Source organism: Vicia villosa, unplaced genomic scaffold, assembly GCF_029867415.1.
Source record: "Vicia villosa cultivar HV-30 ecotype Madison, WI unplaced genomic scaffold, Vvil1.0 ctg.002240F_1_1, whole genome shotgun sequence".
NCBI lineage: Eukaryota > Viridiplantae > Streptophyta > Magnoliopsida > Fabales > Fabaceae > Vicia > Vicia villosa.
In genome coordinates this window covers 275,419-347,507 of record NW_026705874.1, presented here as the reverse complement: position 1 = coordinate 347,507, position 72,089 = coordinate 275,419, and the positions used below count along the sequence as shown (strand labels likewise).

Sequence of the window (72,089 nt, the reverse complement as noted above, 5' to 3'; positions counted from 1 at the left end):
CTTGCCACATTGATAGCATCTCTTGACTGAGATAGGTGTGTCATTTTCTTGATGTTTTTCCGGATGTTGAAGCTTTTGATTGGACATCTTTTTCTTCATCTTGTTAGGAATGGTTCTTACCTCTGACTTGCTGATGTTTATGCCTTGATTACTTCCCATTGTTGTCTTATTGTTTGATCTTGTGTTTCACAGCTTCCTCTCTAGGTCAACAATGTTTGTCATGAGACTTACTCTTTCTTCTTGTAATAGTGCATAAGCATTTTTATACACTGCCAATCTTTTACACAGTCCTTCATTTATTAGACACGTCTCAGAATATCCAGCAGCAAGTTCACTAATGGTGAGTTCTTCAACATAAGACTCATCATCAGACTCATCCATTCTTTCAACAGGATTCTTTGTTCTGGGAACAGGAACCTCTAGTTTGATAATTCTTTCTTGATGATTACCCTCTATTTTTTCTGTGGCCATGGAGCAAGTAGAAGGAACCTTTAAGGTTTTAGGCTCCCATAAGTAACAATTATTATTAGACCTTACTCCCTTAATGACTTCTTTATTTTCTCCATTTGTGACAATACATTCTTCTTTAGTGAATCTGACTTTGAACCCTTCATCACACAGTTGGCTGATACTTATAAGATTTGCAGCTAGTCCTTGTACCAACAAGACATTATTTAGATTAGGAACACCAGGACATCCTGACTTGCCAACACCTTTGACTTTTCTTATTTCTCCATCACCAAGAGTCGCATAATTGGTTCCATCAAGTTTGATGTCTACTAATAAGTTCTTTCTTCCAGTCATATGATTTGAGCAACCACTGTCAAGGTACCAGTCTTCCTTGGCATGCATTCTTAGAGAAGTGTGTGCTACTAGAGCAACATTCTTATCCACCCACTGTTGCTTCCTGTCAAGAGTATCATGTTTAGGTTTGGCTTGATGTGTTTGGTTGGGATATCCAACTAGTCTGAAAACAGAATGGCTTTATGTGACCAAATCTTCCACAGTGGTGACACCTCCATCTTTGGAATTTCTTCTTTGTTTGCCTCTTTCTTCTGTTTCCTTGATGTTGTGACATTGGTGTTGACATCTATTTTGTCAAGCAGGCTTCAGGTTTTGATCTCCTGACCCCAGAAGTGAATTCCGCTTTAGCCACAAATCCTACCCCAGACATATCTCCTGCTCCCTGTCCAAACTGCAGAATTTCTTCCAGAATGTCAGTTCCATTATTCAGCATCCTGAAAGATTTAGTCATTTGATCAAGTTTGGAGTTCAACATTCCCGTTTCACTACTGAGAGAGTCTATGGTTGCAAGATGTTCATTCTTCTCAGTTTCCAGCTCCTTTATGATTATCTTTTGCTTCTCCACTTGTTTGCAGACTTCAGCATTCTTGATACACAACTTCCTGTATGAGGCAGCAAGCTCATCAAAGGTTAGATAATCATCACTGGAATCATCATCAGATGCATAGACACTTGTTAGAACTATGACATGTTTTGCAGTTTCCTCTTCAGGCTCATTGTCAGAATCTTCATCAGACCAAGTGACAGACAACCCTTTCTTTTGCTCCTTGAGATAGGTAGGACATTCAGCTATAATGTGTCCATATTCTTCATATCCATGATACTGAACCCCTTTGCCTTGATTGTGCTTCTCTTCAGCTTTGAATCTTCTGCTAGGATCATAGGTCTTGCTGATGTCATTTGAAGTGTTCTTGACATTGGGTCTAGACTTCTGATCAACCCTTTTAATGAACCTGTTGAATTATTTTCCAAGCATGGCTATGGCTTCTGATAGATTTTCATCACTTCCACCATTGCTTTCTCTTGAATTATCTTCAGTTTTGGAAGCAAAAGCTATGCTCTTGTTCTTCTTTTCAACATAGTCACAAATACTCATCTCAAAGGTTTATAGAGAACCAATGAGTTCATCCAGCTTCATGTTGTTGATGTCTTGAGATTCTTCTATAGCAGTCACCTTCATAGCAAATCTATTAGGCAGTGATCTGAGGATCTTTCTTACTAGCTTTTCTTCAGACATTTTTTCTCCTAAGGCTCCTGAGGTATTTGCAATCTCAAGGATATTCATGTAAAACTCATGAATGGTCTCATCCTCTTTCATCTTGGAATTCTCAAACTTGGTGGTAAGCATTTGAAGTTTAGACATATTCACCTTGGATGTGCCTTCATGAGTTATTTTGAGAATACCCCAAACTTCTTTAGCCAGATCACAGTGTTGCACAAGTATGAATATATTCTTGTCAATTCCATTGAACAAGGCATTTAGTGCCTTGGAATTTCCCAAAGCCAGCTCTTCCTCAGTTTTGCTTCATTGTTCTTCAGGAATTAGAACAGTGGCTCCATCTTCCATTACCTTCTAAGGATGTTTCCATCCGTTCTCCACAACTCTTCAGGCCTTGCTGTCCACAGACTTTATAACTGCCACCATACGAGGTTTCCAATAGTCATAGTTAGAGCCATCCAGAATGGGTGGTCTATTCCCAAACACTAACAAATCCTTCTCCATAGTAGCAGAATTTTGTTGTTCCTTGATCTCACCCAGATGTAAACAGGCAGGGTGCCTGCTCTGATGCCAATTGAAAATTCTATTAACTCCCACCCGATGTCGTACTGGATGTTATGACATCCACAATAACACAAAATAATACTTTAAAACATAAAAGCATAAAACAGTAAAGAACATAACAAATTGTTCACCCAGTTCGGTCTAACTACCTACTCTGGAGGCTACCAACCCAGGGAGGGAATCCAATATAAGCAGTACTAATTCAGAGCTAAACTCCCCCGTTTACAACTCCTCACTTAAGACCTACCCAATGCAATTCCAATCTAATCCTAGACTTGAGTATCTCCACTCACTCCCCCTCAATCACATTAGTGATTACAAACAGACATAAATCAAATGAGAGAGAAGACACACTTCAAAAACACACATTGATCTACTTAAAAGCTTTAAAAAGAGACACACACTCGTGCTTAAAAGCTTAGAGTGACAAAGTACAAAAACAACCTATTCCAATACAATCATCAAAAGAGAATTGCTTGGAGTACAAGAGACTAAACACACAGACACAGAACTATGGTTCTTCACAATTAACAAATCTCTCTGCGTTCCAAATTAGGATTGTAGTCTTCTAATATGCAGCTCTTGGGCCTCGGGCTTTTTAAGAAATAAATTAGGGTTAACCAAGTTAACTTAATTCACACGTCATCAGGTTGTTACAGAATGTGTTGTTAACGAAATCTTCTAGGAGAAATATTCAGCTCACAATAAATTGTTTCCTAAATTGTAGATTGAGAGAAATCAGGAAACATAATAGTAAAACATAACAGCTCCTGCTGTCAAACATGGATGTCATGAAAATCGGTCATGACATTCACTAACAAAACTTGTATTAGCTTAAACATATGCAACCTTCATAACACCATACAAATCATGTCATGACATTGGTCAAGACATTAAACACCCAGGTGTGTTTTACCACAAATGCAGCCAGCATGAAAACACCTACAAAAGAATTAGTCTCAATGGTTCCCGAAAACTCTCAATTCACCAAAAGGCTTAGTTATCTTCTCAGTTTGGTTACCTCAGGTTTTGAAGAAGACATGATGAGAGTCCTGTTCCAGTTCTTTGATCCCAGGCACCACTATTTCACCTTCCCAGATTACCAGTTGGTACCTACAATTGAAGAGTTATCTAAGCCACTTCGTATACCCATTCTTGATTAGGTACCCTTCACAGGTTTAGAGAATGTTCCAAAACCTGAAGTTATTGCAGCAGCCTTACATATGAAGAAGTCGGACATTATGTCTAATAGGGAAACAAGGAGTGGAGTCATATGTTTTCTTTCTAAGCTCCTGATTGAGAAAGCTCGATTGTTCCTAAGTGCTATGAGTTATCATGCTTTTGAGGATGTATTGGCTCTATTGATATATGGTTTGGTGTTGTTCCCTAATCCAGATCAGCTCATAGATGTGCATGCTATCAAAATATTTTTGACTCACAACCCGGTACCTACTTTGCTTGGAGATATTCTGCACTCGCTTAACACTCGTACCATTAAGGAGCGAGGGACTCTCATGTGTTGCATACCTCGACTATCAGGGTGGCTTATTTCGCACCTTCCCCAATCAATGCTGAAGAATGAACAAAGGATGCAGTGGTCTCGAAGGATAACGTTATTCTCTCATTCAGATATCCATTGGTGTGCCCGATCTTATGAGGACATCACTATTATTTATCATTATGGGGAATTCCCTAATGTGCCACTCCTTGGCATTAGGGGAGGTATCACTTATAATCCTTCATTAGCTCTGCACCAGTTTGGTTGCGCTCGAGGAGATAGTCCTCATGAAATGAGTATTCAGGGTATTGTGTTCTATTACGAAGATGATCCTCAAGGTTATTGTCAAAGGTTTATACGATCGTGGAATAAGGTTTATAAGGTTGATAGCAAGATATTGGGACGAAAGAACTCCATTCCTTTAGGGCCATACCTCATATGGGTGCGCGCTCGTGCTTGAGATCTTATTATGCCATATCCCGCTTGTAATACGGTGAACTGACTTTTTAAAGAAATGTTGCGGATAGCAAGAGTCGCCACCGACTTTTATTTTATCCAATTTAAAGAAAGGCTAAAAGAACATGAAAAGACCTTTTGAAAGATTTTGAGTTCGGGGGGGTAAGTTATGCAAAGGGAAGGTGTAAGGCACCCTTTGCATCCATGATTTTCCATGGGCTCTTAATTGCTTAGCTTACTTTTGAATTGTTTGAAATGTTTGAAGTGTGAATAAGAAAAGATTTTGAAGAAGAACTTTAGCTTGTAAATAAGCGTAGTCTTTTTGAATTTGATTTTTGAAAAGAGTGGGAAAAAGGATTTTGAATTTAGAGCAAGCAATTAGTAGCAACTACCCTAAGTTTGAGAGATCGTTCTTTTAGCTTTTCGGGCGAAAGGGTCTATCCTTACCATGAAAGGGCAGGAAGTCTTTCAATTGGATGTTTAAGGGTCATCGAGAATAATCGTTCGGCATAAGACTGTCCCTACCATAAAGAGAGTAGGTAGTCTAAGGGAAGGATATAATAGTCATTTAGGCAACAGTTAGGACACCTTAGCAATCGAAGGGACTATCACCATTTAATCGAGGGACGAGATCATATTTATCGTAGGCAACTCGAAAGGGACTATGATCTTTTATCGGAGGGACATGGTGATTTTGAATCGAAGGCAGCAAGCTAAGGTATCCCTACACTCGAAGGGACTTGACTATTTGATCGAGAAGGCAGCATAAGAGGAGTTGCCCTAAAGGTGAGTGTGTGTCACAATCAAGTGATTCAATTCGATTATATTTATCTTGTATTGTTAGTGATCTATCGTTTGATTGATGATCTTGCACTCCTTAATTTACTAACCATAGCAGTTAACGTCATGCAGAAAAATAAAGTGCGGAAACGTAAATGTCCTACGCTATTACAAGTTTAGGGATGGGGGATTTACAATAAACACCTGTAGGGGGTATGCGGAAAGTAAAGTGCGAAAATTAAAAGGCCCTGATTAATATTACATCAAAAACCTTGCAACTTATACATAGTTTCTAGAAATTAAATAAACAGATAAATGAGTAATTTAAATAAAAGACAGAATTTAAACAATCATGCGACATTCAAGAGTTTTGAGACGAGAAGAGAATCGCAAATTGAAATTAGAGTTTAGTGAAAAAGTTTGACTTAAAGAAATTAAGTGAAATCCTAAATCAATATAATCATAGAACTAATCCTAATTTAATTAAAAAATTTGTTTAAGATTTAACTAAATAAAAATCTAGAACTAATTTTTTTTTTTTACTAAATGATTAAAAATAGTTAACTAGTGAATACCTAAAAATATTTATTCTAAAATTAAAATATTTTTTGTGATTTTTTAATTGGTTGATTTTAATAAAAACAATAACTTAAATAAATTAACAAAAATATAAAACTAAAAGAGAATGTAAAATAAGTAAGGGAGAAAAAGAAATCAAGCCTGGGGGTGTCTTCAGAAATCAACTGGTGTAGAAAAGAGGTCCAGCCCAATAACAAAGCTTGCAACGTTTCTGGTCCGGTATGGCACAGTCCTGAGGGCGTACAGTGGAGCATCGTTTCCAGGGCGTTTGATAATACTCCCAGGGAGATCTAACGGCTGATAGGATACACACACAGTAGCTTGTAGCGCCGGATCCGCAGCTGAACACACAAAAAAGATCAGAAAAATAAATGTAAAGGGCAAGGATTGAACTCATGCCCTTGCATACAAGAGTCATTGCAAGCCTTTTCCACCAACTGAACCAATATTCTTCGCTGCTTTTAACATCATTGGCCGTTATTATATATAAAAACAAACTCAATTAATTAAATTCAAACCAATTCACCGTCGGGGCCCACAAGTATTGGAATAGGCAAATCAGAGAAGGAGAGAGAGGGACTTATCTTTTGACCAGCGAATCAAATTGAGAGAGGAAGAGAAGAATTTGGACCAACCACACCATGAATGACACGCGCGAAGTCCCTACCCCAGTGCACTATTCATCTTCTTCCTCACATGGCCTGCGGATTTAGCCGCGACTTCTTCCACGGATTTTCCTACGGATTTCCAAACCAGCCATTGCCAATTTTGGCAACCTGCAAAAACCAAAGGAAGACGAGACCAAACCAACCCAGATCGACCAAAAGAGATGTTGCGAAGTTGATGGTACGGTTATCTTGCCCTGAAAATTGTTACAAGTATGAATACGAAAAGAAACACCTTTGTGCCCTAACAATGGTGTTTTGCGTTCTAGGTCATTAAGCTCCATGCCGATGGTTCAATGCTCTTCTAAACAACATTAGGAACTCATACATATCGTTAGTTAGAATTAAAACATATTATAACATGAGATAAGAGGATTTAACGTATGCATGAAGATGATGGATTCGGTATGAACACCATAGGCGTTATGAAGCTTGGCTATTGATTCAACCTTACCATATATTACCTCAGGAGCTGAATGAGAAGGTTTGTTAGCTTTGAAAGTGGCTGGAGATCTTGTTTCTTCGTGCACTATCTTTGTGAAATTTTCACGTGAATGGTTAGGGTTACTTGAGCTAGGGTTTTCCTCCTCCTTTTGGCTGAGAATGTTTGTGTATATATAGGGATGCTTTTTAGGTCAATTAGATTGGAAATAAATCATGTGATTGTTGGTTTGTAAATATTGAAACAATTTGATTGAAAATATTATAAAAGCTTTCTATTTTTCCCTCAATCTTTTCCAATCAAATATATATGATTTGCTTGAGCCTCAAGAGTGATATTTGATTGAAGAAATCAAATAATGCATCAAATTGATATTTATTTTATTTTTTCCTGTATTTAAATTGAATAAAACCAAAGAATAAATAAAATAAATATTAAAAACCAAACACCACGAAATTTACTGGTCTCCAAGGTGATTCTTGGGCCTTCATATGATCCAAAACAAAGCTCCATAATTTAATTGACTATTTTTGATATTTTCCTTAATTTATTTTGTATTTAAATGAATAAAATTTAAATAAATAAAAATAAAAATGCCAAAAATATGAGAATGGTTTTATGGGTCATTATTTGGGTCCTATGTATGTTTGAAGTCCAAAACCTAAGCCCATTAGTCCAAAAACACAAAATTATTCAATTAGGGTTTCATGCATTCCTTGAATTTTAGCCAACTTGTGAACTTCATATCTCTCTCAATTTTAACCCTATGGAGATGTTCTTGACCATTTTATAAAGCTCATGATGTCCTTTAAAGCCTCATTTTGGTTTCATCTTAATTAAATCTTCCATGTTCATGTATGCTTCATTTGAAATAGATGACTTTTGGTTGACTTTTAAAAGGACCTATAATGTCTTGGATCATATCTCTTAAATGGTGCATTTTTAGCCTTGGCATGTGAGAGACAAAGTTGTAGAGAATTCAATTTCCTTCTAATTGAGCTTTGGATGGGAAATTTCTGATGTTCCATGTGAAAGTTATGCCTGGTCAAAGTTTAGTTGACTTTTAGGTCAAAAACCCTAATTTAGAAACTCAAGTTTTGTTGATTTCGGGACTTTCCTTGATGAATAATGATCAATCCTTGATCAAATGATGAATGATGCTTCAAAATGAGGTTGTTGACAAAAAATCAGGAATTTTTACTGTGGTTTGACCATAGTTGACTTTTAGGTCAAACTAGTCGACTGTTGACTATCTGAGTTGTTGACTGAGCAATCCTATGAATTAGAGCTTGAAAACTGGCATGAGGACCCTTTGAAGCATATGAGAGGCCATGGGATCCATTTGAGGTCTTAGAACTTGATTTGATCTCGAGAGAAACAAAACCCTAGTTGTGGGTTGATTGCTTAGGAGATAAGTAAGTGTGCCCAATTCTTGCATATGCTTGATTAACTGAAGATCATATGAGTCAAGATATATTGAAATATGATGGGCAAATTTTGGGGTATGACAGCTGCCCCTTTTCAATCTTCTTAAACCTGAAGAGGTAGATTGGCACGTCTGCCAATCGTGATCTGAAGGTGGAAGAGGATTGAACACTAGAATACCCAAGAAATTTGCCGTAGCTGAGATAAGGACTTTTTGTAGGAGATGGGCTTAAAGATGCCATCCAGATGTGGACAAGATATTTGTCTGAAGCAGATGCATTGATTGTATTTGAAGGAGAGATTCATTAAAATGAAGTTATGTCTTACAGAAGATTACCTGGAGAGGTTCCTGAATACAGAAGATTAGGCTTTAAACAAAGCTTGGGAAGAAATGTCTTAGAGAAGACTAAATGAAAAGCTCCCTAAAAGGGCAAGAGATGCCTTAGAAAGGATTGGATAAATGTTTAGGGTAAGATTACCTAAAAAGGCTACGATATGTCTTAAATAAGAATAACCTTGAAAGGATACGACACGTCTTAAACAATACTACCTAGAAAGGATATGAAACGTCTTAAACAAGACTCACCAAAAAAGGCTCCTAGAAAGGATATGATACGTCTTAAACAAGACTACCTAGAAAGGCTCCTAGAAAGGAAGTGATATGTCTTAAACAATACTACCTAGAAAGGTTCCTATAAAGGATAAGAAACGTCTTAGAAAAGACTACCTAGAAAGGCTCCTAGAAAGGAAGTGATATGTCTTAAACAAGACTACCTAGAAAGGTTCCTAGAAAGGATAAGAAACATCTTAGAAAAGACTACCTAGAAAGGTTCCTAGAAAGGATAAGAATTTCTTTGATTGTTTTTGAATTATATTTAAAGAAAGACTCGGAATGAAGTGTTAGAATTGTATTTGTCTTGAATGAGTGTTGAGATTGAATCATTGATACGATTGTATTTGCACCGTACTTGGATGATAATATTCTTTTGATTATGAAGTGACTTGAAAAGGAAAGATTAGTTTTATGCAATATCATGATGCATGTATTGAGATTCTCGAAATAAACGAGAGTACTGTATGTTATCCATATATTTATGAATGATGCAGGGATGGACTATATAGTCGAAGCATATTGGTAACTCTGTGTATCATTGCTGGTTGAGGAGATAAATCTCCGTGTGCTGCTGGAGATAATGACAAAGTGATTGAGAATTCCTGTCTTTCGTTAGATAATATCCAGCTGGGGATTTTTAATTTTGCTTGGGGATGATAGCAACTTGAGTGATTTGATCCTGATGTATCCTGGGGACAAGAGAGATGAGTATACTATCTGACCAGATTTCTGAGCGGCAACTTTAATGGAAATAGCAAGTTTGAATAAACCATGCTAGAGAAGAAGATTGTGTCGGAGAACTGTCAGTATCGGAAGTATAGACTCCATTGTGGAACCAAGTCTCTGTTAGGAAGAGATTGCTTGAAGATAACTTCTTAAGGAATGATATGTGGGGATATATTATGAAAACTACTCTGTGTGGAAGGTTCCCAGAGATTTTCAATTTTTCATTGCCCCTTGTCTTTGAGTACTTGCTGTTGAAAAACACTTGCGAGAGTATACCTGCCCCTAGAATCAATAGCTTGGTATGCTTGATACTTGAATTTGGAATTAGAACTTCAAAGAAGAGACAGATACTGGCATCATCTGATGCTAGTAGCTAAATAGCATTTGTTGAGATTTGTGACTGATGTGACATGCCCCCAGTGATGGACTAACTTCTCTGGTTTTTCAGTGCCTCTGAGAGATTCTATGAATCGTGACCAGCTTTCCCCTAGTAGATGGGATAATAATATGTCGTGCCCCTTGTGTATGCATACGAGACGTCTCTGCAAATTTATTTGTCGGGAGGACTTTTAGTCAGTAATTATGCCCCATGCAGATTCTTCCTGATGTCAAACATTTGAAATTACGTAGACAAAATTGTTTTATACTGACACTCATAAAAATGCAATGCAAATGTCCGTCTTGGAGTTTAAAAACATTTTTAATAAAACAAAAGATGTAAGAAAGTGATATTTGTAAAAACATGATATCAACTCAGGATTTTTGGTAAACTTTAAGGAGTCAGGATACCCTTTTTTTTGTGACAGTATGCTTTCGAACTAACCATGCTTCAGTTAGGACTTTCAAGAGTTGTAACGTGGCTTGGTTCACGGTTTAAGAAACAAAGGATAAAGGCTCAAAGTTTATTTGTACCCATCTCAATCTTCGTGATGTTCTTTGATCTTATGCTCAGTTAACTTTGCATTTAAGTTCTAGCAGGTCTTGAAGTCGTAGTATTGACATTTGGTTACGGTTGAAGCACCGAAAGTTTATTTGAAAAGGCAGTCATCCTTTTTGTAATTATTTTTCTTTTGTCGAGGATTTGTAGTGACCTCTTTTTTGACTTTATTATCCCTAACTTTTGCCTGAACTGTTTATTTTGAGGTTACAGTCAGCGGGATGTCTCAATTTTTGATAAGTCTCCTTCATAGGTTTTGACTTAACAACTTTTCTTCTTTTTGGTGGATACTGACTGCCTGACTTGAGAATTACAGGAATCCATCACTTGTGTAAAGCACCTGGTATAATTGAGTTAACTGAGTAACTACCCTGCCCCAGGTTATGAGTAAGGGTTTTAATCTGTATGAGAAAGAAAACTTCTACTTCTTAGGCTCAAAGGGGTTGACGAGGGATTAACATCCTTATATCTCCACTGTTTAGGAATTGAAACAATGCCTGTACATCGTCAGCATAGTCTGTTCGAAAGCATATTGTACTAGGTTGCGATATCATTTTCGTCATCCTCCCTTAAAAGGTTCACAACTTTAGTGAAAGTTAAATATCATAAAGAAAACCAAGTAAAACAAAGTTTAATATAGCAATAGAAGGAGAAGTAAGTCAAGACAAACGTATGCAATGCATTAATGATTATGATAAAATAAATAGAGTCTGACATAAGACGAATGTTTAAACAAACAGGAAAGAAATTGCGAATGCGAGTAAATTAATTATCTGAATAGCCATCCTTTAGACTTTGTGTGGCTCCTCTGGGTGGCCAAATTCGACGATCCCTTCTTCAATCAAGTCTTGAATTTTATGTTTCAATGGCCCACAATCTTCTGTATCGTGACCAGGACTATTTGAATGGTAAGCACATCTTGCATGGTGCTTGTACCCAGGGACGAGATTAGCAGGAGCTGAGTATGGAGGCAGTAGAGTTATCAGACTCCGATCGAGCAAGTGTTGCAAAGCTTGAGCCAATGGCATGTGTAGTAGGGTAAATGACCTTTTGGGTTTGGATTTCCAAGTACGTTGGCTACCTTGTTGCTTTCGTTGATCTTTCTGTTGTTGTTGCATTGTGACCTGACTAGAGACCAGGACTGCCCCAACAGTGTTAGATTCATTCTTCCCATTGTATAGCTTTTTTACAGTACCAGAAGAAGTAGCCACCTGAATTTTTCCGCTTCGGATACCACTTTCAACGCATTCTCCAATCAGTATGAGGTCGGTGAAACCAGACAAGGAGCTACCAAGTAAATGGTTGTAGAAAGGAACAGTCAGTGTATTCATGAACATGTCAACTAACTCTCGGTCAGCCATGGGAGGTTGGACTCTGCCAGCCAAGTCTCTCCATTTCTGAGCATATTCTTTGAAGCTTTCATTAGGTCCCATGGACATGCTTTGTAGTTGCATGCGGGTTGGCGCGAGATCAGCATTGTATTGGTATTGCTTGTAGAAATCACCGGCCAAGTCTTCCCATGTATGAATGTTGGCACCGTCTAGTTGATAGTACCATTCGAGTTGGGTTCCAGATAAGCTCTCTTGGAAAAAGTGGATCCATAGCATCTTGTCAGCGGTATGAGGCTGAATCTTCCTCACATAGGATTTCAGGTGCAGTTTAGGACAGGAGACTCCATCATACTTAGCAAAGGTCGCAGTCTTGAATTTCGGAGGAATGACAACCCCTGAGATGAGTCCTAGCTCTTCAAAATCCAACCCAGGTACTTTCTAAATTTCCATAGCTTTCATACGTTCTTCCAACCACTTGTATTTATCATCGGGATGTTCATCCTCATGGTAGTAGTCTTCTTCTTCCTCAGAGGGCTTGGCAGAATCGTGGTTACTTTTCGCATCAGTTTTGACACTAGCACCATCGTCTTGTTCATTGTCATCTTCTTTAGAAACCTTGACTTCTTCAGCCCTCTTGAGTGGACCTCAGAATCTTCTTCCCATGTTAAGGACACCCACAGATCTTCTAGGCCTTTTCTCTTTCTTGGTCAGGAGTGCTTTCAGTTCATCTTTCCCCTTGGACAAGTTCAGGATCAAATCTTGAAACTGGGCATTCTGAGCTTGAAGGTCTTTGACTGATTGCTCGAGATTCATGATGCTGAAATAAACAGCGCGGAAGTGAGAAACCTGTGGTGAAAACCTGTGATGCAATGTCATGAATGCAGATGCAATATTTTCAAGGATCTTTAGGAAATTTAGTTAGCAACATTGGAAAATGATCTTGTTGCGTCTTTGTTTGAAGAACTCTGATTCTTGGATGTTCTTCTATGGGAATCAAGCTCACCATATCCAGTGGGTCATAGCCTCTGATTCGGGATACTTCTAAATTTGAAGGTATATGGCTAGAGGAAAATAAATCCTCTTGCCCCTTGATAGGTACTGAGTCTCTGAATTGGAAGGTATGTGGCCAGAGGAAAATAAATCCTCTTGCCCCTTGATAGGGAATTCAGTCCTTGATAAGAGTACCTGAAATTGTGCACCCTAAATCCCTAAGATCCTTGAAAGGGTTAGTTAAATCAAGTTATGCTTATGATGTCATGATGTCATGAATGTTATGCGAATGCAGTTTATTAGGCACAGCGTGAGATAGTAAGGGCAAACAAGTCCTTTAGCAAAACCTGCTAGGAAAACAAAGGTTAGTAGCAAACACAAACAAGTCACATAAGTGCCCTTAGATTTAGAGGCTTGCATGAAGTTCGTAGGTAAGTACCCTCCCCACTGAAGTTTAGTTGATTCAACCTGTACTATATAAAGATCGGGTTCTAGGGAGCTCATATCATTGACCTTTCTCGAAGGCGCTTATCTCAGTTCGGCAATCGAATCACCAACCGAGAAGGTCCTGAAAGTCCAGTCCATATGAGTGTAGCTTCGAGTATCAACCAACTTCAGTCGGAACCAAAGCCAGCCATCTCGCTACTTTCTAATAGGCCAAAGTCAAGTTCAACTAAGGTTCTAGGGCAAATTAGTGCTTAATGACACCACGCAGCAGCCAAGTGTTTCCTCGAGTCGGATCCCAAGCAACACCAGGACAAACCAATGTGTCACACTAACGATGGCCACCATATCAACCACATCAGTATACGTTGTGCAGTCTCCTTGGTCTCATGCCATTTAACTAAGGTACTCAGATCCGGGTTAGGATCTTTCACACAAGTAAACCCAAACATGCCCACAAATATAAAGCAAACAAATCAAACAATTTTAAAGTGAATCCTAAACTTTAAGGTAACCCCTCTTTTTAATCGAAAGCATCCCCAGTAGAGTCGCCAGTTCTGTAATACGGTGAACTTTTTTAAAGAAATGTTGCGGATAGCAAGAGTTGCCACCGACTTTTATTTTATCAAATTTAAAGAAAGGCTAAAAGAACAGGAAAAGACCTTTTGAAAGATTTTGATTTCGGGGGGTAAGTTATGCAAAGGGAAGGTGTAAGGCACCCTTTGCATCCATGATTCTCCATGGGCTCTTAATTGCTTAGCTTACTTTTGAATTGTTTGAAATGTTTGAAGTGTGAATAAGAAAAGATTTTGAAGAAGAACTTTAGCTTGTAAATAAGCGTAGTCTTTTTGAATTTGATTTTTGAAAAGAGTGGGAAAAAGGATTTTGAATTTAGAGCAAGCAATTAGTAGCAACTACCCTAAGTTTGAGAGATCATTCTTTTAGCTTTTCGGGCGAAAGGGTCTATCCTTACCATGAAAGGGCAGGAAGTCTTTCAATTAGATGTTTAAGGGTCATCGAGAATAATCGTTCGGCATAAGACTGTCCCTACCATAAAGAGGGCAGGTAGTCTAAGGGAAGGATATAATAGTCATTTAGGCAACAGTAAGGACACCTTAGCAATCGAAGGGACTATCACCATTTAATCGAGGGACGAGATCATATTTATCGAAGGCAACTCGAAAGGGACTATGATCTTTTATCAGAGGGACATGGTGATTTTGAATCGAAGGCAGCAAGCTAAGGTATCCCTACACTCGAAGGGACTTAACTATTTGATCGAGAAGGCATCATAAGATGAGTTGTCCTAAAGGTGAGTGTGTGTCACAATCAAGTGATTCAATTCGATTATATTTATCTTGTATTGTTAGTGATCTAACGTTTGATTGATGATCTTGCACTCCCTAATTTACTAACCATAGCAGTTAACGTCATGCAGAAAAATAAAGTGCGGAAACGTAAATGTCCTACGCTATTACAAGTTTAGGGATGGGGGATTTACAATAAACACCAGTAGGGGGTATACGGAAAGTAAAGTGCGAAAATTAAAAGGCCCTAATTATTACATCAAAAACCTTGCAACTTATACATAGTTTCTATAAATTAAATAAACAGATAAATGAGTAATTTAAATAAAAGACAGAATTTAAACAATCATGCGACATTCAAGAGTTTTGAGACGAAAAGAGAATCGCAAATTGAAATTAGAGTTTAGTGAAAAAGTTTGACTTAAAGAAATTAAGTGAAATCCTAAATCAATATAATCATAGAACTAATCCTAATTTAATTAAAAAAATTGTTTAAGATTTAACTAAATAAAAATCTAGAACTAATTATTTTTTTTGTCTAAATGATTAAAAATAATTAACTAGTGAATACCTAAAAATATTTAATCTAAAATTAAAATATTTTTTGTGATTTTTTAATTGGTTGATTTTAATGAAAACAATAACTTAAATAAATTAACAAAAATATAAAACTAAAAGAGAATGTAAAATAAGTAAGGGAGAAAAAGAAATCAAGCCTGGGGGTGTCTTTAGAAATCAGCTGGTGTAGAAAAGAGGTCCAGCCCAATAACAAAGCTTGCAACGTTTCTGGTCCAGTATGGCACAGTCCTGAGGGCGTACAGTGGAGCATCGATTCCAGGGCGTTTGATAATACTCCAAGGGAGATCTAACGGCTGATAGGATACACACACAGTAGCTTGTAGCGCCGGATCCGCAGCTAAACACACAAAAAAGATCAGAAAAATAAATGTAAAGGGCAAGGATTGAACTCATGCCCTTGCATACAAGAGTCTTTGCAAGCCTTTTCCACCAACTGAACCAATATTCTTCGCTGCTTTTAACATCATTGGCCGTTATTATATATAAAATCAAACTCAATTAATTAAATTCAAACCAATTTACCGCCGGGGCCCACAAGTATTGGAATAGGCAAATCAGAGAAGGAGAGAGAGGGACTTATCTTTTGACCAGCGAATCAAATTGAGAGAGGAAGAGAAGAATTTGGACCAACCACACCATGAATGACACGCGCGAAGTCCCTACCCCAGTGCACTATTCATCTTCTTCCTCGCATGGCCTGCGGATTTAGCCGCGACTTCTTCCACGGATTTTCCTACGGATTTCCAAACCAGCCATTGCCAATTTTTGCAACCTACAAAAACCAAAGGAAGACGAGACCAAACCTACCCAGATCGACCAAAAGAGATGCTGCTAAGTTGATGGTACGGTTATCTTGCCCTGAAAATTGTTACAAGTATGAATACGAAAAGAAACACCTTTGTGCCCTAACAATGGTGTTTTGCGTTCTAGGTTATTAAGCTCTAGCACTACAAGAAAATCTACATTTAGCTACGACCAAAATCGTAGCTAATTTGAAGTGAATCTCTATCAAATAGAGTTAGTTGGAGATTAGAGACGGATTAACTACCGTTTATGCCGTAGCTTGGATTGAGTGGACTAAAATGTCCTAGCAAAATTCAATCTAATTTTTTACAATTCCTAGCTAAATCACAACTAAAACGTAGCAAATTACAAGTCTTTTATTTATGTTTCCAAACTATTTAGCTATAGTATATCCACAAAAATATCATAGTAAATCTCAAGCTAAATTTTGTTAGATTAGATTTTTAATTTTCATATCAAAACCCAATTAGGCTATAAATTAAAAAAATATTCGTATATCGTAATTGTTGATAATTAAGCATTCACTTAAGTTAAAACATTAAAACTATTAATATTTTTTCATTTCCTAAGCATTGATTATGCATTCATTTAAACTTATACTTAATAGAATGAGAACACACCTTAAAAGCAATTTCATATTTATACATCTTCATTGACTAATCCATTACTCATTAAGATAAAAAAACAATTTTATAATATCACTAATCAATGTAAGGCATAAATCAATAATATTAGTCAATTATAAGACCTGGTGTTCACCATTCCGATGCTTCAAAAGCATCTACAATCAGAGTTATATTAAGACCACCATGCACTTTGACATTAAAGCTTAGAGCACATGCAAACAACAATGAAGACTTGCAACAGAAAAACGCATCATAAGTTGAGTTCTTGGACAACCTTTTGTCCAAATCAGCACATAACCTGGCATGTAGAAACACCAAGTAAGAAGTTAGAAGCAAAAAACTTGTCAATTATGCTAATCCTATAAGCAGAATATGTATTCACATAAAGAGCGGACTTACTTTCAATTATGATTTTATGCTGCATTGATTTTAAAATATATCAACGACCAAAATTAGAACTAATTGCGATCCAATTGGTATTCATCACCAGACTCGACAGGTTCATCGTAAAGTCTCTAACTACCTCAACAAAAGAAATTGCATAAAAAATACCATGAGCATTTGCATATAAACAACAACTTCCAATAAACCAAAGCTCACTCTTCTTTTGCAAGTCTTTAAGAAATTCAAATTCAATTCCCTTCAGATTTAGAGCAAGAGTTACTTTGCTCACAAATGGGCTTCCAAGAGCTCCCAAAAGTTTCACCTCTTCCTGGTTTGTAGCCATTTCAGCACTTCAATTTTTCTCTATGAATTTAGTAACTATCAAATGTGTTTGTTTTTGTGTTTTTGTTCTAAGATTTTGTGGTCTTTTATAGAGTTTGGAAGACTAATTTTGTTATTTTTAATCTGTCACTTGTTGACTAGGTGTCTTGAAGGAAAAGAAAAAGTGGGAGTACTAAATAATGGGAAAAGAATTGATGCATTCACTATCAAGTCAGTGGATAAGAAGTGATGTCATGGGTTACACCACCAATTTATTTTATACAAAATATAATTGAATTAAGTGTGATGAATAATGATCAACATGACATTATTAATTTTATTCACCTTCATAAGTGGGAACATTTTAGATTAACTGGGAACATTTTAGATTAACTGGTTATGATTCCTCATAGCATATATCTTTAGTAAATCAAGGAATATTTGGTTTTGATACTCAATTGGAGTTAGTAAATATAGTGGTTGAGTTTTTGTTTTTAATGTGATATCTATATAAAAATAAAAAAACATACCACATGAGGTCTTAGAGGAAAAAAACAACCTTCCCACCTTCTGGAATCATCACTCCATCCTCTATTAAAGGTCCATCGCTCCATCCTCTAAAATGTTTCCACACACTTCCAAAAAAACGTGATCAAATTACAAGGCAACCGAATAACTAGACTGATAAAGTATGTGTTACTAATAATAATCATCCCCAAAAACAGAAAAAAATCAAAAACCGAAACTCAATGGATACCTAACCAACATATTATAAAGGATACCAATAACCTTTCCTTTTCTATTTCTGAATATCTAGAATTGAAAACACTTGCAAATTTCAATATAATAGCAAAACCAAAAAGTTCAGAAACAAACCTCAGCTAGTGTCCTCCTATGCTTGGAGTCTTGAACAAAAACATCTTTCTTATGATTGTGTAGTCTTGAACAAAAACATCTTTCTTATGATTGTGTAGTCTCCCATCAATCTTCCATTCAAAACACAAATAACATTAGCATAATAAAATCGAGATACCAGCCCAACGTTAGCAAATAGCCTAATATTATTGCAGAATAAACTGCTATTGTTAAGTGTTGTCGAAGAACAAACCACTATTGTTAAGTGTTCTCAAATAGCTGTTACTGCAGTACTATAATATCACACTTCAATAGCAACTTATTGTTGTAGAATTTGAACAAAAAATTATTTTCTGCAATCAGCTATGAAACATCACATATATCACATATAGTAGTTCATCTGCAAGGTCAAACTGAAAAATAAATATAAAAGAAAATACTAAATACTTTTAATAAAGAATGACATAGTCCATACACTGTCTAATTGTAGATTCTGACGTCTTATCCGAAAATCCAAAACTCATGCAAAATTGCATTGCAAAACGAATGAAAAATCACCTCATCAACTGTATTATCTAAAAGCTCGACTATGGCTACAAACACAAGAATGGAGATAAATACCAACTCATGAAGAGAATCACAAAGTTAAAGCATATAGAAGAATCATGCAGAGGAGATATGTTTACAAGGGCCTTTAGACACAGCTTTCAAAGAGTATTATAATACTAAGCTGAAAGAGATATCATCTAGTGCTTCTTGTGCTGTTAATTCTTCAGATGTTCTTGCTATTATAACTTGTCCTAATCCTACTTGTGGACATGGGATGCAGAGGAGATAAACAGTTAATTTATAACTTATAGCATAAGCAATGTGGTTGCATACTTTACCAAGTAAAATTTGATAATTCTTCAGCATGACACTATGATCCCATGCTTTGCGAGTATCTTCATTTGAAAACATCATCATGTTCTTTCTACATTTGTTAAATTTTAAAAGTAAATATATAATACGAACTATTGATTTGAAATTCGAAAAAGAGAAATAGAATAAAACATGTAATCACTGTCGGCATCAGAGTCGGAATCGAATAGAGTGATTTGAGCTTCGAATTGAAAGCTTGAGGCAAAGAATCAACTAGATCTTAAACGAAAACAAGAACTTTGAAGAAAAACTGAACCTTACGAAGAAAACGAAGCTAAAGTTTCACCGATCTTGGAAGTTTGCATCAGATTCGCGAGTCAATGAAACGAAATGATCTTGATTCTGATGAGAGCATGAGAAATTACTGAATTTCAACGAAACGATCATGTTTCTGAATTGGTGAAAACGAGATCGAGATCGAGGAGTTCCATTGAAAGGGTTTCTCAAACTCAGAACAGGTGTAGCGAGAGAAAGAGAAGGAAGAGAGAGAAGGAGAAAGGGTTTCTCAAACTCAGAACATGTATTTTTTTAATTGAAAAAAAAAATATTTTTACACATAATAATATATAATTAGTATTTAGTACTATTGTTAAATAACATATATAATTAATACTAGTAAATTTTTAAAGGAAATAACTATTCAGTTAACTTCAGATTAACCACTAAAACAATCTATAGCTAATTTATGGTAGCTAATTTAATATTTTCTTGTAGTGTCTATGCCGATGGTTCAATGCTCTTCTAAACAACATTAGGAGTTCATACATATCGTTAGTTAGAATTAAAACATATTATAACATGAGATAAGAGGTTTTAACGTATGCATGAAGATGATGGATTCGGTATGAACACCATAGGCGTTATGAAGCTTGGCTATTGATTCAACCTTACCATATATTACCTCAGGAGCTGAATGAGAAGGTTTGTTAGCTTTGAAAGTGGCTGGAGATCTTGTTTCTTCGTGCACTATCTTTGTGAAATTTTCACGTGAATGGTTAGGGTTACTTGAGCTAGGGTTATCCTCCCTCTTTTGGCTGAGAATGTTTGCGTATATATAGGGATGCTTTTTAGGTCAATTAGATTGGAAAGAAATTATGTGATTGTTGGTTTGTAAATATTGAAAAAATTTGATTGAAAATATTATAAAAACTTTCTATTTTCCCCTCAATCTTTTCCAATCAAATATATATGATTTGCTTGAGCCCCAAGAGTGATATTTGATTGAAGAAATCAAATAATGCATCAAATTGATATTTATTTTATTTTTCCCTTGATTTAAATTGAATAAAACCAAAGAATAAATAAAATAAATATTAAAAACCAAACACCACGAAATTTACTGGTCTCCAAGGTGATTCTTGGGCCTTCATATGATCCAAAACAAAGCTCCATAATTTAATTCACTATTTTTGATATTTTCCTTAATTTATTTTGTATTTAAATGAATAAAATTCAAATAAATAAAAATAAAAATTCCAAAAATATGAGAATGGTTTCATGGGTCATTATTTGGGTCCTATGTATGTTTGAAGTCCAAAACCTAAGCCCATTAGTCCAAAAACACAAAATTATTCAATTAGGGTTTCATGCATTCCTTGAATTTTAGCCAACTTGTGAACTTCATATCTCTCTCAATTTTAACCCTATGGAGATGTTCTTGACCATTTAGAAAGATCAAGATGTCCTTTAAAGCCACCTTTAGGTTTCATCTTAATTAAATCTTCCATGTTCATGTATGCTTCATTTGAAATAGATGACTTTTGGTTGACTTTTAAAAGGACCTATAATGTCTTGGATCATATCTCTTAAATGGTGCATTTTTAGCCTTGGCATGTGAGTGATAAAGTGGTAGAGAATTTAATTTCCTTCAAATTGAGCTTTGGATGGGAAATTTCTGATGTTCCAAGTGAATGTTATGCCTGGTCAAAGTTCAGTTGACTTTTAGGTCAAAAACCCTAATTTAGAAACTCAAGTTTTGTTGATTTCGGGACTTTCCTTGATGAATAATGATCAATCCTTGATCAAATGATGAATGATGCTTCAAAATGAGGTTGTTGACAAAAAATCAGGAATTTTTACTGTGGTTTGACCACAGTTGACTTTTAGGTCAAACTAGTTGACTGTTGACTATCTGAGTTGTTGACTGAGCAATCCTATGAATCAGAGCTTGAAAACTGGCATGAGAACCCTTTGAAGCATATGAGAGGCCATGGGATCCATTTTAGGTCTTAGAACTTGATTTGATCTCGAGAGAAACAAAACCCTAGTTGTGGGTTGATTGCTTAGGAGATAAGTAAGTGTGCCCAATTCTTGCATATGCTTGATTAACTGAAGATCATATGAGTCAAGATATATTGAAATATGATGGGCAAATTTTCGGGTATGACACCGTTGTTGTACCAGTGATTATTGAACCTGAGTTTGAAGGAGATGTTCCTCAAGTTATTCTTCATCTAGACATGCCTACTAATCTTGAAGAGCTACAAAAATCTTGGATTCAACTAAAAGGGGAAAGAGATACCTCTGAGACTCAGTTCTATGCCAGTGAAAAGAAGGTGTTGGAGCTCACAAAGCGACTTCACGAAGAACAGGAATTAATGCATATGTTGGCACAATGAGAAGGCGTACAAGGGAGACCTAATAAGCTTTTATTATTTGTTATTATAACTTGTTCTTGTTCCTCATTCTTTGTAAGCCCAAAGTGGCAGTGATAACTATAACTTGATAATTACTAATAAAAGTTTCTCTTTAGTTTGTTCAAACAAAGTTAAATTCTCGAGGTCCTTGAAAACATTGCATATTCATTTGCATACCATTCATAACATTGCATAACAGAATTTAGGATGTCAACGTAAATGAATCCAAGATTTTATAAAAATCCAATTTTGAAAATAATTTCGAATATTTTTGTCACTAAAAAGTGTGGGCAAATTTTGGGGTACAACAGTAGGGACAATCTTATGGCGAACGATAACCCTCGATGACCCTTTTCAAATCCAATGAAAGGACTACCTGCCCTCTTTATGGTATGGATAGCCCTTTCAAACGAAAACTTAAAGAACAAGAAAGACAATCTTAGGGTAGGTGCTCTTAAATGCTTACTCACATTCAAACTTTCAAATTACCTTTTCACACCTCTTTGCAAAAACTTTCAAAAAGGCTACGCTTATTTACAAGTTAAAGTCCTTAACAAATCTTTTTCCTATTCACACACTACACTTCAAACATTTTGAAAATAAAAAGTGAGCTAAGCAATTAAGAGCCCATGGATAACCATGGATACAAAAGGTGCTTACACCTTCCCTTTTTATAACCTACCCCCCGAACTCAAAGTCTCTTTAAAAGGTCTTTTCTGTTCTTTTAGCCTTTCTAAATTGGATAAAATAAAAGTCGGTGGCGACTCTTGCTATCCGCAACATTTTTAAAAAGTCAGTTCTCCCACCGTGTTACAGAACTAGCGACTCTGCTGGGGACTATTATAAAAGAGGGGTTACCTTAGAGATAGGATCACTTTAATTGCTTGACTTGTTTGATTTATATTTCAAGGGTTGTTTGGGTATTTTCTTGTGTGAAAGATCCTACACCCGGATCTAGTGTACCTTAGGTATATGGCATGAGACCAAGGAGATTGTACGGCGTATACCGCTATGGTTGATATGGTAGCCATCGTTAGTGTGACGCTTTGGTTTGTCCTGATGTTCCCTGGGATCCGGCCTGGAGAAACATTTGGCTGCCGCGTGGTGTCATTAAGCACTAATTTGCCCCTAGAACTCTAGTTGAACTTGACTTTGGCCTATTAGAAAGCGAGATGGTTGGCTTTGGTTCCGACTGAAGTTGGTTGATACTCGATGCTACACTCATATGGACTAGACTTTCAGGATGTTTTCAATCGGCAATTCGATTGCTGAACTGAAATAATGCCTTCGAGAAAGTTCAAGGATATGAGCTCCCTAGAACCCGATCTTTATATAGGACAGGTTGAACCAACTAAACTTCAGTGGGGAGGGTACTTACCTATGGACTTCATGCAAGCCTCTAAACCTAAGGACACTTGTGTGACTTGTTTGTGTTTTCTACTAACCTTTGTTTTCCTTGCAGGTTTCGTTTGTAGGATTTGTTTGTCCTTATTATCTTACGACATACCTGATGCATTGCATTCGCATAACATCATGACATCATGACATTGTAACATAGCATGATTAACTAACCCTTTCAAGGATCTTAGGAATTTGGGGCGCACAATTGCAGGTGCTAATTATCAAGGAATGAATTCTTATCAAGGGGCAAGAGGATTTATTTTCCTCTGGCCATATGCCTTTCAAATCAAAGACTCTATACCTATCAAGGGGTAAGAGAATTTATTTTCCTCGAGCCATACGCCTTCCAATTCAGAAGAACAGGTATCTTGAATCAGAGGCGATGACCCATTCGATATAGTGAGCTTGATTCTCAAAGAAGGACGTTTAAGGACGAAAGCCATGATTCCTCAGACGAAGCTGTGACTAATTCAATGTCTAAATGTCGCAAACTAAATTTCCTAAAGATCCTTGAAAACATTGCATTTGCATTCATAACATCGCATAACAGGTTTCCATAACAGGTCTCTCATCTTCTCTCGCTGTTTATTTCAGCACAAATGAATCTCGAGCAATCCGTCAGAAATTTCCAGGCTCAGAATGCCCAGTTCCAAACCTTGATTCTGAATTTGTCCAAGGGGCAAGACGAGCTAAGAACCTTGTTAACCAAGAAGCAAAAAGATCAACATAGGCAACAGGGTGGCCAACATACTTGGAAATCCAAACCCAAAAGGTCATTAGCTCCACGGCACATGCCATTGTCTCAAGCTTTGCAACACCTGCTCAATCGGAGTCCAATAACTCTACTGCCTTCATACTCTGCTCCAGCAAATCCCGCTCTCGGATACAAGCATAATGCAAGACGTGCTTATCATTCGAAAAGTCCTGATCATGATATAAAGGATTGTAGACCATTGAAGCGTATGATTCAAAACTTAATTGATAACAAAATCACTGATTTCAACTCACCTGAGGAGCCTCATATGACTGATGTTGCACACAACCAAAAAGGTCGTAATAAACACAACCAATCTGTTGGGGCAGTTCTGATCTTTACACTGGCACTACAATAACGACGAAAGCCAAACGTACCTAAGCGTCAATTCACCAAGATCAATATGTCACTGTCTCAAGCATTACAACATCTGTTGAAGATCGAATTGATTACTCTAAGGGACCCTCCTAAGAATCCTAACACCTCCGCTCCTGGCTATCAACCCAATGCGAGGTGCGCATACCATTCCAACAGTTCTAGACATGACATTAACAATTGCTAAACATTGAATAATAAGAATCAAGATCTGATCGATGATGGGGAAATCAAATTCAACCCTTCTAAGACCCCTATGGTGATCACTGCTCCCATGCCTAATCATGACAAGTCTGGCTAATGTCTAGAAGGATGGATTATTGGGTCATTAGCTTTTCTTTCATTTGCAATTTTCTTTCCTGTCTGTTTAAACATTTCTTGAATAAATTATTTCGCTATCACTCATTTAAACTGTGTCTTTACTTTATTTATGTTTTGTGATATTCAACTCCTACTAAGCTGTAAACCTTTTAAGGGAGGATGACGAAAATGATACCACAACCTCATACAATATGCTTTTGAACAGACTGTGCTGACGATGTACAGGCATTGTTTCAATTCCTAAACAATGGAGATATAAGGATGTTAATCCCTAGTCAACCCCCTTTGAGCCTAAGGTGTAGAAGTTTTTCTTTCGCGTACAAGCTAAATCCTTTAATCATAACCTGGGGAAGGGTAGATTCTCAGTTGGCTCAATCATGTCAGTTGTTATTCAACACAATCAATGATGGATTCCCGTAACCATTAAGTCAGGCAGTCAACATCTATCAAAAAGAAAAATTGTCAAGTCTAAACCTATGAAGGAGACTTATCAAAAATCAAAACATCCCGCTCACTGTAATCTCAAAATAAACAGTTCAATCAAAAGTTAGGGATAACAAAATCAAGTTCAAAAAGAGGTTGCTAAAAATCCTCGACAAAAGAAGATATTACAAAAAGAAAATATTACAAAAAGGGATGACCGCCTGTCCAAATAAACTTCCAGTACTTTAACCATCATCAAATGTCAATGTTACGGCTTCAAGACCTGTTGGAACTTAAATGCAAAGTTAAATGAGCATAGGATTGAAGAACATCACGAAGATTGGGATGAGTACAAATAAACTTTGAGCCATTATTCTTTGTTTCTTAAACCGTGAACCAAGCCACGTTACAACCCTTGAAAGTCCTAACCGAAGCATGGTTAGTTCGAAATCATACTGTCACCAAAAAGGCATCCTGACTCCTTAAGGTTTACCACAAATGCTGAGTTGATATTTCGTTTTTACAAACATCACATTTTTATAAACATCACGCTTTTACATCTCCTATTTTAATGTTTTTCAAAAAAACAAGACAGACATATGCATTGCATCTCATGAATTCATTATTAAACATATTTTGCTACATAATTTCAAATGTTAGCATCAGGAAGAATTTGCACAGGGTACAACTCATGACCAAAAGTTATCTCGACATACGAAATCATTTCAGAAGCAACGTCTCCTACGTATACAATGGGCATGACACAGTTTATCCAGTCGATCTGGGGGCAATCAGGTCAAGATTCCGAGAATCTCTCAAGAATGCCAAAAAATCAGGGGCATGCATCAAAGTGGATCTGAAGCAACTTCCCAATCGACATGGGCATTTGTTGCACCCCAAAATTTGCCCTCTTTATTTGAGCTATAAGTTCTTAACGAAGTTTATTTCGTCATTCAAAAATTGAAGAAAAATAATAAAGAGTTCTTATGGTTTTGAGGAAGTACGATGTGAAGGATGGTTTAAACAGTGAAAATACGAAGAAACTCATAAGTCCTATTTGGAAAGTGATATGGTTTAAACGATGTGAAGGACTGTTTCGATGATATCTACAACTTATGTGTTCGGCTCGGAAGCCAGTTCTTTGAGGAAAGTGGTCGAATTGGCAAATTACTTGGATTTTCATAGTGGAAAAAGGTGCTGAATGTAGGGTTTCGGGCCTCAGAAAATTCATATCTCATGATCCGCTTGTCGGATTTGCTCGAAAATTTAACTGGAGCTTCGTACCGTTATTCTTGAGATTTCATATGTTCGGGCCGTCGATCAATTATGCACTGAAAATTCCCAGCATTTTGAAGAACGTCGTAATCTTTCGGTAAAAAGTGTGTTTTCGAGTCTGTCGCCCCAAGTTTGAAAATTCATAACTTCTTCGATTTTTATCGCATGAAGTCCATTTTGGCGGCATTTTCTCGGAAATTTTGTTAGCTTCGATTCTTCGTCACACATGCTTGTTCAGATTTTGAGCCGAAGATGGAGTTTTATCGAGTTCTTTAAGCGGTACTCGCAAAATTCTGCACAGTCGAACCCGATGAATCGGCGTTTCTCGTCATTCAAACGCGCGTAATTTCTTCATCGCTTATCGGATTAAGACGATTCTTGCGGCTACGAGTCACAAATATAGTTATCTTCGAGTGGGCGTTGGTCTCGTCTCGGAATTTCGCGCCGAATCACATTTCCTCGAAAACGAGCCAAAAAGAGATAATTAAGGGCGCTTTGGACATTTCACCACTCACACTATATAAACTATTTTTCTTTACATTCTCTCATAACTTCAATTTTACCCAAAAGATCAAAAACACTTTAACTCAAAATAAAAAACTACAAAATACTCAAAATCTCCAACAATCTTCATCAAGTCTCAAGAACACATCAAGATCAAGACAAGGATGAAGATTTTATTCCCTCATTGATCATCAATTGAAGTTCGAAGACCTCTCTCTCCACACTCTTGTGTGCCTCACTCCCTCCATAGATCTCTCGGATTCGCGTTCGTGTTCGTGTCGTGTTCGCGTCGTGTTCGTGTTCATCCAATTTTGATTTCTTTGTTTGATCCGGTAAATTCACTATAAATCTTGTTAGAACATTGATTTTGTTGCTTGATCCGAATTTATATGATAATTGATGATGATGTTTGATTGCCGATGGATGATTTTTGATAATTGATGATAATAATCGCTTGTTGTTTGAATGATTCATGTGGATATTGCTTAATTGATTCAAAGGTGAGAATTAAATGTGGTGTGTGTTGATAATTGTTGATGTTGTTCTTGAATTCAAAATTAGCACATAATATGTTTGTTGAATTGAGTGTGAGAAGTGATTTTGACTATAATTGGTAGTATATTGAGTGGTGTTATTGTGATTGCTAATTGATGATACTAACTCATGGTTTTATGTTGATTTAGTGACTTATTGTGTCATTTCAATATGTGTTCAAGTGCTGGAACTTGTTGCTATACCATGTTTGTCGCTTTCTTTCCGAGCTTTTACATAACGCGCGCGATACATCGGCTTTGCTAAAAATGTCATATCTTTTGATCCCTGAGGAGTTTTTTGACTTCCTTACATGTATTCATACTAATTCGATGATTCTGAAGCTTTCCACGCGAACAGAATTTTGATTCGGGCAATTTTTGGTTAATTCTGGAAGTTGTGACAGCAAGTGCGAAAATTGGCTTTTTAGGCCAAAAATTGATCGAATCGACCGTTTTGCCGAGTCCGATTGCGTGGAAATCATCACTGAAAATTCTGATAAATGATAATGTTTCTTGCTCGAATTTTGTATTGGTTTTATGTAGCGTCTCAATGCGTTTGCTTGTTATGTTATGTTTGCCGTAAATGGACGTAATTTGTTCGGTATTGTGTTTTATCATATCTTTTGATCCGCTTAGAGTTTTAACGCATATGAATAATGTTTCTTGAGTGGAATAATGTTTTCAGAGCAATTTGTACAGTTTATTTTTGGTTTCGGCCAACTTTTTTTACCATTTTCGCCACTGCCCCTGTTCTGAAAGTCGCACTTCCGGGCCGATTTTGTAAATTCCGACCGCATATTTGAGTTCTTTGGCATGTTTCTAGCTTACCATAAAATTTTGGTTTAATTCTGACAAGTTTAGTTTTTATCGTTTTTACCCGATTTTACCGTTTCGGTGTACCTTTTGACTTGTAAATACTTGCTTTGGTTTCCATAATACTTGTGTACATATTTGACTAAAATTTGAGTGCTATTTCTGGTTGTTATCTTACTTTCGCTCGATTTATGTTTTAAAAGTGTATTAATGTCAAATTTCTCATGTCGTTATCCTTTTTCAATGTAAAGCACCAACGCAATTCCGATTGCGATGTTTGATATCTCTAACTTGTGTGCTAGTGTGCAAGGCATTTGGATAGTCACCGATCGACGCTTATCACTTGAGTGTTCCGCTTTATTTGCGGGACACAATTTCATTCACTCGTGTCGTGTTCTCATCTTGGAGACACGTTTCTTTTACTTTATATCTGTTTGCTTGGATTGCTTGTTCCTCTTGCAGGTGTATTGTGATTATGCTCGACGCATACGTCGACCCTTGTTTGCTTACATGGCTAATCGGTGTGCTGACTGTTTGCTATTGCCTTTCCTAGCTCGCTCACGGGATCCCTAGTTTTCTTTCTCTCTTCGCTGCAGTTTACATATCATAATCCGTTTGGTATTGATCCCGTTTCATTTTATCTTTCTCGCACTTTATCGCCTTTTTGCATCATACTTTAACATGAGAAGTAGGACTTAGACATTCATCTGGCCAAGCCCTCGAAAGAGGCTCTGTTTTTGTTGGTGTGTTTATATTTGTGCTTTGCGGCAGGGAGTCACGGTGTAATAAGACCTAGATGGCACTTCGTTAAGTCCTCATAGAAGGCATGCGGAAAGGGTTAGCAATTAACTCTCGCCCAGTCTCATCGAGTCCGTTCAATATGCGCACACTACGCGTTGCTTGCTTCTGAACCAGCACAAGATCTTGTTATCGAGTATGCCAGGAAAAGGGTTCATGCAATCGGACCCCCGCATTTTCTATGGCTCACGCTGATCGATGTTGACGCTCGGTGTATGCACGCACCGTTTTCCTTTCAGATCCGTGACGGCTTGGTTGCTGAGAGGGGCTCGCTCCTCTTGTCTATGGCCCGATCATTTTGCGAGGTCTAATGCTTTGTTGACTCGGGTGATCCGCTCCCCTTGGCTATGGCGGGACCGCTTTTCTACCACTCGGCCAGTGTCGTTGGTTTTGTTTGCTTTACGAGCGGAGCTCGTTTGTGTGATACTCTTGATTGCTTTCGCTTTTCCCCGTAGGTTGCTAGCTTAGTTTAGACTTGTACCCTTTGTATGATAACATAGGTAGTAAGCTTTCCCCCTTAGCTTAGGTTTTCCTCGTGCATTCTTTAAAAAATAGACCACACTCTTTGATTTTCTTTTCTTAAGAGCTTGTTATTTCCGCTCCATTCCCAAGCATAAGTCTCCAAAGGTCGGGCAGCGGAGTGCGAATGTAACTCGTTCACCTAAAAAACACAAAACAAACAAAACTAGTTAGCCGAGCTACGGTACCTCTGATTCCTCAAAAAGGATACGTAGGCAGCGGGGTAGGGCCCGTGCGAGTATAACTCTTTCTTTTCCCTACATTTTGCATGCATTTTAGTCCAGGTTAGCGCTGTTTGCTTACACACCCATAGTTTTAGACACAAGCGTGGATACCATCGAGTACGATGGGTGCAAAGGGTGCTAATACCTTCCCCTCGCGTAATCGACTCCCTTACCCTTTTCTCTGGTCGTGATACCGTTGTTTTGTTTTGTGGTTTGCTGGCATTCCCTTCCTTTTCAGGATAAATATGTTAGTGGCGACTCTGTTAATTTTCGCGATAGCGACAGCATTGTCCTAAATCTATGATTACTGGGGGCATGTCATCCATAATACACATCTCATAAAGTCCTCGCGAGGCGAATCTCTTCAAAGTCTTTACTAGCTAGGGCAAAGCCATGCAAGGCCATTTTGACACTTCGATCAATACTCATCGGTGTGTTCCAATCAATACAAGTCCAAGAATGACAGTCACTATAACTACTGGGGGCAATGTTCAAGTCATCCATGCTTTCCCACAGTGTCGGTTTCACAGGGAAATATCCCCACATAGTAACTCTCGAGAAGATATCCTCAAATGTTCTCTTCTCGACAGAGACTTAGTCCCCGAACGGAGTTTACATCTTCAACACTGCTGGTCCTTCGATACTCTTCTTTTCTCCAAAACAGGGTTATTCATTTCTCTTATCCCCAGTCAGGGTACATCATGATCAGTCATTAAAATTGTTCTCATCCCCAAGCAGAAGTCAAAGATCTTCGGCTGAGCATCCTCGAGCATGAAGCCAGAACTCCTACTAAAATGGAAGACTTGTACTCCACAACAGTCAGGGATTTATTTTTCCCGCTAGATGATACTACAATCTACTGTCATCATTGACAAAATGTTGCATACATACATCATTCATAATCAATCATTACATAAATACATCCCATGCATCATGATATTGCATGCTACTAACTTTGTTTTTCAGGTAAGTTCCTAAACGGACGAATATCATCAAACAACTTATCAACTCTAACAAGCAAATTTTCTTCTCCAAAAGCAATTCAGACGAAGATTTGCTCAGATAATCATTCTTATCAAATTCCCATCACATTAGTCCCCTGGCAGTGAAATATCACATTAGTCCCCTGGCAGTGAAATATCGTACTAGTCCCGTGGCAATGATATGTTACATCAGTCCCCTGGCAGTAATCCAAACCATTCTTATCATGTTAGTCCCCTGGCGGTGATCAGTTGGTCCTCATCATATTAGTCCCTTGGTAGTGATATGTTACATCAGTCCTCTGGAAGTAACCAAAATGTACTCCTATTATGTTAGTCACCTGGCGATGATATACAACTACAACTTATTACATTGGTTTCCGAGCAGTATTAAGTTATCTCCCTGTCATGTTAGTCCCCCGGCAATGATATGTCACATCAGTCCCCTGGCAATGATATCTACATCAGTCCCCTGGAAGTAATCGAAATCCTTCACATCATGTTAGTCCCCTGGCGGTGATCAGTTGGTCCTTATCATATTAGTCCCATGGCAATGATATTTACATCAGTCCCCCGACAATAATCAACAATCCAAGATCTAAATCCATCATCACAAATGGTGGAGACGGTCATTTTCTTAAGATCTAAGTCAGTTACTATACACGGTATTGAGACGGCTGACGATCCCAGATCTAAATCCATCATCACAAACGGTGGAGACGATCATCTTCTCAAGATCTAAATTAGTTACTATACACGGTGCTGAGACGATCGACATTCAAACCAATCTAACAAGTTAGGTGGCATCTTTAAGCCCACTTCATATTTTCTACTGATGGCATCTCTAAGCCCATCCTCGGCAAAAGTCCCAGCCTAACAAGGGCAAATTTCTGGGTATTCTAGTGTTCAATCCTCTTCTACCTTCAGATTTCGACAGGCACACATGCAAATCTACATCCTCAGGTATAAGAAGATTGAACAGGGGCAGCTGTCATACCCCAAAATTTGCCCATCATATTTTAAAATATTTTGGCTCAATCACCGAGAAATAAGCCTGACTATCTCTCTCCTAAGCAACAAGCCTCCAACTAGGGTTTTGCTTCTCTCAAGCTCAAATCAAGTTCTGAGACCTCAAATGGATCCCATGGCCTCTCGTATGCCTCAAAGAATCCTCACATCAAGTTTCAAGCTTTGATTCACAAGATTGCCCAGACAAAAGCAACAGTCGACTAGTTTGACCTAAAAGTCAACTGTGGTCAACTTACAGTCAAAACTCCTGATTTTTGGTCAACATCAATATTTTGAAGTCACATTCATCATTTGATCAAGGGTTGATCATGATTCATCAAGGAAAGTTCAGAAATCAACAAAACTCAAAGTTTCTAAATTAGGGTTTTTGACCTAAAAGTCAACTGAACTTTGACCAGCCATAACTTTCACATGGAACATCAGAAATTTCCTAAACAAAGCCTGTTTTGAAGGAAATTGAATTCTCTACAACTTTGTCCCTCTGAAGCCAAGTCCAAAAATGCTTCATTTGGGAGATATGAGCCAAAACATTACAGGTCCTTCTTGAAAGTCAACCAAAAGCAGTTTTTTTTGTCAAAGCCAATATCATCAAGATAAAATTTCCAAATTCAAAAAAGTTTCCAAAGTGGCTTGTAGAGGACATCTTGGGATTTCCAAAAAGTCCTAGAACACTTCCATACCTTAAAAATTGAGGGAGATATGCCATGTTTTGAAGGCATATTATTGTTTGTTATGATGTGTGGAACGATTCTGGTTAGAAGTTCCAATTTAGGGTTCTTCGTTTTAGAGAGAAATGGACGTTAACGCAGGTACCATTTGGACTGTGATGATGAGGCGAGTTCATCCACGGTCTCACCTTTTATTTTCATTGCTTGTATGAGTTTTGGTCAAGTGCAGGATTTATGGCGACGGAAGCAGGAACCGTAGGTAAAAACCAGGCCTAAAACGACGGCCGAGTGGGGAAGACGAAGACGTGTCACTACGTCACTCGTCCATTTGAATCTGGCGCGTTTCCTTTTTTTGATTAATTAAGTTTTATATATTTTATTTCTGTTGCGTGTTATTGACAACAAAAGCGCGTTAGATGAGATTGTAAAGTGTTTGGCTGTTCACCCAAGGGTCCAGGGTTCAATCCCTGGCCCTTGCATATTTTTTCAATAAATTTCTCTGTAGGTTCCCATGCGCTACAGACCCTAGGGGTCCCCATACGCCCTCGGCGTTCAGCCATCAGATCCATAGCATCCAGATCTAACGCACGTCAGCATGCGTCCTCACCATGGATCCTCAAGAGCACGTCACACTCAATCCAGCGCAGGTTTTTCTAATTTCTTTTTATTTTGTTTTTTATATGTTTTCTTTCTTTCCTTCTTTTAACTAACTAAAATATATTTTAATCAATTCCTTTTTTTAAAAAAAAAACTAATTCTTTTGTTAAAATAATAAACTTTTCTTTTAATTCATAAAATTAGTTTTCTTATTTAAAAATTAATTTAGATTAGTTAATAAATATTTAGTTGATAAATTTAATTAGGTTAGTTAATTTAAATTAGGATAAATAATTAGGGTAAATTTTTAATTTAATCAGGATTAGAGTTTTCTAATTAATTAGGTTCTCAACCAATAATTAATTAATTAAGGGCTTTGATCAAGATAATTAGTCCATTAACCCTAGTTTGGGTTTTTTTTACCTGTTTGTTTTTTATAAACCATGGTTAACTTTTCCCCGTTCGGGGTTTGCCTTTTGCCTTGTCTTTTTATTTGTTTGCCTAAATTATTACAATTTTAATTTTTGATCTGTTTTATTGTAACTGCCCCAAAGCCATGTAATAGTTTAGGGTTCTATTTTTCCGCCTTTAAATTTCTGCCTTTTATTTTCCGCACATCCCCGGGTTTTTTGGCTATGTAATCCCCCATCCCGAAGCCTTGTAATAGCGTAGGAATTTACTTTCCGCATTTTAATTTCCGCACAATATAACTGCGTGGTTAGTAATTTAGGGAGTGAAAACCATGAATTGAATTTAGATCACTATCTTTAAAAGATCAATATAACTGAATTGAATCACCTGATTGTGACACGCACACACACACACACCTTTATGGTAACTCTTCCAATGCTGCTTGTTGCCTGTTGCCTTTCAATTTAAAAAATAGTCAAGTCCCTCGAATACGAGGATACCTTAGCAATGTTGCCCTCAGTTCATTATCATCATCAATCTTGTCCCTTGATGTTGCCTGGGTTAAATGATGATCATCCCTTTCGAATGCTAAGGTATCCTCTTTGGTTGCCTAAAATGACTATTATATCCTTCCCTGAGGCTACCTGCCCCCTTTATGGTAGGGATAGTCTTATGGCGAACGATAACCCTCGATGACCCTTTTCAAATCCAATGAAAGGACTATCTGCCCTCTTTATGGTATGGATAGCCCTTTCAAACAAAAACTTAAAGAACAAGAAAGACAATCTTAGGGTAGGTTCTCTTAAATGCTTACTCACATTCAAACTTTCAAATTACCTTTTCACACCTCTTTGCAAAAACTTTCAAAAAGGCTACGCTTATTTACAAGCTAAAGTCCTTAACAAATCTTTTTCCTATTCACACACTACATTTCAAACATTTTGAAAACAAAAAGTGAGCTAAGCAATTAAGAGCCCATGGATAACCATGGATACAAAGAGTGCTTACACCTTCCCTTTGTATAACCTACCCCCCGAACTCAAAGTCTCTTTAAAAAGGTCTTTTTGTGTTCTTTTAGCCTTTCTAAATTGGATAAAATAAAATTCGGTGGCGACTCTTGCTATCCGCAACATTTTTAAAAAGTCAGTTCTCCCACCGTGTTACAATATTCAATAATCTTTATAGTTTGTAAATATATACAACTTTCTAATATAAATTGCAATGAATAAATGACTTCACAACGAAATAAAGTAAAAGCATAAACAACATAAACTTTGACTTGAAATATAACTTTGCATTAAACAAATAACATAAAATGTAAATATGATGTTCTTCACACATACATTGTTTCAGCAAAGACTCTTTTCTCTCGCGCTGGTACTTCGAGTATTTTTGTGAGTTTTTGTATATTGATTTGAACATATCAAACTGAACAATAGCACTCCTATTTATACTACTTCGACCCTAACGATCATTACACATATATCTGCCACGTTCGACGTTTCGAACGTTTTATGTTACTTCAGATGTTTCCACGTGTTTGCTGGACGAAACCGCTCCATTTGAATTTCAAATCATCTCGCTCTAGTGTTTCGATTATACCAGCACCTTCGTCAAAAGATACTTATCAAAATATCACCAACATTCCCTTAGTCGAATAATACTTCTTCCAAAGAGAAAAAACCCTTGAATAGCTCTATGAAAACTCTTCCTTCATCATAATCCAAAACTTCAAGGTATCATAATTCTTTAGTTGAAATCTTCAGCTAACAAAGAGATGAACACTAAACAGTGAGGGTAATCACTCACCATGTTGTGTGAACTTATGAAGAAGTGACAATGAAGGAGTGAAATGTATCAGACGGTGACTTAAGACGGATAATCAGAGTTGCGCAGCTAAAGTGTGATGTGGCATAGTTGTAGTGCGTGCACGACTCAGTAACAATGAAAGATTATGATATCATAAGCCATGGGAATGATATGTCTCGATTTATAGGTTGGATTTGGAGGATTATTGTTATAAGGATGTCGTGCGAGAGCTCTAGAATTCTATTGAGTGATTGTTGAATTAGTAAGGATGTTACTGTGGATGTTTATAGATAGTGAGTATGTATTTGATGAAGTTAAGATGTTGGGTTGATACTATATGGTGCTATAACCATTCTGGTTACTGTTGTTATGGTGGTGTTGTTGATTTTCGTATATAACAAAGAATGATACTCCATGAAATAACGAAGTCCAGAAGGTTAGCTATGTTGATGTCACTATAAGGGTGATACGACGAAGTGAAAGAGCAGTTGGCATTTTGTTGGCAAGTGACATCCGTATACTGGAATGAAAACGGTGTAGGTATTCTGGTGTTGGAAATGATGTTAAGATGGTGATGTGATGTCGTATATCCAACTATGAGTGCGTTATGGTTGTTGCTATCTTAAAGGATGATATGTGAGGATATTGTTTAGTGAATGACAAGTTAGTAACAATTATATCGCGAGGGCGAGGAATAATTGGTATGTATGTGTTGGATTTGAATCGTATCAAGTTGTTGTCATGTCAGAAAGGTAATGATCGAAGAGTCACCAAGCGTGACTTAGGAATTGAGAAGTCAAATGCGAAGTTTGTGTTAAGAGTTATGGTATCGAGTAAGATTTTTGAGGACGAAAATATCCTAAGTGGGGGAGAGTTGTAACACCCGGATATTTATTAATTATTTAATTAAATATTTCGAATTTAATTATTGGAATTGGAATTATTGGTATTTTTCTCGAGAGTATTATTTTAAAATAATGGAATGATTTTAGTTCTAGAATATTATTGGAAATAAGACTAGAATGAATAAGGTTATTTATTTGTGTTTATTGTGTTGGTGGAAGTAGTATTATGGGAGGTGTGATTAATAGGCCCAATAAGAATAATATGATATAATTGGTATTATTTGGTTAAGGAGAATAAAAGAAAAATATGAGAAGTATCAGTAGGTTTAGAAGTGCTATCAGACAAGTGGGAAGAGGCACAAGGGTTTTGAAGAGGAACATGGAGATAGGAAAAGTTGCAGATAAGGCATATGGTTGGAATCTACGGGGAAGCTCGAATTCGACCGAAAATTCGATTGGAGGAATATTTTAGAGCGGTTTCCAATCCAAGGTAAGGGGTGGGTTTCTTGCTCTATAAACAGAGATATGATAAATCGTATGTGGGGTTTGGGTCATGAATTTTATGTCTGTGTTTGTATAATTTTGGTGTTTGCTGTTATGTGATTTTCTAGAAATATTTGCATGATGAAATTATTGTTGTGTTAAACGTTAATTAACTCGGTTGGTTTGTAATTTTGTGAATGAAATTGATTGAATTAATTGAATCGATGGGTGTATGAAAAATAATTCTCTATGTGGTTGAATTACTGTGAATGTAAACTGATTATGGAAAAATAAATTTAGGAAAGGACGAAGGAAGTATAGAAGAACAAAAAAGAGAAGAGAGATTTTGTGTGGTGGGCGCCCCTTAGGCTAAAGAAAAAAAAAGAGGAAAAATATATGGGACGGGGGCCACACCATGAGTGTGGGTGCCCATTAAGGCATGGGATGATGGGGTGGGCACCCTTACCTTGGGGACGGGGGCCACCTACCAATTTTTAACACTTTCCATATTATTTTAGATGCCTGTATACAATTAACATATTTTCCATCATTTTCACTCTAATTAATTCAGTGGCAGTGACTCTATAATTAATGGAACTAGTACTAAATTAAATTAGGAGAATTTGGATGAATTAGCAGAGTTGTAGATTATAGCAAATGAGTTACTCGTGTGAAATTCAGTAGCAGTGGCAGATGATCAAACTCAGGTAGTTACATAGGTAAACTCTACATAACAAGTACAGGTGAATAATAATAGGAACATAAGTATTAGTAGTAGGTTTTGTTGCACATCTATAAGTGACTAGTTGCATAGGAGAGACATAATAAGTGGGAGAAAATATCCTAAGTCATACCAGTAACAGAAAAGAATAGTATCAGTTAATAGATATTTTAGGAGGGACCGTTTTGGGGAATACTCCGTTGACCACTATTTTCTTTGTGATGCATTGCGATGTTTGTGTGGATTAATGATTTTGATTTGTTATTGTTGAATTGTTGTCGTTGATTGGTTATTGTGATATATTGCGATGTTGTGATGCGACTATTATTGTGAATATTATGAAGTGCGGGAATTATTGTGACGAATTGATTACCTTTAATTATTGGTAATAACTGCGATATTGGCGTATGCCTCGTGACGATTTATTGTGATTATGTTTGTGGTGTTGCATTCATCGAGTCGCATATGATTGCATTTTTGTGACGGTCTGGATTGGCAAATAGTGATGAAGGCTTATGCCTGTTTTGATGCCTCTAATAACTAGCAATTACCGATGGGGGGCTGAAGCCCTGGGTACCACATGCATTTGCATTTGTTAGAGTCTCATTCTGTTGTGCATGATTATGAATTTATGTGAATTGTCGTGATTTGAATTATGAATTCATGTTAAGTATTGTGTGACATGTATTGTGAATTGAACCGTTTTGGGTATGTAAAGTGAATTGTAACGATTATACCGTGATGTGGTAACATTTATGATTTCTAACTCTAATATATTATTTATCATAACTTTATTTATATTGTTAGATATCTTACCCATTATTTGTTTCGCTGTTACCTTTATAATGGTAACGTACAGGTGATCCAAAGTGAATGGAGATTAGCTGAGGTTCGATCGAGTCATGCTCTGATACGTAACAACGGGAGGATGAACATTTGAGTGTTTATGACAGTTTTATTTGATTATTGATTATCTTGAGGCATTTTGAGAAAATGTGTAAACTCTTATTTTGTTTAAGTTGTTTAATGATTTGGATGAAGTTGAATAATGTGGAATAATTATGACTTTGTTTCCGTTGTAGTAATAAATTGAAGTTTAAAGACCATAATTTGAGTAGTTATGTTGGTTCATCCATTTGTTGTGTATTCAAATGTTTTAATTTGAGTATGTTTTGCTGCTATGAAGTAAATGTGACATTCTATTCTATTGTTTTATTATTATACTCTAATAATTGAATTAAATACCGTGCGTAGAATTGAGGTGTTACAGCTTCCGCCGCACCGGAGGCGGCGGAGCGTGTCAACCGCTAAAACTGAATCCGTTTTGGGATCCTCTTTCCCCTCTTAAACCCGATTCCACCTAAAAAATTGTCAATTAAAAGCCTAAAATCTCTTGATTAGAAAGGGGGAGAAAGTAAACCCTAAGTCTAACAAAGAAAATTCAAGTCTAAGCATCAACGAATTCACTAAATCAGAGACGAAACAAGCACCATGGCAACAAGTAATGAACAATAAGGCACAAGAATGAGGGATAAGGGAGTTTACCGACTGGAGGAGTTTCTGGTGACTCTTCAAACTGACGGCGTTCCAAGAATACCAGAGATGCGGCGACTTGCGAAATAAATGCAAAAGAGACGCGGAGAACTTCAATCTCAGGTAACCTTCATGCGTTCCTCTAGATTTTCATTATTTTTCTTCTTCTTTCTGGCAATTCTTCTATGTGTGGTGCATTATTGCTTTGAGGGAGAGTCTAGAGTTGTTGTTGTCGAATTTGCAGTGAAGAAAGGTGAAGAGATGCTGAAGATTTCTTATCGTGAATGAAGATTGAAGCGCGTGGAATATATTTCCTGTGACTATGATGAAGGATTGTGGAAGTTTGAAGTTAGAAGATTATTGAAGCTATGAGGATTTATGGAGAATTTTGCAGATCAATGCGAAGATGAAGTTATAGTGATTTTGGAGATTTGTGGAATGATTGAAGACGTGCGATGAGGATTGTGTAGAATTGAGATTGAGATGAAGTTTGATATTAGGTTGCAGAGAGAAAGATGAATGTGAAGTTTGTGGATTTTCTGCAGAATGATGAATCTACCGATGAATGAAGGTGAATCAAGCATTTATAATCAGTTGAAAGTTGTTAGAGGTAAAATGATCCGAACCCTTGGATTGAGGTAAGTTGTTATCAGATGAATGGTGACGATGGATTATGTTATGAATGGTTAGTTGCAATTTTTCTCTTCCCGGTTTTTTGTTACATGTAATCTCTTGATTTCTGTTATTGAGTTTTGGGTCAGAATTTCGGTTAGACTAATTTGATGCTGAGCTAATGCCGTTAGTGAACTTTGTTATGCAGGTTTTGTAGCTTGTAGTCAGTCCCTCTTGGTAGTGTTAGGCTGTAGGGTGATTTGCCATTTGCGGTTTGGCTGTTATTTGGCTAGGAATGTTATGTATGCCGAATTTTTGTTAGCTTTGAATCGTGAGCTTATTTGTGTCACGTTTTGGTTTTCTATGTGCAGGATTAATTGAATTGTTGCAGGTCTCGGAATTGTTTGGAATTTGGTGCTGATTCGGATTAATGTGAATTCTTTTTGTTAAAGTGAAGGAAAAATGGCCCTTGGAATAGGTTAGGAAATCAAAGCTTGTAGAATAGTTTTTGTAAAGCTTTTTCTTGTGTTGTGTTTATGTACAAATGGCATGATTGGACTTGTAATGGTTTTTTGGATGTAACAAAATTTGATTGGGATTGTAATGCTTCCACGCCTTTAATATAACCACGCAACATGTTGTATGGGATCTTCTTGTAACATGACTTTGAAAAATCAACGCTAATTTCTTAGAATATTCAAACTATTTCTTCAAAGCTAAATTTGAATTCACAATCCTCTTTGACTATGTACTCGTGACATCCCAAGTTTTTCTTTTCCAACCTTGTGAATTTGATGAATGAACTTAAATCTGATTCCTGACCATTTTCCAATTTCCATAAAAAACATTAAATCAACATTGCACCTAAGCCATGATCCTTGAAACACTAATTGCTTGAATAACCATCACCTAGTAGCTTGTACTTGAAATAACCAAAAGTTGAAAGGATGAATCATGAAATGATAACTTTGAACTCAAAACAACCCATGCACATGAATTCTCTTGACTCACTCTTAAATAGTGGACAGATCGTGGGCTTGAGGTGCTTGATACCAAAAGAAAAACCATAAACCACAACCTTGCATCATGATGAATGCTTTTAAGCTGGTAGCTTGTGTGCCGTGAAAACCATGTGAATCAAGTTTCGAATGATGATGAAGACCAAAGGAATCCTCAAAGTGTTGCAATGAACTATATACTGACAAAACCTTGGAATGATCACTGGGAGACTTGGTTGATACAATCCCTTATAGATGATCATTAGTGAGATATCTTGTGAACCAAGCAATGACCCATAGAATTATGCACTTCACCAAGGAACCAAACCTCAAGAGAATGCCTTGGTTACAACATGAATAGGGAAATAAACCCTAGTTCCCATAGTTCGGTGCACACAGAGGAACTAGTTGAATAAGACTTATTTAAAGTAGGAACTTCACAAATATAAAGAAACCCTAACATTCGGAACCCTTGATCTCATGCCAAATTTATTGATTAAATGAGTGCATGCTATGTTGATGTCCTAATGGAAAGGTGCATATGGATGCGAAGCTTAAACCAGTTATAAGTAAAATTAGGAGGACAAATTTTGGGGTGTAACACCAATCACAACTTTTTATTAATTAATTTTTTTTCCTCCCTCCTTCCTTATCACAACCACCCCACGCCATAAATCCAATTAAAAAATAAATTAAATTTTATATAAATTTAAAATTTTCTCTTTTTTTATGGAATGTTTCTAAGAATATAGATTTATGTGTGTTTTCATGAAAATATTTCTCTGTAATCTGTCGCTTTTTCTTTAGTGTTGATTTTAACTGACATAGCGTGACATGTAAGTATGACATAACGTGACATGTAAGTATCCGTTAGTGAAATTTAACTGAAGAGACAAAAAATAACGAAGAAAAATATTGAAAGAACCATTATTTTAAAATATTTTTTGTGGACTAAAATTGAATCGCGTTAAAAATATATTTAACTCTTAATTTAATATTTAAAAATTAGAAAATGGAAAAGAGAAACATAGCGTTAAGAAACGAGAAGGAGTTGCTTAGCAATTAGCATCGTCTTCTCCAAAACAAGATCCAGTAATATAACTGCACCTCCTGGCCTTTCTGGCTCCGCCAGTGTTATAACTCATTCAGTGAAGAAGAGAGAATGGTTGATTTGAAGTAGTAATTGTATCGTAATCAGTAAATGGGTATGGGTTGGGGAAGAGGAATATTCGAAGGTTCGGTAGTGCTGGGATGTCTGTGTTCACTTGGTTGGGCAGGTCTATGGTTTTTGAACCGTCGTCTCTACAAAGAGTACGAAGAGAAACGAGTCCTCGTTCAAATCATCTTCAGCGTCGTCTTTGCATTCTCTTGCAATCTTCTTCAGCTTGTCATCTTCGAAATCATTCCCATCCTCTCCAGAGAGTCAGTAAATTAACCTAACTTTTCATTTTTACTTTCTGGATTTCAACATTATCATGTATTGTTTGATTTATAATTTATGTAGGGCAAGAGTGGTGAACTGGAAGATTGACTTATTCTGTTTGATTTATAATTTATGTAGGGCAAGAGTGGTGAACTGGAAGATTGACTTATTCTGTTTGATTCTATTGTTGGTGTTTCTTCTGCCTTATTATCATTGTTACTTGATGCTTAAAAACAGCGGTTTCAGGACTCAAAGGGCTGCTCTTGGAGCTCTTTTGTTTTTGTTTGCTTTTCTTTATGCTTTTTGGCGTATGGGAATTCACTTTCCCATGCCATCCCCTGATAATGGTTTCTTCACTATGCCTCAACTCGTTAGTAGAATTGGAGTCATTGGTGTTACTGTCATGTCTGTTCTATCTGGTTTTGGTGCTGTAAACTTGCCATACAGTTATCTATCACTTTTCATTAGAGAGATTGAAGAAACTGAGATCAAGGCCTTGGAAAGACAACTAATGCAGTCAATTGAGACTGCTATATCAAAGAAAAAGAAAATTATTCTCGGTCAAATCGAGATGGAGAGCAACCAAGGATCTCAGGAGGTTACATTTTTTTATCTTTTTCCACTCCCTGTTTTTCATTCATCCACTTTTTTTTAATGTTTTTCTTGTTTGCCACAGAGGTTAACTGCCAGATCATTTATCAAACGTATTGTTGGCACAGTTGTTCGATCCGTGCAAGAAGACCAAAAAGAGCAAGGTTAGTTTGCTTTAATTCTTGAAAACCCCATGTAAAGCTTCTGCATTAGAGATCTAAATTTCGGTAACTATAGTATTCAAGAATTACATGATCAATTTATAGAGCAAATAAAATCTGTGTACACAAGACATATAGATTGAAAAACATCTGTTTATTTTAATTATTACAAAATGATTTGCAAGTATGCTGTGGTTTATGTGGTTGGTTGGAGGTTAATGTTTGAATTTTCGAGGATAATTTGTTACCAACTATTACCACTTCTTTGGGAAAGGTTTTTTGGATAGTATTAACTAGTAATTGAGTGGGAAGAAAGGGAAACTCACACCAACAGAGAAGAAGAAATGCCTTATTGATGGGTCTTGGTCAATAGTTACACAGAGACTTAGAAAACTTACTCTTCCAAGACTGAGCAACTTTCCAACCATCTACTGATTCTGCCTCAAATCCTTCCCCTCCCTTTACTAACTGACGGGCAAAAAATCAACTAACTGAAGGCATATCTATAATTTTTGTAGCTTCTCTATGGTGTTTGGTTAGTTTTCACGGGTTCCTTTGTGGTGATTGGCCCTTCCCTAGATCCCACTACAACAAGAGCTCTAAAGCAACAATGACTTTGAAGTGGGGAGTCTTTAGAAGTTACTGTTTGATTCATGGAATCAACGTCTTGTAAATGCTAGATAAGATTGTCTACAAAAGACCCATGACGCACAAATTGGTCCGACCCTTCTATGGACCCACCCCCACCACTAGTGGAGCTTCATAGCTTAGGGTTTCCATTTTTGGTATATTTAGAGAGATTGGGATCCATTACTCAATTCATCAGTGTTTCCCTTTTATCAAAATGGGGTCGTCCTTCTTAATTCATGCAAATAAATATTATCGTGTTTAAATATGATTGGGGTTTGGATGTAAAGTTTGCTCAAGTTGGGGGTTTAAGTGATTTTTTTGAATGCTTGTCATGAAGATACATTTGATAATGGCACATCTGATTGTATATTTTTATTTTTCTTTAATTATGTTATAAAATTGTCAAATACAAATTTTAAAATTTTCTTTTATTAAATGTGAAGATATCAAAGGCATGGAAGCAGAGGTACTGGCTTTAGAAGAGCTTTCAAAGCAATTGTTCTTGGAGATCTATGAGCTTCGTCAAGCAAAAGTTTGGCTCATTTCCCTGATCCACTTTCTTTTGGAATCTGCAAATAGTTTTGTTGACATTTTACTTCGTAATAGTCAATCCTCACGTCATAAACTGCTTCTCGATATATTTAGTTTCAGATTTGAAATAGTGATGGACTGCTTTGATAACACTTAAAATCCCAAAAGGCTTCTCTGAAAGAGCTTTTTATAGATATTAGTTAAATCATTATGCCCCCTTTTAGAAGTGTTTGGACTCTTGCTTCTGGTGATATATATATTTTGGTTTAAATATATTTTTGATCCCTGCAAATATACATTTTTTTGCTTTCAGTCCATGTAAAATTATTATTTTGTTTTTAGCCATTGAAAATATTTCATTCTTTGCTTTTGGTCCTCGGTGTTTTATCTTAGTCCCTCCATAATTTATTTATGTTGGAATTGATCCATGTAATATATAGAAGATTTGATTTTAATCCCTTAGAATATGCACTACGGAAGGACTAGAATGAATATTACATAGACCAATTCCAAGTTTGGACAAATTTTGCCAAGACTAAAACAAATCACCATGGTCCAAAAGCAAAAAGTGGTATACTTGCAAGGACTAAAAATATATTTAATCCTTCTTAATCACTCTTCCAGTTCCATTATAAAAGTGTCTCCTAGATAAACCCTTTGGAAAGTAAGGCTTGTAAATTGTAATAAGGTTTTAAGTTCTTGATATGGACAGTGATCCTAAACATTATCAATACTAACAAAGCAATAATAGTGTGAGATGATTGAATATCCCACAAAGCTCTGTTTCTTGATTGTAAACTATCTGGTTCTAGTTCAATATATAGTGGTACTTGTCTTGAATGTAAAATTGATGCCCCATTGTAACCGTACATGATTTTTCAATGAGGTTCTACTTAAGGGTTTTCAGCTGCTGGACTGAAGCCCTGAAGATAAAACAGTTGCTCCCAAGGACCCGAACTATAACTATCATCACCAAAAACTGGCATTACCCTTTGAAAAACCTGGAGCCTTATTTTGACGAATGCATGTTGTAATCAATGATAAAATCTTGAGACTTGTTTTGTATAAAAACATCCAACTTCATCTTCAAAAATTCTATTAAAATAGTGTGATTGAACTTTGTTGCACTTTCTCATATTTTCTACATAAATCTACTTACTATGAAAATGGTTTTCACTTTGCAGGAAGCTGCTGCATATTCTCGCACTTGGAGAGGACATATGCAAAATCTACTAGGTTATGCTTGTTCTGTTTATTGTGTGTATAAAATGATCAAGGTATATTGGACATCATAAACTGATATTTTATAGGCTAGAATTAGCATTTATTGGAAAAACTAATGCTAGTACTTGTTAAGAAATGTGGTTGGGCCTAACTCATCCCTACAAAACCGGCTAGTAGGGTGAGGATTGCCCCTACTTATAAGCACATGTTCAGGCCATATATTGTCCGATGTGGGACTCTTAACACACCCCCTCACGCCCAGGACTAGACAACTGGAGCGTGGAAATAAATGGTGGGTGGCCTGATAGCGGAAACCATAATAGGTGGTCCACCGGAGCTTAAACGAGACTCTGATACCATGTTAAGAAATGTGGTTGGGCCTAACTCATCCCTACAAAACCGGGCGAGAATTGCCCCCACTTATAAGCACATGTTTAAGCCATATTGTCTGATGTGAAACTCTTAACAAATGGTGGATTAGAGCTTTCTTAAGTTATAAAGGACTCGGAAGCAATGTATGGTAAATCCATAAATCCATTTGCTGAATGATGCCAACCTAAAGATTCATTTGTTTGATAGCAACTTGTTTTCAATTTATTGAATTAGGAGAAACTAAGAGACATTTAGGTAAACCGTGTGTCTGAATAGCACAACAAAAGATGCATTACATAGGAGAAAATACAAATCCTAGTATTAATTACATAGATATCCTATTCTATACTAGAATACACTAAGGAATATTCTAGGGAATATTCTCTTTATATACATATAATTATCAACACTCCCCCTCATTCTTGAGCATATAAGTCAAATGCACCAAGTTTGGTACATATATAATTGGTTCTGGGGCTTCAAAGGAATTTTGCAAACACATCTGCCAATTGATCATTCGAGTTGACAAAGCTTGTGGTGATGTCGCCTGACTTGATCTTCTCTCTGACAAAGTGACAGTCTATTTCAATATGTTTTTGGTCCTCTCATGGAAGACCGGATTTGAAGCAATGTGCAATGCAACTTGATTATCACAAATAAGTGTCATTGGTCTTGCTTCTTCAATTCGAAGTTCCTTGAGCAATTGTTTTAACCAAATAAGTTCACATGTTGCCATTTCCATGACTCTATACTCTGCCTCAGCGCTTGATCTTGCAACTACATTTTGTTTCTTGCTTTTCCAAGATATAAGGTTTCCTCCAACAAGTACACAATACCCAGAGGTGGATCGTCTATCAATGGGTGACCCTGCCGAATCAGCATCGGAGTATCCAACTCTCTGATGCACACTTGATGTATCTTAGATTCCGGACAATAACATCCATGTGTTCCTGGCAAGGAGAATTTAAGAACTGACTTACCACACTTTCTGCAAAAGAGATGTCCGGACGGGTGACTATGAGATAATTTAACTTTCCAACCAATCTCCTATACCTTCCTGGGCCAGATAAAGGCTCCCCCTGATTGGGTAGCAGTTTGACACTTGGATCCATAGGAGTATCGGCTGGTTTGACATTTAATAACCATATTTCTTCCAAAATATCCATCGCATATTTCCGTTGGGAAATCGCCAAACCATCACTAGATCGGACCAAATAAAGTAGAAACGATACGCGAGGGACCCCAAACATCGGAGTGAACTAACGTAAAAGGGGACGCAACCCGTTTATTGACTCGATCGTGAAAGTGACTACGGGTATGTTTCCCTAACTGACAAGACTCACAATGTAAAGTAGATAATTTAGATAAATTAGGCACCAACTTTTGTAGCTTGGGAAGACCTGGATGACCTAATTGCGTATGTATAATAAGTGGGGAATCTGTGGTGGAGCATGTGGTAGATGACGTAGAGAAGTAGTAGAGGTCTTGAGACTCACATCCGACGCCAATCGTCCGTCATGAACTCCGATCCTATAGAGTAACATTACTGTTAGTAAAAGTGATAGAACAATTAAGGGAACGCGTTAAACAACTGACTGACAGTAAATTAAATGGACAATTAGGGACATATAGGACAAAAGTAACAGAGAGAGATGGTAGAATTTGAACAGTACCAATCCCTTGGGATCGGGTTTGAGAACCATTTGCAGAAGTAATACTGGATAAGAAACCAAAGGTAGAGAGGGAAGAGAAAAGACCTTTATTACCGGTAACATGATCAGACACACCAGAATCGAGGACCCAAGGAGCAAGAGGAGATGATTGAGAGAAGAAAACAAATGAATTACCAGTGTGCGCAACTGAAGCCGTGGAACCAGAGGTCTGGTTAGTCTGACACCACCCGAGGAAATCCTTGTAGCTAGGCGTAGGGTTCTGAAGAGAAGGTGAAGTCAGCATAGTGTCTGGATTTTCAATTTGAGTTGCATTTATCTAGCGTGGAGGTTTGCCATGCAACTTCCAGCAACGATCGATAGTATGCCCAAGCCGATTACAATGGTCACACTTGGGACGAGGTTTGGAGTTGGATGGCCTTCCTCGAAGGCGATTCTGATTGTTGCCAAGAGATGCAAGAGAAGCAATGTCACCTGGTGTCGGAGTAACAATACATGGAGGGGAAACCAGACCAAACGCATGAGGTGTGGCCAAGCGCAATAATTGCTCACTAACTGCATCATAGTTAGGAATAGTAGTACATGATAGAATCTGGTTGCAGACGGACTCGAGTTCTGGTGGTAGTACTTTGAGTGCCATGACCATGAAAAATTTACTCTGTTGTTCGGCATGAGCTGTTGCATGTTTTGCGTAAGGCATGAGGGTCGTGTAACTTGCTTTCAATGCATCAAGCTTATTCAGATAGGCTTGCATATCCATATGTTCCAACTTCAGTGTGTCGAGTTTGAGGATGACACTCTATAGGCAATGAACGTCGTTGGAGAAGACTTTCTTGACCTTATGCCAAACCTCATAGCAAGTGGAGAAGGCTTGTTACTGCGCTTGTAGGTTAGGTGCTATAGAAAACCATAACACAATGCACAAAGAGGCATCAATTTTCTTCCATTTAGCGAGTTTGGCGGATGGAACATCAGTTAATTTTGTGGTTAGGAGGTGATCTTCATATCCCTGACTGTGAAATCACATATCGACAACACGAGACCATATGTTATAGTTGGCTGATCCAATGAGTTTTTCACATGGGATCAGCCGAACTTTAGTGAATGAGATAGAATCGGTGTCTCCATGGCTTAAAGAAACAAAAAAACCGGGGCTGTTTGAATGGGAGCACTGATTTTCGAGAGTCGGAATGGAAAACCGAGACCGGATCTGTGACCTGAGGAGGGAGGCGAGTGGGGCGGCCGGAGAAACGGCCGGATCGGGCGCGGATGCGCGGCAAGCGCTGGGTTAGTGACGGCGCGTGAAGCCCACGCACATGAATTGTGACGGGGTGTGGGGGCGCGTGAGGCGTCGTTGGCGGTGATTGAAAGGGCGACGGCCGGATCGGAGGGCGGCGAGTAGGATGGTGGGATCAGCTTTCCTTAACGTCGCCGGAAGGTGGCCGGAACAGTGATGGCGAGGTTGTTAGCGGAGAATTTCGAGAAGTGAGAAGCAAATCGGAGGGATGACACAGTTTGCAAAAAAAATTTTCACCGGAAGACAGTGGGTCAACGGGGTAAAGCATGGCGAACAATTGCCTCTTGGTAGGCTCTAGATACCATATTGAATTAGGAGAAGCCTATGAAGCACGGACACAATACGAGTATTGGATACGATACGTATCCGATACGGTGATACGTTACTAGTTGAAAAATACAAGATACGATACTTTAAGATACGCATATAAAAATTAAAATAAAATATTTAGTTAAAAAATAGAAGGTATGAAGAAGTAGAAAAAAAATAGCAAAAAAAGGAAGTAGAAAAAAAGTAGCAGAAGAGGAAGAACCGAAGAAGTGTACGTTGCAATTGTAGAGAGAGATATGGTGAATATTGAAAAATGTTAGTCTTATAAATAGCAAGTAATGATGAATATAATTAGATATAAGATTATTGGAATTGAAAACAGCTATTGCCTGTTATATTAGGAAGTTAACCAATGATGAAAATAATTAAATGAAATGTTGGAAATTGATATAAAGATTATTGGATTCTTTGAAATGTGAAAAGATTAGAAAAGAATTAAATAGGGGAATAAATAATGACCATTAAAAAATTAAAAAAGAAATGAATAGTCATTAAGAAAATAAAATCTGCAAAAAATTGGAAGGTCACGTATCTGAGACGTATCGGAAACGTATCGCAGCCGTATCGGAATTTTTTTCTATTTTTTTATTTTTTAAAAAAATCGGATACTCCTTCGATACATATCGGCAGCGTATCGGAGCGTATCGGAGCGTATCAGATACGATTCGACAGGGATTTTGAAGTATCCGTGCTTCATAGGGAGAAGCTAAGAGACATTTAGGTAAACCGTGTGTCTGAATAGTACAACGGAACATGCATTATATAGGAGAAAATACAAATCCTAGTATTAATTACATAGATATCCCATTCTATTCTATTCTAGAATACACTAAGGAATATTCTAGGGAATATTCTCTTTATATACATATAACTATCAACCCAATTTATTCTTCATGATTTGAATATAGATCTAATTTTGTAAGGATTCCAACTCATATAATGCAGCCCAAATAAAGCTCATTTGGGTTGATGAAATTTACCAAAATATCCATGTATTTGAAAATATGAACAACTTAAAAAGTAACAGCTTAATATAGTTCCCTAACAAAAATTAGGACAAAATACAGGTTGCACCTTAAGCTTCGTTCTTTGTTTTGTTACCCCTAGGCTCTGAATTTTGGTAAAGTGTGAAATTGTTAAGTGGGAAGTTAGACTCAATGGAATGGAGCACTGCTATTGCGTGTCACATGGTAAGGGTAACATTTTAACAATACCACTTTATGTAAGGAAGTTCAAGGGAGTAATATAAACCAAACTTCTGGGGCGTAATATTTTCTTAAAAACTGAATGGAAGCACCTGTGTTGTTGAAACTTAAACTCCGGGTTTATTGATGCTAATGCTGTCTTGCACCATATAAATTTAAAAGTACTTAGATAAAGATTTGGCATGCTATCTCTATAATTAGGAACCTTAGCACCTTAAGCTTCCTTCTGTGTTTAATCCCTTAATTGAAGGAGCTTGGTGAATTTAGTTAAAGAGGAATTTCATCATTTTTAAGTGAAGAGAAAAAGTTTATTTCATCTCAATTTTATTTTTGGAAAGATTCCTTTTCCTCTCCTATATCATTCTCCTTTTCAATTTAATCTAAACAACAATTGTTGATATTTAAATTAATATGTTCTGTATATATATGGATCACATATTCTCTTATACCCTAGTATATATTTCTTGAATATTCTATTGTAGTTAAAACTCTAGATTGTATAGTGATTTGTTTTCTAGCCTATAGAATGTAACCTCCGTGGTGTAGTTGATACTCTACTTTGTAACTATATTATGCATCACTCCCAAATCAATGTCCTCTACTTTGCATTTATGATAATGGTGAATACACCAATGCTTGATAAAGTTCATTTGGCAAAATTGTAGTTCTCTCTTTTTCATTTATAGCTTCTACGTAATTTGTGTGAAAAAAATTTAGTGACACTCATAATGGGATAGAGGGAGTTTCATTTCATATTACAGTGCTGAAAAGTTGAATCGAGGCTGCTGAACATATGTTGTTTTTCCCAATTGGTGACACCTGTATGGTGATATTAGCAGTGATAGTATTTTGCTGTAGTATTTCTCTAGTGAGTTTTTATTATTTTTGAATTTGTTGAAGTCAATATGGCTAACTGATTAATTATTTTTTTGCAGTCATTGCAAAGTGTTGTTTTCAAACAGGTAAAGATCATATATCATTATTAGTATTTTCCAAATATTATTACTGCTTTCCAGCTTTTGGACTGATTCTTATACTGTCATTGTACTTTTTTGATGATAATATGATTTTATTATAGGCTGGTTCAGTTGATCCCGTGACAAGGATGATTAGTATATTCCTACAATTTTTTGATATTGGAATAAATGCAGCCTTATTATCTCAGGTAAGTGTCCAATTGCATGCCATTCATTTTTCTGGAATAAATGATGGTCAATGTGTCGCTAAAACCTAATGCATTCTTATTTAAAGATCAAATTAAAATTTTTTCTTCCGTATTCTGTAAAGAGTTATATCTTGTATAGGTATGTGACGAGTTATTGAGCTGACCTTCTTATAGCTACACTACACATGTCCTAATTTCACGATGATAAATATGTAGAGTTTGATTATTAAATACAATTAAGTTAGTGCTGTTCATTGCTATAATCTTTTGTTCTTCTCCCCTTACTCTGATTAATTGGTGGATGTTGCCTATTAGAATTTTCAGGTTCCTTTGTTGTTGACTCATGCTAGAATTTGTATGATATTAAATGATTTGATGTTGTATTTATTTATAATTTTTCTGCATTTTATTTACAGTATATTTCCTTGCTATTCATCGGAATGTTGGTTGTGATATCAGTGCGTGGATTCTTAACAAATTTAATGAAGGTATTTATGCTACTTTCATTTGCCTACTTTTTTCCATTTGATGTTTCTTAGATAGTTATGTTACTATTAGCATGTAGTGTTAAACTGCCTCTTAGGAAATACTTAATAGCTTCATTAAAAGGAAGCTAATATTATATGCAATAATAATGTGGTTTTGCACCTCCTAAACCTATGGAAAATTTTAAAGCTGAATTTGCATACAAGCTGGGATAATTTATAAAAGAATAAAATATGATAATGGAGAGTAAACAATGTACGCTCCTGGCACGAATAAATGAATAATCTACCTCTTTTGGTAGTAAACAACCTACTCAAACTCCCAAACAATATTGATTATTGGTATGCTTTTACAGTTTTTCCAAAAATGTTTTAAAAGAAAATTCATTAAACATAAGGAAAAATATAAAACATACATGCTTATCACCAATCTCCAGTGGAGATATGACCCTTCATAAATAAGCAGCTCTCACAATGAGATCAAAATGTCCACTTCGACAGAATGGTAGGACTTCTATTATGAGATATCATTCTCGTCAACACTGAAATAATGCTTTTAGTACTAAAATAACAAGGTTTATAGTAAGAGACACAATTTAACTACTCGACTTCTTATGATGACTAACTTTATTTAATTTTTTGAATTTCAGTTCTTTTTCGCTGTTTCAAGAGTTGGAAGTGGATCGTCTAGCAATGTTGTTCTGTTTTTGTCTGAGATAATGGGAATGTATTTTCTATCTTCTATTCTTTTAATCAGGAAAAGCTTAGCAACTGATTACAGGTAAAAATGTGTGCTTGGTTTACTGTTCCCAATCTTTCGGAGCTGGTTTCATTTCAGAATAAACTTTTTTATTCCTTTCTTGTTTATTAATTTTGGAATGTGCCATGAGTTCGCAAACATGGCCTATGTAGTAATTAATATGTGCGTTGGTAATGTTTTAACTGCGTTGTAGAATGTGTCCAGCAATTCTGCTTAATCAGAATTACAGAATTGGTGGGGTTTGATATTTACACATGGTTGGAGACAATATATGAATTCTAAGTAAGAAAGGTTACGGAAATGTTAAGTTTTTAATTAATCAAAATGTTTTAACAGAATAGATAATAAACACAAAGGAGAGAAAAATGAAAACATTAGGTTACTCCGTTTATAAATGCATGAGTTAAGATAAAAAGAAACAAAAGAATGGACAGCACTAATATTGTTTCAGTAAATTTTTCAATCCTATTTATATCTATACAATCAATTTACTACCTTTCAGTGTTCAGAATTTAACTCAAAGTTGTCGCAGACCGAAGTAATGATTGGTCTGGTTGTTTGTGGCAATCGTCTTGTCTTGAGTGATTCAAATAGTTATAATTTCACTAAACTACCTAGGATGATCAACATTTGTCTGTCTTGATCATATCTTATCTGAATCTATTGACAGGATTATTATTACAGAGGTAATGGGTGGTGATATCCAATTTGACTTTTATCATCGGTGGTTTGATGCAATTTTTGTGGCTAGTGCATTCCTTTCTCTACTTTTACTATCTGCTCATTATACATCTCGCCAAATCGACAAACATCCCATTGATTGTGAGTGTAACTTTACCACTTAAATAAATATGAACTGATCTTCTTTTAAGCATTTTGAATTATAGATTTTGCTGCTAGATAGTGAATCACTTACTATATTTGTTGTTTGTGAAACAGGAAATATATACTCTCTATATACATGTATAGTTTCTACTGCCACTGAAGGTATGACTCGGTCCTCTAAACATGAAGGTTCAGACCTTCTGGATGGGTGCATTTAAGTTTATTTGATAACTGATGGGGATTAATTATTATTTTGATATATGCCAGTGAGTAGCTGATTAAAAATCCATGCTGAAATAGATTTCTCATCAGTGAGGGTTGGATATTGTTTGTAATGTCAACATATGCACATACTGCCAAATTCATCAGAATATCCATTTTGGGTTTATCTTCTTTCGAAAGGGGAGACTTCCAAACAGATATTATTGTTGGGTAACATTGAATGTAGATTTGCTTTTGCACTTGGCCTGGGATTGGTTCCATAGGCATAAAGGAACATCATACTTACTTGGTGGTAATTTTCGATTATCCTTAATTGAAATCCCATCCAATATTTTGGTTGTTTGTCTTGAATAGTTGTAAATCACCGGGTTATTATGGAGTAATATCTATCATATACCCGCACTATAAAAAGTACATCAGCTAGTAGTATCTGTATTTTTCTTCAATGTGAACGCTGATCACGTCATGAAACTGACAGGTCAGACTATTATTGTATTATGGAATTTTTAGGAGGATTCTAAGTGCTACCCCGTAAGTTATGTATTGAACCCTTCTCATTTTTCTTAATTCCACAAATATTCCTTCTCAAAGAACAATTTCCAGGTCAGACTATTATTGTGTTATGGAATTTAGGAGGATTCTACGTGCCACCCCGTAAGTTATGTATTGCACCCTTCTCATTTTTCTTAATTCCACAAATATTCCTTCTCAAAGAAAGAACAATTTTCGAAACAAATTTTTGGTATAATTACAAAATTTTTGGTAGTTCATTTGAAATTTTCGGTATCTTATAATTTCTTTTTGGAAATTTCAAAGTTAAGGAGTCTATACTAGAAATTTAGTTGATAACTGAAATTTTCGGTGGTGTATTTTGTCAAAATTTTTGGACGATCAAGATTTTGCTAACAATTTTGTAGGGCTATGGTTTCACTGACAATTTTGTGTGGTATAGAATGAATCCAAGATTGTTAAAATTGGGGCATATGTTATAGGGAAAGACATTTAAAAAATGCCTTTCCTCAATTTCTGATTAAGGTAGAAGTGCATTTCAACGAAAACAATCCTCCTGTTGAATATAGCTTTTGAATGACACCTCATCTCTCGCCAACTTGATAGAAAAGTTGAATGAATTGCTGCCAGATATCGGGAATAAAAGGGTGAGAAAGATTGAGTTTTGTGAAGTTCAGGTTGATAGTAATGGAAGGATGAAATACAATCTGATTGAGTTGAAGACGTGACGACCATATGAAAATTGTTTCGCCGTAGAATAACTAAGGAGTCGATCGAGTTTGATATGCAAATTTTGAGATCGATTGACGACATAATCAAGATGCTGATACGTCTAAAATTATCAGATAGTAACTAGGTTTTCATGCTTAGTTATTGTGGAATAATCAATACAGAATCAAATGATCCTGTTTGTACAACTCATTAAGGATTAGGATTAATGTAATCATTCTCACATTGCGAAAGGTGTTGAATAGTCACTGCCCTAGACCTAATGTCACAAGCAGAGTTGATGACGTGACTATGGAATCATTTATCAATGCCTCATTCAGGAGCTTCCAAAATTGGTCGAGGGATACCTTGAACATAACCATACTGTCAGAGACACCTCTCAGAAAAGTATCTAGCCACCGAGGTCTCCTACCTCATATGTCCTGAATATAATGCAACGTCGTCGAATGGATGATGGGCCTAGTGAGTTGTGTATGGTGTCCAGACGATATCATCTACTGTCAGAGCATCCAACATCCTCCTGTACTCTATAATCCCACCCTGAATCTCTTGCACGACCCTCCATCTCTTCGCCCGTGGAGCGTCTTCTACGACACGCTGCACCCTTCTATCACAAATGCTAAGAAAATGCTCGTATATCCAGCACTAGAGAAACAAAAACTAATTAATGTCACAAACAACAATAAAATAAAAACAGATAAGAAATGCTCGTAAACCTGGAATAGACTCAGATAACCAACAAGTTGTCTGGTCTCAAGCACAGTCGCAACTCCAAGTGTCGTGTAAAGCATAGTCAAGGCGGCAACTCCACAAGCCCACCAACATGGAGTCTCTAGACTACTGAACATCCACAGGTAATAGATATCAATGTAAACACCTGATTTATCTGCAAAGAGAGTACATCAGATGTAGCATGTACGCCCTAGCGGCAGCCTCATACCTCTCTGCCTCCTCAAGCTCCTGGTACCTGTCTCGCAAACAAGATGAAGTTCCCTGTTAAAATAAAACTCCTTCAACACGATATCCTCAGAGACCTGTAGATCCTCTACAATCTGGCGTAATGCTGTCGTCTGGTTAATGATAGAACTAGTAAAGAATCTACCCCCAATGGGGAGATGAAACAATACAAAGACATCATCCAAAGTGATGGTCATCTTCCCTAATGGAAGATGACAGGAAGATGTCTCTGAGTGCCACCGCTCAACAAAAGCATATATCATGGAGACGTCGAGCATGGTCAAGGAGAAATCGGCGAATTCCAGCAGACTAAAATAAAAAACAATGCGCCTGTCCGGCTCAGGCATCTCACCCAAGGGGGAGTTCGTTAACTTCGATCAGGGGAATGCGAACTTCAGCGGCTGACGCTCTTGTAGGAAACAAAGTTGAATAAGTAAACCGTAATCTTTTAACATGTCACCGAACCATAATAAATATTTTGCAAATAAAAAATATAACATATATACCTCTCAATGCCATACTCTGTATGCGACATGGGAAGCATAACCAGTGAGCACATATCGCTCACTAGTTGTAACGCCCCATTTAAATATTTAGTCATTTATGTTATAATTCTAATAATTAGAATTGATTGTGATAATGCTAAGGGCACTTTTTGCAAGGGTAGAGTGCGAGTTTAAATGGATTAGTTAATTATTGAGGTAGAGTTAAAATAATAAAATAATAGTAATGGGATACTAATAATATATAATACAAGTTGTTATTATTATTAGTAATTAAAAATATTAGTATTATTAGGATAAATAAATAATAATTAGAATAATAAGGAATTAGAAAATAAAGGGAGAGAAGATAGAAGTTAGAAATTCATTCTACGTGAAAAGAGAAAGAGGAGAGCTAGGGCAAGGAAGGGGGAATCAACCAATTTCATCATTGTCAAGGGAATCAAAGCTTGGAATTGAGGTAAGTGGGGAGAATGAGTTCTTTTAATGGTGATTCAACATGAGAGGAGTAGTGAGGGTTCCTTCCCCTCTTAGGATTTTAGTCATATGCTTGAATTCTGAAAAATTGTATGTATGTTTGTGTAATCAATGGATGAAATTCATAGTTGTGTTTTATGGGTATAATGAATTGCGTTGTTGTATGGAAATTTCATGTTGTCTCTCAATATGTATTGGAATTGATGTTGTGTATGTACAAATAATGATGAAATTGATGTGCGAATGTACATATGATTGTTGTATGTTGATAGGAAACAAAACCGTAATTGAATTCACGTTTTAATATGATAAAATTGAGATTTTGGGACATGTTGGGACTGGTTTCGTAGTTTGAAAATATGCAGAAAAGTGCCTCTGGTACAGTTGAACCGGTTACAAGTTTTGAGGTAACCGATTACCTCATTGAAAAATGGAGTTTTTGGGCTACAAGTATCAGGTTACCAGTTTTAAGTTAATCGGTTACCAATGTGAAAATTGGCGTGGTTTATGCTATTAGAATGTGTAATAATCGGTTACCAATTTTGAGTAACCGGTTATCACTGAGTTGGATCAAAATATTTTCATACTTCCAAAATTTGTAACTTGGGTTATGAGTGTCTGAATGACGGCCGTGCAAACCGTTGGAAAGCTGATTTAACATACTTTTATCTAAAATTATTTTCATGTCGGAATTTTAACTCTTCGAAACATTTGTAGGTATTTCCATAACTGTAAACTACGACAGATATGTGAATGAATACAAAATTGACTTGTATGCACATGTGATGAACTTGTGATAGTTAATTGATGATTCTGCAACTATTTTCTGGTGAATTGTGATAACTTGAACCGTATAATATTCTTATGCGTTGGAGTAATTCGAAGGGAGGATTACGGTGATCAATGAGGATCATGGTGTGCATAATGCTATTATCTTGTGTTTGTGGTGTGTCATGCATTCATGTCATTTATGTGGAGATGAGCCTAGGTGGGAATCCATGATGGGTGCCTCGTCTCTTCCGGAATCTCAAGGTAGAGTCGAGTTGAGATAAGTCGTAGATTGAGGGAACGCTTATGACTTATCCGGATTCCGATGGGAATCGGGTTCATGTATTTGAACTGTATTGGTTGTGTTGGTACCGCATGCATAGTGTCGTGATGGGTGAATCACTTTGCATACATAATTGAAATGTGAATTATGCACAGGAAATGTGCGGGATGTTTTATGTGAATTACTTGTGTATGTGATTGTTGTGTTGTTTTTGTGAATACTACTCCTTAGCGTGTGATATTCACCAATAATTAGTTGAATGAAATTTTCACCCGCTTTCTGTTGTTGTGTCTGTGCTTCTTCGGAAGTACAGATAATTCAGGTACTTGAGTAAGCATGGAGCTTGTGTTGCTCGTTCGAGTCTTAGGAGTCGCTCTGATACGTAACACGGGGAACATGAGATTATTTTTCTTGCATTGTTTTATTTGTTTCATTATTACATATCTTATTTTTGGATTATGTTAAACTACGAGTTGGTGGAGTTTATTTTTGTTAAGGTCTTAGAGCCATTGAAGTGAATTATTTTTGAATTTCCGCTATTTGATTTAATTGCCGAGCAATAAAAGATGAAGTGATTTGATACTTCATGACATTTTTACGGGATGTGACATTACTACTTGTGTGAACTCTGATTATTTCGTGAAAAAATTATTTTGTTAATTATATTTAATTAATGGGGAGAGTAGTGTGTTACATCTAGGCCCTCTCGGGAAGGCTCCATCCGTGTCAACAGATGCCTAGAAGCTCGAGTCGTGGCCTCTGTATCTGTAGGTGTAGCACTCTCATCGGCAAGATGTACCTCCCCATCAGCAACATCATGAACCTCTTGAGCCTCAACTAGTATCTCATCCTCAACAGGTACCTCATCGTCAACAATGGGAACTTGTACCTCCTCCATAGGAACAAGCTCCTCCACAGCAACTGGAACCTGCTCAGCCTCCATAGGAACATGCTCCTCCATACTAACTGGACCTGATCAGCCTCCACAGGAGAAGGCTCATCCACAGCAGCAGAAACTCTAGCAAGTCGACGTCGGGGTGCACGGAAGTGCCACAGTCCCCGTGCCTGCTTAATCATTCATTTTCAGTGAGAAAAGGTCGAAGCATGTCGTCCAAGATGTTACTGGAAAGCCTCAGCCTTAACAGCTATAGAGGAAGTTGACGCTCTATCAGTGGTTCTACGGGCAATGGTGTTGTCCTTTCCTCTTGTCCTCATTGAAAAGAAAGGAAAAAAATGATATGGAAGATATTACCAGAAATTTTTCAAAAAATTTCAACTATCGGAAATTTCAAAATTTCCGGTAAATTCTACTTGAAATTTTTTAAATTTATGAAATTTCCGAGAAATTCTTCCAGAAATTTTGAAATTTCTGGCATCGCCCAATTTTTCCCTAAAGATTTTTTGGTATGATTAAGAAATTTTCGGTATGTCATTTACTATTTGCAAATAATTTCCGGCATTATTGGGAAATTTTTGATATCGCCCTAGAAGTTTCAAAATTTCAATTTCCAATTGTAAATTTGTGAAATGGTGGAAAATTTGAGTAGGGTTATATTTGACTTTTCACTTGTTTTAGGGGGTAGTAGGGTATTACAATTGGTATTAAAGCAGGTCGGTCCGTCCGGCCAGGTTGTCGAGTCAGTCTAGTGTGACGTTGGTATACTATCTATAGTAACTTCTAACCATTGTTGCTGTTTGTGGTGTGAAATAGAGAATTTCTGGAAGGAATGATGCTGCGATTGCTGATGCATTGTAGTCTGTTCCTCAGGCTGTGTAGAATCAGCCTAATGCTGGGGGAAACGATGAATCCCGTAACTTGAGAATGTTTCATAGAGAGAATCCGCCTACCTTCAAGGGTAAGGATGATCCTGATGGAGCGTAAAATTGGCTCAAGGAGATTGAAAGGATCTTTCGTGTGATGGATTGCTTTGAGGGCCAGAAGGTATGGTACACATATACTGGCCGAAGAGGCTGATGACTGGTGGCTTAGCAATCGTTAGAGATTGGAAACCGCATGTGAAGTTATTACGTGGGCTGTGTTTAGTAGATAATTTCCGAGGAAATATTTTCCAGAGGATGTTCGCAGAAAGAAAGAAAATGAGTTCATTGAGCTGAAACAAGGGAACTTGACTGTTACTGATTATTCTGCCAAGTTCGTAAAACTTGTGAAATTTTATCCGCATTACTATGCAGAGACTGCAGAGTTCTCAAAATGTATCAAGTTTGAGAATGGACTACGTCCAGAGATCAAGCGAGCTATAGGGTATCAACAGAATCACAGGTTTTCAGAGTTGGTAAACAGTTGTAGAATTTATGAAGAGGACAATAGAGCTCATCCGACTCACTACAAGAGTTTGAGTGAGAAAAAAGGAAAGTAGAATCTGAGTCGTGGGAAACCTTATAGTGCCCTAGCTGACAAGGGAAAGCAAAATGTAGCTGATGGCAAGAGGCCAAGTGGGGAGGTGTTTCTCCCAATCCTATTAAGTGTTTCAGGTATGATATCATGGGTCACCGTGCTAATGAGTGCCAGTCTGATGTGAAGAAATTTTTCAAGTATGGACGGCCAGGTCACGTTGTTGAAGATTGTAGGACCAATATACCTACCTGTAATAACTGCGGAGAACAGGGTCACATCAGCACCAATTGTCAGAAGCCAAATAAGTCGCAGGCAGATGGGAAAGTGTTTGCATTGAAAGGGTCTCAACCTACTAGTGTAGATCATTTGATCAACGGTACTTGTTATGTTCATGATGCTCCTTTGACTGCTATTATTGACATGGATGCGGCCCACTCGTTTATTTCTGCTAAATGTCTAAAGAGGTTAGAACTTGTGTCGTCTACATTGAGTAGAGGGATTGTGATTGATACTCCTTATATGGGATCAATGACCACTTCTTTAGTATGCTTAAATTGTTCTCTATCAATTTTGTGCAAAGATTTCACTGTGGATTTAATCTGTCTACCACTCAATGAGTTGGATGTTATTTTAGGGAACTGGCTAGAGTTCAATTGTGTTTATATTAACTGTTACATCAAGACGTTGTTGTTTCTTACTCCAAAAGAAGAGGGGTTGGCTGATTATTTAACGACCAAAGAATTAAGAGCATTGTTGGAAGATGAATCCAAAGTGTTCGTGATGTTTGCCTCGCTATCTATTAAGGGCAAGACGCCGATCAATGATTTGCCTGTGGTGTGTGAACTTCCAGAAGTGTTTTCGGATGATATTTCTGAATTATCCCCGAAGCGGGAGATTGAATTCACCACTGACCTTGTTCCTAGTACTAGATCGATATCTATGGCACCATATAGGATGTCGGTATCGGAGTTAGCAGAACTGAAATCGCAACTGGAAGAATTACTTGATAAGAAGTTTATTAGACCCACTGTTTTACTGTGAGGAGCTCCAGTGTTATTGGTTAAGAAGAAGGCAGGTAGTATGCGACTCTGCATTGATTATGGTCAGCTGAATAAAGTGAAAATATAAAATAAGTATCCACTTCCGAGGATTGATGATTTTACGATCAACTCGTAGGGGTGCGGGTGTTCAGTAAGATCGATTTGAGATCAGGTTATCACCAGATTCGAGTTAAGGAAGACGATATTCAAAAGACAGCTTTTCAGACTTGGTATGGACATTATAAATATTTGGTGATGCCTTTCGGAGTGTCCAATGCGCCAGGCGTGTTTATAAAGTACATGAATCGTATCTTTCACAACTATCTCGATCAATTTATTGTAGTTTTCATTGAGTATATTTTAATTTATTCCTAGTTAGATGAGGAACATGCAGGACATTTGAGAATTGTATTGCATGTGTTGAAAGAGAACAAGTTGTTTGCAAAGTTGTCAAAGTGTGAGTTCTGGTTGCAAGAAGTGAGTTTTCTGGGCCATGTTATTTCTATGGATGGCATCACGATGGATCCATCTAAAGTAAGTTTTATCTGCAATGAGAACCTCCAAAATTAGTGACTAAAATCAGGAGTTTGTTGGGCCTAGCGGGTTATTATCGTCGGTTCATTGGAGGTTTTTCTAATACGGCCCTCCCTTTAACTCAGTTGACTCGAAAGGACCAAGCTTTTGTGTGTGATGCTCAGTGTGAAGAAAGTTTTTGAGAATTGATGAAGAGGTTGACTACGACACCAGTGTTAGTGCTACCAAGTCCACTTGAACCTTTTGTGGTATATTGTGATGCGTTTAAGATGGATTTAGGCGATGTTTTAATGCAAGATGGTAAAGTTGTATCTTATGATTCGCGACAATTGAAAGTTCATGAAAGGAATTATCTGACTCATGATTTTGAATTAGCCGCAGTAGTTTTTGTATTGAAGCTTTGGAGACATTACTTGTATGGCTCGAGACTCAAAGTGTTCAGTGATCACAAAATTTTGAAATATTTGTTCGACCAGAAGGAGTTGAATATGAGGCAGAGAAGGTGGCTAGAGTTTCTAAAGGATTATTATTTTAGCTTGAGTTACCATCCGAGGAAGGCTAATGTTGTGGCTGATGCTTTGAGTCGAAAGACTATTCACATGCCGACTTTAATGAGTAAAGAGTTGGACTTGATCGAACAATTTAGAGACTTGAGCATGGTGTGTGAACTAACATCAAATAGTGTAAAGTTGGGTATCTTGAAAATTAATAACAACTTCCTCGATAAGATTCGAGAAAATAAAAAACTTGTTCATAAGTTGGTGGATTTGATGTCCGCAATGCAATCGGATGCAGAGAGTGACTTTAAGGTGGACTATTTTTGTGTGTTGAGGTTTCAAGACAGAATTTGGGTACCGAATAATCCCGAACTTTAAGAAAATGATCTTAGAAGAAAGTCATCGAAGTAGTCTGAGTATTCACCTGGGAGCTACGAAAATGTATCAAGACCTTAAGAAACTGTTCTGGTGGTCGGGTATAAAGAAAGAAATAAATCAATTTATTTATGCTTGTTTGACTTGCCAAAATTCGAAGGTAGAACATCAGAAACATTCAGGGTTTGATGCAGCCGTTAGAAATTCCAGAGTGGAAGTGGGATAGCATTTCAATGGATTTTTGTGTCTGTCTTACCGAATACAGTAAGAGGTTTTAACACCAATTGGGTGATCGTTGATAGACTAACAAAGTCTGCACACTACATACCGATTAATATCAGTTTTCCTTTAATGAAACTAGCAAATATTTATATTAGAGCGATAGTGAAGCTACACGAAGCTCCGTTGATCATAGTGTGAGACAGAGACCCAAGATTTACTTCTGGATTTTGGATGAGTTTGTAGAATGCTTTGGGCACTACTCTAAAATTGAGTTCTGCGTACCACCCACAGACGAATAGTCAATCACAGAGGACTATTCAGTCGCTAGAAGATTAGTTGATGGCTTGTGTGAAGGTGGAGAAAAACATAAGAAAAGGGGGGTTTGAATTAAGTTTTTAATAATTTTCCCTTTCTTCGATTTCTTGCGCGGAAGCTTAGGAAAATCATTTATTAGAAGCTTTCCTTTATGAATTATCAGAAGCTTAGTGTTTTTCAGAAGCATTAAGCTTTCTTTAAAACTTGAGTCCTATTATCTTCTGACTAAATGATGATCCAAGTAAAATAAATAGAAGCAAACAACACACGATATATCCTGGTTCACTTGAGAAATTCTCAAGCTAGTCCATTCCACCCTTCCGAGGTGGATTCTCATTGAACTCAAGGTCTTAACCTAGTATAACCAAACTGATTACAATAGCACGGGCAATCGCCGGTGACTGACACAATAGAGACAACCGCTGATGACTCACCATACAATGCTCAAGCTACCCACAAGTGACTAACCCTCCACAAGCTACCCGCAAGTGACTAACTACAACAAAATGAGTTGTTCAATGACCTCAAGAGATATAACATTCATTACCTCATTAGAGTCCTGTCATACCCTAATTTTGACCCCCCCTGAGATGTCATACCTTCAGACTTTTCATCAAAATTAAAACAAATACTCAGGGCAGTCACTTATTCATCTGGTACTTAATCGAGGATGTTCAAGAACAAAAGAGCTCAGGCAAAGGATCAATCAATGAAAGGATTAGTATCCAATACAATCATAGGATTCAAAAGCTTCATTCTATTCACCTGTGATTGATTAGACACCAATCATCTGGGCTCAGGTTTGCTTAATTCACCAATCTAGGGTTTTGAGCCCATCAGGGACTATAATCAGGGATCACATTTGGAAAACCCTAAAAAGCTCTAGGGTATCTATCAATTGGTTCAAATATCTTCAATTGGTTCATATGACATTATCCATTGGGCATTACACTTCAATTCAAGATCTACAGTCATCAATTCCATCTGGTCGACAATTAGGGTTTTTGACCTAATTCATCTGGGTAGTTGACTTTTAATCAGGACATGGATCCAAAACTCAAAACATGACTTAAGAGCTTCCATCACCTCAATATAATCCATTCATATCACTCATTAAGGAGGAGGACTTGATTCATTACAAAAGACCAAAATTTCCCTTCATCTGAAAAAGTCAACTGTACAAGATCACCTTTGACTTTTAGGGTTTTTAGTTAAACCATGACTTTGGAGGATCAATATCATCAATATATGATTATTAAAGTCATTTGACCAAAGAAATTCAAGAAAATTCATCAAGGATCAAAAAGTCAGGAATTAGGGTTTTTGAGGGCATTATGGGAACTTAAAATTTCACCTACACAACTCAAAAAACTTCCAACATGAAAGTTGTAGATCTTGCAAAATAAAACAACATCTTACAATGCAACTTTTTTCAAGAAATCAATCATTTAAGAGATTTGGGATTTGGAAGTTATAGGCCTTAAAGATTTAAAAAAATTTCCAAGTGTTTTTGACCTAGTTTTCTTCCAACTTTGGGCTCATTTTTCACAATTTTCCCAAATGATTCTAAAGAAACCCCAAACTAATGAATTGAAGTAGATGTTTAGGAATTTCCAAATTGTGCTCAACCTCCTCCAAATTCATTTTGAGCTAGGAGTTATGCTTGTTCAAAGTTGGCCTCATGGAGTAAAATTATAGGTCATGTACAATTTGAAACTTTGCAATTTTGTGCAAATGACTTCACTAAATGATGTTACACGACCCATAATACATCTTCAAGCATACCATACATCCATTTTCATCATTTCATAAGGATTGAAGAATGTTCCCAAAAACAAAGGCATGTGATTATGTAATGATTACATTTGGGAATTTATGGCAAATGGATGAATCACCAATTGGAATCTTCTCCCAACCAATTAAAACTCTCCTCTGCATCAGAGTTGTCCCCTAAGATCATAAGAGATCAGATAGGGAGCTAGCTCGAAAATGCAATGATCACATTTGCAAGATTCCTTGAATTTCTTCATGGCCAAGAAACCAAAATGACTTCACTAAGCAAGCTCACTCCTCTGCAATTACACTGAACTCTTTGCCTATAAATACAAGTGCTCTCCTTCATTTTAATCACACCAAAGCAACTCCAATTCTTGCTTTCTCCTTCTCTCCCTTATGCTTATGGTTTTCAAAAGTTCTTTGGCAAGAAGAATCGAATTCTTCAAACCAGAGCTCTTCTTTTGAAAGTAAGTATTCTAACATCTCAAGGAGGTTCATTAGAGGTGATCCAAGCACCTGGATCACTTCTGTAAGTGGAGAAACACCATAGTCACTCTCACTTTGGAGCTTAGGCAGTTGGAGGTCTATAGAAGAATTCAGAAGGTGTCAAACAAATCTAAGCACATCAACATGTTCCTAGAGGTGTAGTGAAGCTATTCAGATGCCTGCAGCACATCTGTAACCACAGAATCACCAACCTCCATGTTCACTTGAAGCTCAAATAGAAGGTGTCGAGTAGAGCAATTCTGAAGCATTCAAGTTACAATAAGCATTCAGTTAGCATCACTGAGTCTCCAGGAAGCTTTTAGGATCATTCAGCCATAGCCAGAAGTTCTCCAACATAGCCATCGACCTCCATTTTCAGAGGTATTTTTTCAAACTCTAACACTCATATTTAAGTACTCTTCTTGATATATCTCAACACCATTTCACTCAGCATCATGAGAGGATTGAAAACCCTCTATCATCATTTATTTATCTTATAGTATAGCCATTTAATTTCATTTTTCAGTTTTTAGGGTTCTTCATGTCTTTTATATAATTCGTTAGTTATAGTTAATTATAGCTTATGTTAGTTACATATTTGAAACCGTGAGAGAATTTAGAACAAGTTTGATGTTTACATCTTTACAAATGGTTGAGAATTGAGAGAGTTCAGAAATTCAAAAATGTTTGAGCTGGAGGTTGAAGACGAAGAGGGTGATGGCGCCATTCTCTTAAATATCAGGGTTTTAGTTTAAAATATATTTAGTTGAATCCGTTTACTAAACGAATTCATCGTTTGCCCTAGTGGCCTCGCATGCGCTCTTAGTACTCTCTTGCCCACAAGTCTGGGGTTCGAATCCCCCTCGCCCCAGACTTTTTGATTCTTTTATTTTTCAATGATTTACCACTTGTTTGAAAACATAACCAAATGGGTGTGTGTTATAATCACCAAGCGCGCGTTGGCCCAGTGGTGTTATTTTGAGCTGGTGACTTAAAGGGCGTGTGTTCAAACCTTGGAGGAGACAAACCCAAAATTTTACCACTATTTTCTTTTATTCTCTACACAAACTTCACATAATTATTTCACTTATCATATTAAATCATTTTCTCTTCATTTTTCACACACTTGTTTTTTTAATATACCTATTTTATGAATAATCAAAAAATCACAAAAATATTATTTATTTGATATACTTTTATTATGTTTAAAATGGTATGTTTTTAAGTATTTTAAAATACTTTTAATACATATTTTCTTTAAAATTTCAAAACCTAAATATCTCATAAGTATTTTAGTAAGAAAACCCTAATCATTTAGGTCTTAATTAGGTATAGACTTTGTCTTTACCCTAATTAAGTTGACATTTGTCAATTTTCAAAACTGTTTTCAATCTCCGATCAAACGGACGATCCAGGTTTTCAGACAACAAAACCTTGTATCTCCTCAACTGTATCTCATAAACAGTAAATCATTTTTTTAGTGGGCCTCTAATAGAGTATAAGTCCCAACACCTTTTTTCTTTTCATAGTTTGTTTTAAAAAAAACTGTATTTACAAAATCTTCTTTCTGTTTTCAAAACATTCTTCTGGTATTTGAAGGGCATTATTCCCGGTGAAACTCTTCAGATACCTATGTGACCTATGTCCATCTTTACTTCTTCTGTTTTCAAAAATCTTTAACTGTTTATAATGAATATTAGACTGTTATCATTAAACAACAAAATTGCTGGTAAGACTTTGTACATACATCTTCAAAGGCCTCTACTCCATCCAGGTTAGGCTTTATAGCTTTCAATTTACAGTCTTTATTTAGATTAATGTCAAATATAAACTGTTTATATATTGTTTAAAACTATGTCTGAGTAAAACCTTAGGACAGTTAAACTATATATATTATAGGAATATGGCCTAGGATTGAGAATGTCTTCCCGGTGAAGGCTCTTTCCTAATTAGAGATCTTTAGTTCAAACCCCCAAGATGAATTATTCCCGGTGAAACATCTTGAAAAAGCCTTAGAACAAAAAACTAGGACACATCCACCCAAGAGGAATTATTCCCCGGTGAAACCTCTTACCCATTTGCTTAGAGCCAAAATAAGTTCAAAACCACATAGCTTTCTCTTGTGCTATAACAAGGACCCTCGATGACCCTCGACTAGCCTCCTCTGGGGCTTTGTACAAGGACCCACAGGCTTCTTAAAAGCATTCCCAGCTTCCTCTTGAGCTTGTATACAAGGACCCATCAGGTTTCTTATAAACATAGGAACAGGTCTTTAGTCACCTTTCAGCTTACCCTGGTGAGTTCCTTCTATTCCTTAAACCAGACTTTTAAACAAGCCAAGATTGTCTCAATCCCATATTGAGCACACCTTTTGGAATGAGAGACATGGACAGTCTCCGTCACCCTTATCTTCATTAATCTTCCTTAGCAGAGTCTAGGATCCATAGTTATCTATCCTCAATCAGAGTCAGCCTTAATCTGGGGCTTTAAACAAGAAGTCTCAATTAGATAATCTTTCTGCTATCATTCATAAATCCCTGGAAAGGGTTAGCTTCCAAAAAAATCAGTCTTTTAATAGATAATTTCACCAGCAGAATAAAACCCCTGGAAAGGGTTAGCCTCCAAAAAATTTGAACTTTTAAAAGATAAATTCTCCAGCAGAATAAAACCCCTGGAAAGGGCCAACCTCTATTCATTCTTTTAAAAAAAGATAATCTCACCAGTCTCAGTCAGTAAAAGACATATTCCTCAATAAAGAGTCAGCCTCAATTATGGGCTTTTACAGAACACAAAAACTTCTTAGTTTAAGTCAATTCCCAGTAGAGTTATCTCCCAGAACAATAAAATAATAAATCAATCAAAAGCCTCAAGCTTGGGCCTCATACAAGCCAGCTAAAGTCAAATCTTTTATACAGTAGATAGACATAGCTTATCTCCATAGAGAGATCTTTCTCCTATCTCACCACATTCAAACAAACAAACACTACATTACATTTTAATTTTAACCAGTCTCCCATTTAGGATTTTGAGAGGCATGCTCTGGCAGTAAAACCCAGGCATGTGGTAACTTTCCCTAATTTGGATGAGCATCTTTCTTTCATTCAAGACGCAGTTGACTGGTATACTTGCACATACACAAGTAAGGTCCCCCTCTTGAATGAAATGATTTCAGTTATTCTGTCACTCTTTTAATGTTTGTGGTGGAATAGTAGAAATACCTCTTTGTAAAGATGATTTCATGTCTCTTTACCGTAAACAGAGATTTAATTCAAGCTTCAACCTTGAGCTTTAAGCAAGGCACCAAAAATAAGTAATTTCCCTAGTTAGTTCTCCGAACTACAATAAGCTCTGACTTCCATTAGGGAGCTAATAAAAAAACAAAAATAGTCAATCTGTCTGTCTTCTTTTAATTCAATTCCTTCTCCTAATACAAAGGAGAAACTTTCCCAATTAATAAGCAACAAACACAAACACATAGACACAAAGAAGGTTCCCGTAGAGTACTACGAATATGTAGGGTGCTTAAACTCTTCCCTATGTATAACCGACCTCCCGGACTCCAAAATTTCTAGTCTAGGTAAATCCCCACACTTAGCAAACTCCTAGGGTTTATTTGAGATCTTTTTCCCCTCTCCTACTCGTAGGATAATTAAAAAGTTCGTGTGATATCGTAGGAAGAACTAAAACAAAATTCATCCCGCCCCAGGCGCATTCTCCTTCCAAATTCCGCGTGAAGGGTCTAGGGTGCCGTCCTCCCAAGTGAAACGGGGAGGTAAAGAAAACGACACCACAAGTCCTGACCTTCACTTGGTCTTCTAAGAGGATTTTCACAATGACTCACTGGTATTGTCTTCTTGAGCTTCTGATCCTCACTCGATCTCTCAAGGTACCATCAAGGTACAGTTGATAAGATTTGTGTTTACATAATTGCTTCTATTAAGCAGATTACACAAATAATTTAAGCACATATTGTTTAACATAATTATGAGCAACAACTCTTATGTTAAAGCATTTTACATGAAGAATCCTAGAACTAAAACACAATATGAGCAACAAATCTTCTGTTCATTACATTGTTCTACAGAGATGTATATAATTATATGTTGGATAACATCTTGTAATGTTCTTCATTCTTCATCTTCTTTGTTGAGCAAGTTATGAGCAACAACTCATTGCTTCTTTTGATCTCCATCAAGATGTATGTGATAAGAGTTGAGTAGAATCTTGTAGGATCTTCATTCTTCATCTTCTTGTTCAGATTAGCTTTTGCATATCAACGTAGGTATTAGAATCAATTAATTAACCCAGTAGAATTTTTAATTGGCATGAGCTTCAGCTTCTCTTTTGATAGATACTTCTTAATCAATGGCTTCTGAATTTATTTTCTTTTTCTGCATACATTGATTCTTCTATCTCCATCTATGTTGGTTGAATTTCATTCAAGCCAAGCACCAACTAACAACTGCAATGACAACAACCATTATGACAATGTGAAAGTTAGCATCATGATACTTGTAACAAAAACTTATTCAGTTTTATGCAACCTTGTTGGATGAACTGATCTTCTTTTTATATCTTCTCAAAAGAGACGTTGGAGGGAAGGAAGGTCCTTTTGATTTCCAACGACTTGATCATAGTGGAAGACAAGATGGTATGCAACGTCCTTCCTTTCTTGGTAGTGGAACAAAACATTCGTTTGTACCTTGTACCTCGTACTACATAGCGTTATCTTCTATTCTTCTTGAACTTCAGAGGCTAATAACATGAGTTGGAAGAAGATAAAATAAGCTTTGGATCTTCAGAGCTACAAGTCTTCAGAGTCTTTAGAACCATATCTTCAAAATATTTTAGACTTGGTCTTCAGAACCATTTGTCTTCAGAAACTTGAGTCTTCAGAAATTCAAGTCTTCGGAGTCTTTAGAACCACGTCTTCAGAGTGTTCAATACTTGGTCTTCAAAATGGTTTCTTCAGACTTCATAATTTAAGAGTTAGAACACTGTTATCAGATATGTGATCACTTCCTTTCAATGTATAAGAACACTTCTGATCTTCTAAGGCTTGACCCTTGATGTATTCAGAATCTTAACTTTGTCTTAGAAGCAATAACTTTTCTAATTAACAAATCTTGACTTCTGATCTTGACGTGAAAACTCGCTTATTAATTTCTGATCTTGGGGTAGAAGCTCTAACAAAATTCTTTCTTCTGATTACTTGTTACTTCTTGAAGCAACAACTTATATGAGAAGCACACAATGACTTGACTTCTGATGAATATTAAGTATTCTTCCAGAACTTCTGATGTCTCTTCAGAGTCAGATACGAAAGGTGTTTCTGATGATTCTTTACGGATAACAATCCAGAATCTCTTAGAACATAGTATTTGCACACTCAAGAAACTATTAGAAACTAAATTGTTACATAAAAAATATATGTATTGTAATCGTCAAAATTCAGGGACATATTGCAGAACCAAATTTTGTTCTAACATTGTGTACTTGAGCAGGAAGGATCTTGGGATAGTCACCTGCCGTTGTTTTAGTTCACATATAATAATAGTTATCATTCTAGCATCGATATGGCACCTTTCAAAGCATTGTATGGCAGAAGGTGTATGACACCTCTTTGTTGGAATGAGTCAGGTGAGAGCACAGTTCTTGGTCCAGAAATTATGCAACAAACCACTGAGAAAATCAAGATGATTAGGAATGAGATGAAAGCAACTCAGAGTAGAAAGAAGAGCTATCACGATAAGAGAAGGAAGGATTTAGATTTTTACGAGGGTGACCATGTGTTTTTAAGGGTCAATCCTGTGACCGATGTCGTTCGTGCTTTGAAGTCAAAGAAAATGATTCCTAAGTTCATTGGACCGTATCATATATTGCAGAGGGTAGGGGTTATTGCATACAGGGTGGCTTGCCACCAGAGCTTTCAAACTTGCATGATGTATTTCATGCGTCACAACTTCGGAAATACATAGGAATCATAAGATAAAACAGTTAAGGGGGAACGATATTCCCTTAGTTAGAGTAGCTTGGGGAGGAGCTGCTGGAGGAAATGTGACTTGGGAACTAGAGAATAAGATGCGAGAGTCGTATCCAGAGCTGTTTTCATCAGGTACATTTTCGAGGACAAAAATATTCTATGTGGGGGAGAGTTGTAATGCCCCATTTAAATATTTAGTCATTTATGTTATAATTCTAATAATTGGAAATGGTTGTGATAAGGCTAAGGGCTCTAGTGCAAGGGTAGAGTGCGAGTTTAAAGGGGTTAGTTAGTTATTGATGTAGAGTTAAAATAATAAAATAATAGTAATGAGATGCTAATAATAGATAATATGAGTTATTATTATTATTATTATTCATATTATTATTAGTAATAATAAATATTAGTATTATTGGAATAAATAAAAAATAATTAGAATAATAAAGAATTAGAGAATAAAGGTAAAGAACATATAAGTTAGAAATTCATTATACGTGAAAAGAGAAAGAGGAGAGCTAGGGCAAGGAAGGGAAAATCAACCAATTTTACCATTGTCAAGGGAATCAAAGCTTGGAATTAAGTTAAGGGGGGAGAAAGAGTTATTTTAATGGTGATTGAACATGAGAGGGTAGTGACGGTCCCTCCCCCTCATAGGATTTTAGTCATATGCTTGAATTCTGAAAATTGTATGTATGTTTGTGTAATAAATAGATGAAATTCATAGTTGTGTTATGTGGGTATGATGAATTGTGTTGTTGTATTGCAGTTTCATGTTGTTCCTCTTAATGTGTTGGAATTAATATTGTGTATGTACAAAGAATGATAGAATTGATGTATATATGATTGTTGTAAGTT

At 36.7% G+C, this 72,089-nt stretch overlaps 3 protein-coding genes across 4 annotated transcripts; all 3 read left to right on the top strand.

Annotated features, from left to right (window-relative positions):
* The first annotated feature begins 3,828 nt into the window (after nt 1–3,828).
* On the top strand, nt 3,829–4,545 carry LOC131638279 (uncharacterized). The gene has a single exon (XM_058908832.1). The coding sequence runs from the start codon at nt 3,829–3,831 to the stop codon at nt 4,543–4,545; it is 717 nt and encodes a 238-aa protein (XP_058764815.1).
* A 37,008-nt stretch (nt 4,546–41,553) lies between these two features.
* Nucleotides 41,554–53,950, top strand: LOC131638276 (GPCR-type G protein 2-like). 2 transcript variants are annotated; one of them, XM_058908828.1, is made up of 12 exons: nt 41,554–41,954; nt 42,094–42,553; nt 42,632–42,710; nt 43,781–43,869; nt 45,053–45,145; nt 50,902–50,928; nt 51,045–51,131; nt 51,548–51,619; nt 52,267–52,397; nt 53,047–53,198; nt 53,316–53,363; nt 53,469–53,950. In XM_058908828.1, coding segments are annotated over exons 1-11 (1,413 nt in total). In that variant the 5' UTR covers nt 41,554–41,733; the 3' UTR covers nt 53,318–53,363; nt 53,469–53,950. The 2 variants fall into 2 exon arrangements, with proteins under 2 accessions (XP_058764811.1, XP_058764810.1); XM_058908827.1 differs by having other exon boundaries at nt 42,037–42,553.
* Nucleotides 53,951–60,153: 6,203 nt separating this feature from the next.
* Nucleotides 60,154–61,047, top strand: LOC131638278 (uncharacterized). Its single transcript, XM_058908831.1, has one exon. The coding sequence runs from the start codon at nt 60,154–60,156 to the stop codon at nt 61,045–61,047; it is 894 nt and encodes a 297-aa protein (XP_058764814.1).
* Nucleotides 61,048–72,089: the final 11,042 nt, after the last annotated feature.

Coding starts and splice junctions, on each gene's coding strand:
- LOC131638276 (XM_058908827.1), top strand. CDS start 41,734: ATGGGTATGGGTTGGGGAAGAGGAATATTCGAAGGTTCGGTAGTGCTG. Junction 42,711..43,780: donor AGAAGACCAAAAAGAGCAAG/GTTAGTTTGCTT, acceptor TTAAATGTGAAG/ATATCAAAGGCATGGAAGCA. Junction 52,398..53,046: donor AGCTTAGCAACTGATTACAG/GTAAAAATGTGT, acceptor ATCTATTGACAG/GATTATTATTACAGAGGTAA.
- LOC131638279 (XM_058908832.1), top strand. CDS start 3,829: ATGTCTAATAGGGAAACAAGGAGTGGAGTCATATGTTTTCTTTCTAAG.
- LOC131638278 (XM_058908831.1), top strand. CDS start 60,154: ATGGGTCACCGTGCTAATGAGTGCCAGTCTGATGTGAAGAAATTTTTC.